Here is a 72,089-nt window from a genome sequence, read left to right as displayed (position 1 = left end):
CCAGAGAATTATCTTTTACTTTAAAGTCTTTAGTCCATTTGCACATAGTTTACTTTGCATGTGCTGTTTGATAGGGTTTCAATTCAATTTTTCTACATAATTTAAAAATTCTACACCATCCAAAATAATCCAACCTTTTCACATTGATTTCTGGTGCCATTACTATCATGTTTTAAGTTTCCATGTATATCTGGATTTCTATTTTATTCTGTTTAACTCTTTGTATGTTATTACACTGTTTATTATTTGTATTATGTCCTAATATCTGGTTATGCACATTCCCACACATTACACTTTCTTTTTTAGACTTCTTTGTTGTAGACTTTATATTTCTACACCCATTTTCAAATAAAGATTTTCAGTGACTGATAAAAAATTCATCTGGAATTTTAATGGTGATTGCATTTAATTTATAGATAAATTTGGAGAGAATTGATATTTTTATGATAGCAAGTCATTCACTGCAGGAGCATAGACTGTCTTTTCACTTACTCAGGCTATCTTTTATGATTTTATTAGAGTTTTAAACTTTTCTGAGTGCATGAGCAGATTTTAGAAGCTTTCCTCCAGCTTTCTCTGCCCAAGGATGAATCCACTACAATTCAACACCCCTCTCCACTATGTTCCCAAGTTCAAGATAGCCTTTAGGGGATCCTCCAGCCTTCAGACTCTCCAAGGATTCTCATAATTATTATTATTATTATGGTTGTTAGTTCCTCAAATCATGTTCGTTTTCTTTCACAGTTTCCAGGCTTGATTCTGGAGAGAGGGCCAGCAGCTGCTTTAAGTCACCATCCTGATAAGCCTGAGTGCAGTTTGTTGTTGTTAAGCCTGTTTGGATGAGGCAGCTGAGTATTGCTTTTGTGTTGGGGGAGAAAGGGAAGAAGTCACTTACTTGATTCATTTTAGTACCTGCAAAATACAGACCTGACCTGAAACTGCAGGCCCAGGTGTAAGAGTCCAAATGGAGACCCACACTGCTTATGTCAAAATATTTGAAAATTTGAAATCAAGCTGGCAAGCTGTTAAATAAATAAAGTATGTTCTATCCTCCTTGCTTGGCAAATATACCTTCATAACAACCTGAAAATCTAGGTTTAAGTTTAAAATCCTTAGATGCCTCCAAACTCTGTACTAGAATTTGGCAGAATGCAGAAAGCCAGCCTCCAGCCCATGGCCTGTCCCTGTTTCCTTCCCAGTTCGAATCTGTCCAGCTCTCTGATGATCTCATTTACACGCATGTGCAGACCTTGGCCCACGTGTCTAAACCATGTCCACATCTTCTGCAAACATCTGCCTGTTGGCCTGCTGACAGTGCGGTCTGCCTGGAGACCTGTGCAGGTGCTGGAATTCTGCAAGGAATTCTGGCATCCTGGGTCCTAGAGTGAGGTCTGGAAGGAGGAGAAATGGATTATTGGGTGGGCATATCCCTTTGGCCCCTTGGATGCCTGGCTCCATGGGGAGGGTCCTGGCTGGACTAAGGCTAGAACAGGATATCTTAAGGTGTGATGCCCAGAGATGGCGCTTTGTGTGCCAGGTCTAAGGGAGGTCCTGGTCAAGAACTAGTGTTGCTTTCAGGCTTTGAAGAAAAAAATAGAATTCCTTTCATTTAAATTCTAAAGAGGCATAGTTGTTGCTTCACATGGTATAGGGTAGAGCTTTCTGTCTGAGGAGTAAAATGAACTGTGTATGTTGAGAAGAAAGACATCTCCCCGCAAATGCCTTTTCTTTCTGTTCTACTTGATAGTGCAGATAAGAATCACAAGTTCCCTCTTTCTCAGCCCAGCTATTAAATGAGAATGGAATGACTTAAAACAAGGCTGGGAAGTATGTGGATGATGACTGGGGAAACAGGCCACCTTTTAACAAAACCTCGCTAAGTGTGGATAGTACAGTTGTTTTGAAGTTGTGTTATGGCCAGTTTTAAAATCAAATGATGTGTTTACTTATCTGTGTATGGAAAAAAGAGCTCAATTCTGAAAATTCCACATCACTGATGTTCTTAGCATTTTATTCGATGGGTAAGATGAATCTTTCATTAAGGAGAGGGGGGTGAGGAGGGCAAGGTATAGACCTTGTTCCTATATTGTAAAGCTTGTGCTCTGAACCAGCAGTTGCACAAATCAACCTCTGATTGGGAGGGGTCAACAGTACCATATTTCATATAAAGTAGCAGAAAAGGCTCAAATCTCATAGGTACGCAAGTCAGACAGAGAGTGGAGTTCAAATGACTGGTCATTTATCACCCTTCCTGTGCTCAAATGCTTGTGAAGTAGATGAATGGTGACTAGTGATGGCCTCATTGCACTTGGAGCACAAACGAAGGCATGGAGATCTTGTGGGTAATGTGGTCTGATAGCCTGAGTTTCTGGGTAGAAGTCTGGTCCTTTGTCTGGTGTTTCCTTTATACAATCCATCAATTTAAGCAGAGGGGTGGAGGCAGCGACTGGTTTCACGGACAGGTGCTCCTGAGAGAACAGTCTCTTTTTCTTAGTTAAGTATTTAAACCATAGCACACCCTGGCTTCATGGTTGTTTTTCAAAAATACCTACGAAATAGAAGAAAGCTGTGGAAGATCTATTTTCAGGAACAGTGATCGATGCTAAATTTTTGGCAATAACAGTGCTGTTTTATTTTTTTTTTAATTTATTTATTTATAAAATTTTATTTATTTATTTTTGGCTGCGTTGGGTCTTCGTTGCTGCGTGCGGGCTTTCTCTAGTTGTGGCGAGTGGGGGCTACTCTTCGTTGCGGTGCACGGGCTTCTCATTGCGGTGGCTTCTCTTATTGTGGAGCACGAGCTCTAGACACGTGGTCTTCAGTAGCTGTGGCACATGGGCTCAGTAGTTGTGGCTCGTGGGCACTCTAGAGCGCAGGCTCATTAGTTGTGGTGCAGGGGCTTAGTTGCTCCGCGGCATCTGGGACCTTCCCGTACCAGGGATCGAACCCATGTCCCTTGCATTGGCGGGCGAATTCTTGACCACTGCGCCACCAAGGAAGTCCCAACGGTGCTATTTTAAAATTTTTAACGTGTCAGAAAAATTTCCTCAGTGTTTGCATTATATAACGATGGAAATGCTTAGAGCAATAGCAGTTTAAAAATGCAGCTGTGCTAATGAAAAATTGTATAATTGACTTTATATAATTGCCAATTGATGAGAGTATTGATTTTATTTGAATCAAAATTAATCACAGGTTTCATCATTGCTGTCTTTTGAGTTAATAAACTGATGATCCTTCACAATTTAATTCTCTGCTTTTTATATAGAAACAATCCATTAGAATTACAGTAACAGCTGAGTATAATTGTTGATTTAGCTTGAGTATATTAGGTATCATAACTGGGAACATATGAATGACAATGAGCTGTATATATGATAGACCGGATGAGAAAAATTACTATAGATTAGAACTCATTTTTTTTCCCTTCTATGTTAAGTTTCTAGCACTTTTGGCCTCACTCTGAGTTTATATTAACTTATTTTCATCTGACTAATTTTATAATATCTAAATTTATTCTATGAATGACTTCTCAGATTATTGATATTGAAATTAATTTTTAAAAATGTTGATGATTTTGTTTCTGCTCAGCAAGTCTACATTTGACTTAGGCTTCTATTTACATTATTTCCCCAACCTTAGGAGTGTTTTGTTCTATTCTGCATGGCCACTGCCAATGACAAATATGTCGATCTTAGAATTTTCCAAATGAGTAAAATTTATCTTAGATTCTTTCACTCTATCTTTTGGTGCCCCTTCTCCTTCTCCAAGGCTTTTCCTAACTCCTTCAGCTATTCCATTCCTGAACAACTCAGCCATATTGGGGGGGGTCCATCTGAATATCTGAATATTCCCTTGGGGAATATATAGATAGACGCCCCCCCCAACCCCATATGGCTGAGCCAGTTGTTGGTTGTTCATGGCCATCATCTGTTCTTACTGTTCAGTGTCCTGTTCTGATTAGTCAGGACCTATGCCATATCAATTGTTAAATATTTTGAATCTCACCCCCATTAATGGCCTTTGGCCTCATTCCTTTCCTAACAGAATTTGTTTTTAACAGAGTATCTGTGGTCTCAGTTATTTACACATTTCTATGAATTTGGGTCAGTGTCTTACATTTTCCAGGGCACTGCACTGGAGCATAGCTGAGATGGTTTTGTTTAAGGCAGGGGTAATTTGGAAGAACGGGTAAGACCCCTATGGGGTTTGTTGGCCTCACAAATGGGCAGAGAAGACATGTCCCCATGCTGCGATCTGGTCTCCTGGAGAGTCTACTGTTCTAAAACATTTTCTCCCATCTGTGTGTTTCTAAAATTTGAGTTACATATAGAGTCCTTTGGCTTCTAATTTCAGTCAGTATATTTCTTTAAGAAAACAAATATTTCTGGGAAAGAAAATACTAAATTAAATCAACATAAGGTTTTTAGCCCAATTTGGAGACTGGATAAACATATCAAATGTACTAATAAAAACACAAATGCATTGAAAATAACCAAAAAATATATAAACATAAGATGCTATTATCACTGTCATTAGGGCACTGGAAACCTTGAGGAGAGTTTGAGTAAAAAGGGGAATTAAGTAAAAATTACAGAAGAAAGTCCAGAGCTGGACATTGAGGAACTTGGAAGATGTATTCTGTCTCCTCTTTATTTAACCAGGTGGGTTGTCTAGAGCCTGACTGTAGAGGTGACAGCATGACTTATTTCTCTTTTAAGTTTTAATATTTTTTAAATTGAAGTATAGTTGATTTATAATATTGTGTTAATTACTGCTGTACAGCAAAGTGATTCAGTTATACATATATATGTATACATACATATATATGTATGTGTGTGTGTATATATATATATATATATATATATATATATATATATATATATATATATGCATTCTTTTTTATATTCTTTTCCATTATGGTTTATCATAGGATATTGCATAGTGTTCTCTGTGCTACACAGTAGACTTTGTTGTTTATCCATTATATATAAAAGCTTACATCTACTAACCCTAACTTCCCGCTCCATCCCTCCCCTAACCCCCTCCCCCTTGGCAACCACCAGTCTGTTCTCTATGTCCATGATTCTGATTCTGTTTCATAGATAGGTTCATTTATGTCATATTTTAGATTCCACATATAAATGATATCATGATCTTTTTCTTTCTCTATCTGACTTACTTCACTTAGTATGATAATCTCTAGTTCCATCCATGTTGCTGCAAATGGCATCATTTCATTCTTTTTTATGGCTGAGTAGTATTCCATTGTATATATGTACCACATCTTTTTTTTTGAAACATCTTTATTAGAGTATAATTGCTTTACATTGTTGTGTTAGTTGCTGCTATACAACAAAGTGGATCAGCTATAAGTATACATATATCCCCATATCCCCTCCCTCTTGCCACCATCCCTATCCCCTATCCCACCCCTCTAGGTGGTCACAAAGCACTGAGCTGATCTTGTGCTATGTGGCTGCTTCCCACTAGCTATCTATTTTACATCTGGTAGTGTATGTATGCCCATGCCACGCTCTCACTTCGTCCCAGCTTTCCCTTCCCCTTCCCCATGTCCTCAAGTCCATTCTCTATGTCTGCGTCTTTATTCCTGTCCTGCCACTAGGTTTTTTAGAACCTTTTTTTTTTTCAGTTTCCATCTATATGTGTTAGCATATGGTATTTATTTTTCTCTTTCTGATTTACTTCACTCTGTATGACAGACTCTAAGTCCATCCACCTCACTACAAATAACACAATTTCGTTTCTTTTTATGGTTGAGTAATATTCCATTGTATATATGTGCCACATCTTCTTTATCCATTCATCTGTCGATGGACACTTATGTTGCTTCTATGTCCTAGCTATTGTAAATAGTGTTGCAATGAATATTGTGGGACATGACTCTTTTTGAATTATGGATTCTTCAGGGTATATGCCCAGTAGTGGGATTACTGGGTCGTATGGTAGTTCCAGTTTTAGTTTATATTTTTATTTTTTTTTATTTTTAGTTATTTAAGGAACTTCCATACTGTTCTCCATAGTGGCTGTATCAATTTACATTCCCACCAGCAGTGCAAGAGGGTTCCCTTTTCTCCACACGCTCTCCAGCATTTATTGTTTGTAGATTTTTTGATGATGGCCATTCTGACTGGTGTGAGGTGATACCTCATTGTAGTTTTGATTTGCATTTCTCTAATGATTAGTGATGTCGAGCATCCTTTCATGTGTTTGTTGGCAATCTGTGTATCTTTGGAGAAATGTCTATTTAGGTTTTCTGCCCATTTTTGGATTGGGTTGTTTGTTTCTTTGATATTGAGCTGTATGTTTGTAAATTTTGGAGATTAGTCCTTTGTCAGTTGCTTCGTTTGCAAATATTTTCTCCCATTCTGAGTGTTGTCATTTCGTTTTGTTTATGGCTTCCTTTGCTGTGCGAAAGCTTTTAAGTTTCATTAGGTCCCATTTGTTTATTTTTGGTTTTATTTCCATTTCTCTAGGAGGTGGGTCAAAAAGGATCTTGCTGTGATTTTTGTCATAGAGTGTTCTGCCTGTTTTCCTCTAAGAGTTTGATACTGTCTGGCCTTACATTTAGGTCTTTAATCCATTTTGAGTTTATTTTTGTGTATGGTGTTAGGGAGCGTTCTAATTTCATTCTTTTACATGTAGCTGTCCAGTTTTCCCAGCACCACTTATTGAAGAGGCTGTCTTTTCTCCATTGTATATTCTTGCCTTCTTTATCAAAGATAAGGTGATGATATGTGCATGGGTTTATCTCTGGGCTTTCTATCCTGTTCCATTGATCTATATTTCTGTTTTTGTGCCAGTATCATACTTTCTTGATTACTGTAGCTTTGTAGTATAGTCTGAAGTCCAGGAGCCTGATTCCTCCAGCTCTGTTTTTCGTTCTCAAGATTGCTTTGGCTCTTCGGGGTCTTTTGTGTTTCTGTACATATTGTGAAATTTTTTGCTCTAGTTCTATGAAAAATGCCATTGGTAGTTTGATAGGGATTGCATTGAATCTGTAGATTGCTTTGGGTAGTACAGTCATTTTCACAATATTGATTCTTCCAATCCAAGAACATGGTATACCTCTCCATCTGTTTGTATCATCTTTACTTTCTTTCATCAGTTTCTTTCATCATAGTCTTATAGCTTTCTGCATATGGGTCTCTTGTCTCCTTATGTAGGTTTATTCCTAGGTTTTATTCTTTTTGTTGCAATGGTAAATAGGAGTGTTTCCTTAACTTCTGTTTCATATTTTCATCATTAGTGTATAGGAATGCAAGAGATTCTGTGCATTAATTTTGTATCCTCCTACTTTACCAAATTCGTTGATTAGCTCTAGTAGTTTTCTGGTAGTATCTTTAGGATTCTCTATGTATAGTATCATGTCATCTGCAAACAGTGACAGTTTTACTTCTTTTCCGATTTGGATTCATTTTATTTCTTCTTCTTCTCTGTTTGCTGTGGCTAAAACTTCCAAAACGATGTTGAATAATAGTGGTGAGTGGACAACCTCGTCTTGTTCCTGATCTTAGTGGAAATGGTTTTAGTTGTTCACCATTGAGAACGATGTTGGCTGTGGGTTTGTCATATATGGCCTTTATTATGTTGAGGTAAGTTCCCTCTTTGCCTACTTTCTGGAGTGTTTTTATCATAAATGGGTGTTGAATTTTGTTGAAAGCTTTTTCTGCATCTATTATCATATGGTTTTTATCCTCCAGTTTGTTAATATGGTTTATCACATTGATTGACTTGCATATATTGAAGACTCCTTGCATTCCTGGGATAAACCCCACTTGATCATAGTGTATGATCCTTTTTTTTTTTTTTTTTAATTTTTTAAATTTTTTTATTTTTATTTTTTTTAAATTAATTTATTTATTTACTTATGGCTGTGTTGGGTTTTCGTTTCTGTGTGAGGGCCTTCTCCAGTTGCGGCAAGCGGGGGCCATTCTTCATCGCGGTGCACGGGCCTCTCACTATCGTGGCCTCTCTTGTTGCGGAGCACAGGCTCCAGACGCGCAGGCTCAGTAATTGTGGCTCACGGGCCTAGTTGCTCTGTGGCATGTGGGAGCTTCCCAGACCAGGGCTTGAACCCGAGTCCCCTGCATTGGCAGGCAGATTCTCAACCGCTGTGCCACCAGGGAAGCCCGTATGATCCTTTTAATGTGATGTTGGATTCTGTTTGCTAGTATTTTGTTGAGGATTTTTGCATCTATGTTCATCAAAGATATTGGCCTGTAGTTTTTTTTGTGTGACATCTTTGTCTGATTTTGGTATCAGGATGCTGGTGGCCTCGTAGAATGAGTTTGGGAGTGTTCATCCCTCTGCTATATTTTGGAAGAGTTTGAGAAGGATAGGTGTTAGCTCTTCTCTAAACGTTTGATAGAATGCACCTGTGAAGCCATCTGGTCCTGGACTTTTGTTTGTTGGAAATTTTTAATCACAGTTTCAATTTCGTTACTTGTGTTTGGTCTGTTCATATTTTCTATTTCTTCCTGGTTCAGTCTTGGAAGGTTATACATTTCTAAGAATTCGTCCATTTCTTCCAGGTTGTCCATTTTTTTGGCATATAGTTACTTGTAGTCATCTCTCATGATCCTTTGTACTTCTGCAGTGTCAGTTGTTACTTCTCCATTTTCATTTCTAATTCTGTTGATTTGAGTCTTCTCCCTTTTTTTCTTGATGAGTGTGGCTAATGGTTTATCAATTTTTTTTATCTCCTCAAAAACCAGCTTTTAGTTTTATTGATCTTTGCTATCGTTTCCTTCATTTCTTTTCATTTATTTCTGATCTGATCGTTATGATTTCATTCCTTCTGCTAACTTTGGGGTTTTTTTGTTCTTCTTTCTCTAATTGCTTTAGGTGTAAGGTTAGATTGTTTATTTGAGATGTTTCTTGTTTCTTGAGGTAGGATTGTATTGCTCTAAACTTCCCTCGTTGAACTGCTTTTGCTGCAGCCCATAGGTTTTAGGCCATCGTATTTTCATTGTCATTTTGTTTCTAGATATTTTTTGATTTCCTCTTTGATTTCTTCAGTGATCTCTTGGTTATTTAGTAGCATATTGTTTAGCCTCCATGTGTTTGTATTTTTTACAGATTTTTCCTTTAATTGATATCTTGTCTCATAATGTTATGGTCAGAAAAGATACTTGTTACAATTTCAATTTTCTTAAATTTACCAAGGCTTGATTTGTGACCCAAGATATTATCTATCCTGGAGAATGTTCCATGAGTACTTGAAAGTGTATTCTGTTGTTTTTGGATGGAATGTCCTATAAATATCAATTAAGTCCACCCTGTTTAATGTATCATTTAAAGCTAGTGTTTCCTTATTTATTTTTATTTTGGTTGATCTGTCTTTCGGAGAAAGTGGGGTGTTAAAGTCCCCTACTATGATTGTGTTACTGTCAATTTCCCCTTTTATGGCTGTTAGCATTTGCCTTATATATTGAGGTGCTCCTATGTGGGGTGCAAAAATATTTTCAGTTGTTATATCTTCTTCTTGGATTGATCCCTTGATCATTATGTAGTGTCCTTCTTTGTCTCTTGTAATAGTCTTTATTTTAAAGTCTATTTTGTATGATATGAGAACTGCTACTCCAGCTTTCTTTTGATTTCCATTTACATGGAATATCTTTTTCCATCCCCTCACTTTCAGTCTGTATGTGTCCCTAGGTCTGAACTGGGTCTCTTGTAGACAGTATATATATGGGTCTTGTTTTTGTATCCAGTCAGCTAGTCTATGTCTTTTGGTTGGAGCATTTAATCCATTTACATTTAAAGTAATTGTCAATATGTATATTCCTGTTACCATTTTCTTAATTGTTTTGGGTTTGTTTTGGTAGGTCTTTTCCTTCTCTTGTGTTTTCTGCCTAGAGAAGTTCCTTTAACATTTGTTGTAAAGCTGGTTTGGTGGTGCTGAGTTCTCTTAACTTTTGCTTGTCTGTAAAGGTTTTAATTTCTCCGTCGAATCTGAATGAGATCCTTGCTGGGTAGAGTTATCTTGGTTGTAGATTTTTCCCTTTCATCACTTTAAATATGTCCTGCCACTCTCTTCTGGCTTGTAGAGTTTCTGCTGAAAAATCAGTTGTTAACCTATGGGGATTCCCCTGTATGTTATTTGTTGCTTTTCCCTTGCTGCTTTTAATATTTTTTCTTTGTATTTAATTTTTGATAGTGTGATTAATATGTGTCTTGGCGTGTTTCTCCTTGGATTTATCCTGTATGGGACTCTCTGCACTTCCTGGACTTGATTGACGATTTCCTTCCCCATATTAGGGAAATTTTCAACTATAATCTCTTCCAATATTTTCTCAGTCCATTTCTTTTTCTCTTCTTCTTCTGGACCCCTATAATTCGAATGTTCATTTGTTTAATATTGTCCCAGAGGTCTCTGAGACTGTCCTCAATTCTTTTCATTCTTTTTTCTTTATTCTGTTCTGTGGTAGTTATTTCCACTATTTTATCTTCCAGATCACTTATCTGTTCTTTTACCTCAGTTATTCTGCTATTGATTCCTTCTAGAGAATTTTTAATTTCATTTATTGTGTTGTTCATCATTGTTTGTTTGCTTTTTAGTCCTTCTACGTCCTTGTTAAACATTTCTTGTATTTTCTCCATTCTATTTCCAAGATTTTGGATCACCTTTACTATCATTTTTCTGAATTCTTTTTCAGGTAGAATGCCTATTTCCTCTTCATTTGTTTGGTCTGGAGGATTTTTACCTTGCTCCTTCATCTGCTGTGTATTTCTCTGTCTTGTCATTTTGCTTAACTTACTGCGTTTGGGGTCTCCTTTTCGCAGCCTGCAGGTTCGTAGTTCCCATTGTTTTTGGTGTCTGCCCCCAGCTGGTAAGGTTGGTTCCGTGGGTTGTATAGGCTTGCTGGTGGAGGGGACTGGTGCCTGTGTTCTGGTGGATGAGTCTGGATCTTGTCTTTCTAGTGGACAGGACCACGTCCAGTGGTGTGTTTTGGGATGTCTGTGAACTTAGTATGATTTTAGGCAGCTCTCTGCGAGTGGGTGGTGTTGTGTTCCTGTCTTGCTAGTTGTTTGGCATGGGGTGTCCAGCACTGCAGCTTGCTGGTCATTGAGCGGAGCTGGGTCTTAGCATTGAGATGGAGATCTCTGGGAGAGTTTTCACTGATTGATATTACATGGGACCAGGAGGTCTCTGGTGGTCCAGTGTCCTGAACTCTGCTCTCCCACCTCATAGGCTCAGGCCTGACCCCCGGCCGGAGCACCAAGACCCTTTTGGGAAGTCTGAGGTCTTCTGCCAGTGTTCAGTAGATGTTCTGCAGGAGTTGTTCCATATGTAGTTGTATTTCTGATGTATTTGTGGGGAGGAAGGTGATCTCCACGTCTTACTCCTCTGCCATCTTGAACGTCCTCTGTACCACATCTTCTTTATCCATTCATCTGTCGATGGACATTTAGGTTGTTTCCATGTCTTGGCTATTGTGAACAGTGCTGCTATGAACATAGGGGTGCATGTTCTTTTTGAATTATAGTTTTGTCCAGATATATGTCCAGCAGTGGGATTGCTGGATCATATGGTAGTTCTATTTTTAGTTTTCTGAGAAACCTCCATTCTTTTCCACAGTGGCTGCAGCAACTTACATTCTCACCAACAGTGTAGGAGGGTTCACTTTTCTCCACACTCTCTCCAACATTTGTTAGCATGACTTATTTTAATTACTATTATTTGATGTGTCATCTTTCCACCTATCACTAAGGTAAACAAACAAACAAACAAAGCCCAAGCAATTTATGGTAACTTTTCAAGTAGAGGCTGATGACTGATCTATCATTCTCATTGTCCTTCTGAACTTCAATTCCCAGCTGGAATTTTCAGGAAAGTTGACTTGGCTGGTGAGATGCAGGAGAAGAAATGACAGATGGCATGCTTCTTGCACGGGGTGAGGAACATTACAAGGTAACCTGCCCTGGAGCTGATTTAATAGCAGAGAGCAGCATCTCACCTTCAAGAGCCTGTGCTGATGTTCAAATTTAGAGACTTGCCACTAACCAGTTTTCTTTTCAGCTCTACCTCAGTGATTCCTTTCTCTTGCTTGTGTCATTTCCTCCCTAGTTTGTGGGTATAGATGCCTGTCTTTCCTATTAGAATGGAAGTTCCTCTGACTATGGGGAGTGTCCTTTGTAAATGCTGACCAGATGCTCAATAAACGTCTATTTAAAAGGTAATGTATTCTGCAAAACATAGCCTGGCTAGATCTGATTTCCTTTTGGAAATGGGATAAAGAGAAGTATAAATATAGGGTTTTCCACTTTTTTTTTAAGCTGATAATTATGGTTGATAGTGAAATACCCAGTATTGCCAGTGTATATCCAGCTACCAATTTCAATGTCAGTAGAGTATGTATATAGGTTAAGGGTATAGAGTCTGGAGTCAAACAATCTGGATTCCAATTCTAACACTGTAAAGTAGTTGTTGACCTTGGGAGGGTTATTTAGCCACTTTGTGCCTCAACTTCTCCATCTGTAAAATGTGGATAATAGTAGTACCTACCTCATGGAGGTCAATGAAACTAACGTGTAGATGGTGGTTTTAAAATGTCTACAAATTATTTGATACTCCATTCATCACACACACACACAGAGATGCAGGCTATTTCACCTCCCTTTGAAACTGGATGGATCTTTGCACTGCCTGTTGAATAGAATGTGGAAGAAAGGATGCTGCCTGATTTCTGAGGGTTGATTAGATATGCCATCATATCTTGGGAAACTCACTCTGGGAATCTTCAGCCACCACTTGCAAAGTCTGGCTGCCCTGAGGCTGCTGTATGGAGACCACCTGAATAGACCACCTAGAGAGAGATGCCCAAGGAATCCCATTATTCCAGACCCCAGCTGTTTGATTCCTTCCAGCTCATGCCAGCTTATATGAATGAAAAAGCTTTCAAGATGGTCCCAGCCCCAGCCATTGCCTGACTGTAACTATATGAGAAACTTTGAGTCCAGTCAATCCCCAGATTTGTAACCATATTTAATGATTTATTTATTGTTCTAAGCTGCTCTTTCAGGGTGGCACGTTACAAACAATAGATAAGTGGCACAGTTACAGAGCAGTATGTGCCCTACCTGATTTAAGGAAAGTGCTTAGTAAATGTTCGTTATTGTTAGATCAGTGTTTGCTGTTAGCTTGTTATCAGTATGCTCATCTCCCTGAACCCATTTTATCTGTAAATTAGATGTATTAGGACCTGGATTATCTGCTTCATGTAATGGTGATGAAGATGAGATGAGATAATAAATATAGGAAAGTCCTTTGAAAAGTAATACAGTATGTAAAAAGTGAAGTATTTTACTATTTTTAACATCTTTTAACCTAATCTTAGAAGGAGTTTAATATTGAGAAGATATACTTTATCACTACTGCTATCTTTTAAGAGATAAAACGGGTCTTTTTTTTCCCAAAATTTTAAACATTCTAAGGAACTAAATGAAAAACTTAGATGGATCATTTGGTGTGTGTGCACAAAGTTGCCAAATTGACACAGTTAAAATCTCTGAGAATAAAAGTTGAAAATTCTGTATGTCATTAGCTTGCCTCCAAGCTTTTCATGTTGTTCTAAATAGAGCTGTAGCACAAAATAAGCTTGTTTCAGGTGATTACATACTATCAATTTTATTAATATCTGATTTTAGAATAGATTTCTGCACAGCCATCTGCATTTATACCTGTCGTCCACAAGGTGGCAGTAAAGATTCTGATTTGAAATGTCCATGCCCTCCTGAGGCTATTCATGGCGCAACATAAAAGGGACAGAAGGCCGCAACCAAAAATAAATAAATAAATAAATAATAAATAAAAAAAAAAAGATCCATGCTTCTGATAATTGAAGAGTGAGGACACAGCCACACGATTCATTGTTAGAAACTTTCTTGCTGGGGTAGAAGCAACATAGGAACCTCCAACCCCTGATCTATGGATGAGTAAGTAGGTCCTATCATTAACTGTAAACCAGAATTTGCCACAAAAGCTTAAGTTATGAAACTAAGAACCTTGTGGCGGTGGATGTGGTGGAAAGAACAATTAGGTACTTTCTTGGCCAAATGGGAAAAAGAGTACTTTAGATCCTACAAGAAATGGACAAGGATGAAATAGCTTCTGGGAAAGGCCATCTTTTGACTTGATAATCTATGACTGGGTTTTCTATAATGAGAGACGAAAATTTCATTCTACACTTGACAGAATTTTCAAAATGCAACAGCAGATTGAGATAAGGCAGTCTTAGAAATTTTCCCTTCTCTGGTACAATCAGTCACTTAGCCAACTGGTGCTTAACTGGTTGATCTCAGAGGCTTTCCTTTTTCTAAGTGGGGTGAGGTGCCACGCTTCTGGAGCAGTGATTTGCAGTCTTGGCTAGCAGCTTCCATCAAGACTAATTAAATCTGAATCTCAGAGATGGGGGTCCTGGGCACTGTTCTGTTTTGTCTCCCTTCAGATGATTCTAATGCGCAGCTAGGCTTGAGAATCACTGGTCTATAGGATGGGTGGGGATGAGACTTCCGTGGTGGGGAGAGGTACACAAAAGGGAGAGCAGAGGCTTAAAAAGACAACCTTCTGAGCCTTCTTGTTTATTTTTAGCTATTTATCACTAAATGGAGATAAACATTTAAGTTGATTAAATTCTCACTTCATTAGAGTATATTACATACTGACATAATAGAACAGCTTTTCCCTTGTGTTTTAAAATTTAAATCTCCACGAAAAGAAGCTTTGTTTTCCAAGAATTTCCAGTTAGGTATTTATACACTAATCCTGTGTAGACCATTTAAGGAGATGGTTCCCAGGTGATGGTTTAAGAATCACCTGTGGGATGACTTAGGCATCCAGAGAAACACAGGATGTTAGTACTGCAACTTGAAAGACTTTAAACCTTGTAAAGGGCACAAAAATAACAGAAGGCTTGTGTGATGGTTAAATTTCAGGTGTCGACTTGGCTAGGCTACGGTGCCTTTTTGTTTAGTCACACATTAGTCTAGATGTTTCTATAGGTATTTTGTAGATGTGATTAACTCTCCCACCAGCTGATTTTAAGTAAAAAAGATTATCCTTGATGATGTGCGTGGGCGTCAGCCAATCAGTCAAAGGTCTTAAAAGCAAAGACTGAGGTTTCCCAGAGGAGAATTCTACCTCAAGACTGTAACATGGGTGAGTTTCCAGGCTGTTGGCCTGCCTTACAGACTGGACTTCCCAGCTCCACGATTATGTAAGTCAATTTTAATAATAAATCAATCTCTCTATCTCCTATTCTGTTTTCTTGGAGAAACCCTGACTGATGGAGTTTGAGAATTTCATTCTTGGAAACAAAGTATTGTTTTGTTTGTTTCTCCCATGCGGACCAGTGTTTTTCAAGGAAGGTGATATGTAAGGTACAAAAAATTGAGGACAACTTATATAATAGACATTAACCAGTAAAGTCAGCTATGGTTGATAGTAGTAGGTGGAAATTCAGAAGTGTCTCTTTAATGTTGGGAAGCACTTAGGAAATAAGCATAAATTCTGGCAATATCTTCTCAAAAAATCTCTGTTTCCTACCAAATGGAACAAATGCAGGCATAATTATGGGTATAAAGTCTAAAATTAAGATTCTTGTACTAAAATGATGGAATATTTGGGCCAGTGATTCTTAATATTAAAAAATGGTGAAAGGTGTTCAGAGTTTGCTGGAAAATATATCCAGGGGAACCATGACAACACTACTTCAACCAATCATGTAATATTTATTGAACACTTAGTGATTAAAAAAAAACACCCAGGTCTGCCTAGTCAGGCATAAAAATACGTGACCAAAATGGACCAGTTTGTAAGCAGTTTATGAATAATTTGTAAATGTGACCTCTCAGATAAGAGCAGAGCAGAAGTTTTCAAAATTAATTTCACAGAGCCATAATTCTGGGCCATATTGAAAGGAAATGAGGCCACTGGTTAAATGTAGACAGTAATAAATTATGTACCGTAAGTTGTAACTCTTGAAGGGACATACACTACATTGTGATTCCAAAACTAATTTGATCAGTGAGCACATTCTTCAGGTATGCCCATGAATCTTGCCTGGTGTGCTAGAAATGAAAGCTAAGTCTTTGTTTTCTACTAACTCTGCTACCTTGGGCCCTTCACCCACCTTTATGGAGTCTCATTCCTCTTATATCTTTTATCAATGCTGTTTACTTCTCAGAGTTGGTTTTGAAGCTTCAGCAAGTTAATTTTAGAAATGAAAAATAGACTTTAAAAGGTCTAAAATGCTGCCTACAAGTGAAATGGGTAGGTTGTTGCTTTTTTACTTCATGGAATCACCTAAAGAACTTCCCTGTTCGAGGTTAATTTTCCCTCTTGGAATCTTTGTGGGAGGGTAGAACTGCACATTCTGCTGCAGAAGCTGCAAGGGGCAGGCATTGGCTTTCCCAGTTCTTGGCAGCTGAAGTCTTGAGCACCTGATCTTGGTTTAGTTAATGAAATGCAACCTGCTGGGACTTAGAATCTTGAGAGGGGACCAGGGATGATTTTGGTTAATATGACTCCAGTTATATTTCCTTTAAAACATGCTTCGTCTCTACCATAAAACTCTACATCTACCACAAGATGAATTTCAATTCCTTGAAGCAGTTAACTATAAATATAGAAGGCTTTCCTTGGCTTGTATTGGTTTCAGAGGAGTATTTATTCTGAAAACATAATCTTTCTTTCAAAGCAAAATCTGTTGAGTTAGAACACCTTCAGTTTCCATGGGCAAATCAAGCACAGAGAAAGAATATCTTATAGTGTATATACGGTAAATTGAATTCAGCTGAAATCATTGTATTTAGAACTTTGACCCAATAAATTGCTCTGAGGACTGGTCTTTAGCAACAATAAACTTGTTCAGGCTCCAAAGATTTTCTTTTTGCCAGGCAGATACTACCTAATTAATGGCGTACAACTTGCAGCTGGGAGCAAGAAGGTATCCTCAGGGGGCTGCTTTTTCTTTAATTAAAAACAAATTTTTTCTTTAAGAAGTGAGCTATTCCGGGCTATTTATGGTAGAAGGCTGTTAACTTTTTCTTAATGGTACGTATTAAGCCTGAGACGCGATCAAGGCATGGAGCTCAGTGTGCTGGGAAGTGTAAAGTGGATGCGTGTGCCGTGAATCTTTTAGGACACAGCAAATCTAGAAAAGAGCAGGGGCTTGTGAGGCTGAGGCTGCCTCCTGTAGTGTCTTTGTGAAGGTCACAGGAAGAGTGCTGGAGATCAACACGGTAGCATCATGCTCAGTAGCATTTATGGTTTGCATTGTAGTTCAATTTATTTTGTTAACAGATCATCATACTCAACATTAACAATAGTACGAGGCTCTTGCAGCTGATAACAAGCAGGGAGTATCCTAGTTGTCTCCCTAGGAACTCTGGTTTTGCTTAGGTTAGGCCGTCAGATGTCATTCCCAGAGTGGTTCCAGCTCTAGGTCTGTGGGAATAATGGAAATAAATGTTAGAAAACCAGAGCTAATGGGCGACAATCATCCTACGGTTCAACAGATGCATATAAGGTCAGGTTATTATGCATAGAGATAAACCTGTCTAGCGTGACCCGTGTATCCACTACAGCCCACCTGATGGGTCCAGAGTCAATGTAAGAAATTCCCGAGGCCTGAATATAAAGCCGTCACTGTTATGCTAAGGTACATCATACAGTTTTTTTTTTTCTTTGAACTAATGTTGTATGTAAGTTTCTGATGTATGAGTATGAATAATCACTGCCAGAGCGAATAAAAGCAACCAGTGCACATGAGGCCCCTCAGTCATGGGACTGAGATAATAGTTCAGTCGTTATTTTAGTAACTCACTGAGTGTGAGGTTTTAATCAAACCACCTTCTACTTTGTAATGAAGCAGATGTGTCTCCCCCTTGCTTATTTTCTTTTCCAAGACACTACAGCAGAGTTGTATCATAATTCTATTTGCACAGTGCAAGAAATTCCATCTTTCATTGACCTCAATGAGTTTATGCCTTGGAGTGAGGATGAGAAAGGAGACACCTCCGTGCCTCCCTCATATGTTTCTCTCGTGGTGTCAGCACCTAGTTGTGCTGAGTGTGATTCTAGTAGCATTTTCCCTCTGACTCGATTCTGCAGCATGAGCTAACTCCTTTATCTGTTGGCAACCCAAGGAACACTAATTGTTTCCAAAGCTGAAGGAAAAAGATAACTGGCTTTGTGGGATTTATTAAAAGACAGTAATTCCTTCTCCAATGAGGCATGCAAATGTGGTCACAATCAACTTGGCGGTTAGAAGAAATTGATCAAGGGGCCCAATAACTGTCAAGATGACAAGTCAGGTTTATAAAAAAGACTTTACTTAAGAATGAAATAGCATCAAGCTGTTGAGTGGAAGACATGAATTGTGGGTGTACCTAAGGATGGGAACACCTTGAGACAAAGGCTTCAGCTTCTACAAGCTGTTGAAATCTCTAGAGTGGGGTAGGCTTTCAGTGAAAAATACATAGCCAGCCAAAGTTAGTTTAATGGATTTAGGAACTGCTTCATGCTAAATAATGTGCCACTAATGTCATCAAGAGCATAATTGTTAGAGTAAGAAAAACCATAGAAGAACTTGGATATATTCTAGAGCAATTTAAGATATGAAGAAAAGGCTGGTCTATGGGGAGAGGGGAGAGGGAAGACAAGTGCTCACTACTTAGTTTGGAATCAAAGTCAAGTGCTGGATTCAGAGCAGCTCACAACTGCTGATAATTAAATGAATCCAGGATTGTCCTACAGAGCTACGGAATTCTACCTGGAACCCAAGAATCATAATCTGCTGGCTGTGTTCTAGAAACCTAATAGAACTTTTAGGTTATGGCATCATTATTTCTAGACATCAAGTGCCCCAGTCCCACAACCTTGTGAACAAGGTATAATTTGCTCTTTCAAAGCCACATAACTGCTCCAAATATAACAACCCTTTATAATTGCAGATTGTAATTATAATAAACAGGCAGTGGGTAAAATAGAGCCTGAAACCTATGGAAGGAATATGTGAGTGATTTTTAGGGCTTCCTTCTAGCTGATCAAAATGTGTTTGGGTGGCCAAACAATTGGGTGATGCAGAAATTGAAGGACTAATTAAAGGCCATAGAAAAATATTGACTAATGCGAGAGAAATGATAAAATATTTATAGAAGAACCATAAACCAGAAGAATCAGTCTATTAGAACCCTTCATTAATCTGTCACTGAAAAAACAGTTTACCTGTTGACTTCGCTAGCATTAAATATTTCAGAAAGTTGTTAGGTTAAAAAAAAATCTCTTGGCTTCCCTGGTGGCGCAGTGGTTGAGAATCTGCCTGCTAATGCAGGGGACACGGGTTCGAGCCCTGGCCTGGGAAGATCCCACATGCCGCGGAGCAACTAGGCCCGTGAGCCACAACTACTGAGCCTGCGCGTCTGGAGCCTGTGCTCCGCAACAAGAGAGGCCGCGATAGTGAGAGGCCCGCGCACCGCGATGAAGAGTGGCCCCCGCTTGCCGCAACTAGAGAAAGCCCTCGCACAGAAACGAAGACCCAACACGGCCAAAAATAAAAATAAATAAATAAATAAATAAAAAATCTCTTAATCCATCAAATTAGTGTTACCTCTTCTTAAAATACCCTCTTTTTCAATTTGTGCTCCCAGGGACTGAAAGAATATGAATATACATGAGACACCAAAAAATGCACTGAGTTCCTAGAGAATAACATAATCCGATGAAAACAAATTCAAAGGCGAAGTTACATGGCTTTCCAAACAACCCGAATTCTTATTAAGGCTAGGGATACCTCAAAGGGTGGGAGGTGAGGTAATGTTGTGTATTGGGATTTTAACTCTATATAGATTATATGTGGGTTGAGATGAAGGGAGACTGAATTAATTTAAATGAGGGAAAACGATTAGTTTAGCAGCAACAGAGACTAGATACTATTTTTAACTCTAGAATATTTATACTCAAGTAACTTGGCTTTTAATTTTTTGAGGTATAAGTGACATAACATATTAGTTTCAGGTGTGGCCTTTAGCCTTTTTCTCCAGAAATAGTTCAGTGAACTTACTTTCCCTTTAAGACACAATATTCATATGCAAAAGCACAAGAATATATAGGCAGGGAAACTTGTTTTAGTTTAGATTCATATTGCGGACAAAGAATGTTGCCTGCCATGCCAATAAACAATAAATGTTGCCTGCCATCAGACACTGCAGCTGTCCTGACAGTGTGCCCTGAGGGGAATTCAGGATGGAGAAAAACAGAAAACTTTCGGTGCTCTGGATGCTGGCCCTATGCATATCTAAAGCAATAATTTCAATGACCCCAGATTCTTGCACCTTCCCATATAATAGATAATAACTAAAATCATTAAATTGAGTTGTCTGTTCTTTGTGATTAGCAATAATCTTTGATGTTCAACTTCATGTTTGTTTTTTCAGCAAAAAAACTCGTATATACCCTGACTCCTCCCTTACCTCCTCAGAACTATCTGAGAGGCTGTCTCCTGGGCTGTAGTCCTCAGTAAGGTCCCCAAATAAAACATAACTCACAACTTTCAGGTTGTATGTTTTTCTTTAGTCGACAGTTGTATCAGTAGTAGAAGCGGCAGCAGTAACAACTTTGCTAGTATTACTGCTACTATTTTCTAAGAATTTTATATGCATAATCATTTCACTTAATCATTACAACAATGCTGAGAGGTAGATATTACAATGTTCTTCTTACAGAAAAGGGAACTGAGCTCTAGGCAGTATAATTTAGGTTTATAAAGATAGATGGAGAGGCGATTCTAATCCAGATTGGGTGATTCCAAAAATGAGTTTCCTTGATCCTCTCCATTGCAGTGCCTCTCAGAATGTTAATTTTCTTTTGCTGTTTCTAATGATTCATATTGTTGATAGCTGGAAGCTTGAATTTCATTAGTCAAAGGCTTTTGCTTCCATATCATTTTAGGAAAAGATGTCAGTAAATCAGCAAAGTTAAGATTTTACATCATTGAAAAGCCTGTTTAAGATCTGAGATAAACCAAAACCACTTTTTTAAATCATTTTTTTTTAATTTCAGAAGCAATATCTTTAAAATGAATACAATTAAATCTAGAGAGAAAATATTTTTGTAGAAATGTGCACAGTTGAGGTCACCTTCAGTTTAAAGTATGGAGTTCTATCAAAATTATTTTGTACTTTTAATATCTTTATCAGGCAGTTTTTAATGGGTGAAAATGTAATATCTGAAAGAAGCAAGTAGTACTATTTCAACAGTGTTGCTTTAATTTGAGGAATGCCGCTTTCCTTCTGAGAATCCTGCCATGTTATCTTTAAGACTTGATGGTCTGTCTTCAAACTCAGATTTTTCTATTGAATGCATTAAAACCCCTGAAATGATCTCTATACTGTCATTATCTTTGATGTGAGGTTACGATGGATATAGTACCAGGCTGGGGATCTGAATTCTAGTCCTAAATTTGTCAGAAGTTGGTCGTATATACTTGCATAAGCTTCTTGACTTTTCCATATGCTTAATATTTTCATCTCATAAAATAGTCTCATAAAATGACTTTAAATAACTGTTAGAATAATTTGGACAAATAGTCTCCTTCCCATTATAATTTTTAAAATACACTGTACAAAGCTGGGTTCTTTGCTGCCTGTAAAAAACCGTACTTACCTAAGACAATACACATGCATCAGGACTGTAGGGTATTCATTTCAGCATCAATCTGAAATGAAAAAAATTATTTAAATCATGGAGTGTTTTGTTTGTAGACTAGTAGGTCATTTCAGAAGGTATAACAAATTTTTTTGAACCTTGTTTAGAGGAAAAGATTCTTGTCAAAATGCAGTTTTATATTGAACTTTTAATTGACCATCCTTCACATCCTTATTTAGTTTTACAGTGTCCCTGCTCTTGAAGAGTTTACAGTATTCCAGGAAAAAAGACAAGGAAAAAATGACAATAGTTAATAGGTGCTAATTATTGGGTGTGCACTGAATGTTAAGGCACAACAGCTTGGGTGCCAGGGAAGCATTCCCAGAGGAAGTGGTGTCTAAATTGAATTCAGAATCTTAATGAAAGATTGAGCCATGTTAGAGGGTGTGAATAGGGCAATCTGGGATGAGTCATTAGGTGCAAAACCTTGAGGTAAGAGCAAGTTTAATGTACTTGAAAAGTTGCAAGTAGTTCAGGAGAACCAACACAAGAGGAACAAGAAGTAATGATCAGTTTGGAGAGGAAACCAAGGGTCCAAATTCTTTGATTAAAAAAAAAAAATTGTACTTCAATTTAGAAGCAACAGAGAGCAATTAGAATGTATTAACCATTTTGTGCTTTGCAAAGGTTATTTTGACCTCAGTATAGAGATGGAATTGGGTGTGAGGCACTGGAGGAAGACTGGAGATGGGAGAGACTGGAGATGGGAGACCAAGGTTGTAATCCCGGCAAAAGATTGCCTAAAAGTACTGATAATGTAGAAGAAGGTATCTACTGAGAGATATTGAAGAGTTAGAATTGATAGGATTTGGAATTTAGTTGAATGTATATAGAAGTCAAGGATTCCATTTTAGACAATGTGTGAATGATGATAATATTTATACATTTCGGAAATAAGAGGGGGTTTTAAGGGAAAGACTTTGGGCATGTTGAGTTTGAATTTCTTGTGGGACAAGAGAGCCCCCATGGACAGTTGGATAAAAATGTTGGTGCTGAGGGGAGAGATTCTGGCTAGAGGTAGAGATCTGAAGATTGAAGGCATGTCCATGGATGAGAACACTCAGGGAAAATGTCATGTCATGAAAAGTGAAGAAGATCAAGGAAAAACTCTAGAAAACATGGAAACTTAAGGGATAGGTAGAAGAGGAAGACAATACTAAAGAGAGTAAGAAGGGAAGAGTCAGAAGGAAAAAGGTAGAATATGATAATGCAGATGACAGTTGTTTCAAGAAGAAAAATAATTGTAGGTATCAAGTGTTTTGCAGAGAAGGCTGGTAAGATAAGGACTGAAAAATGTTTGTTAGATTTAGCAAGAAGATTTCAGTGTGACTTTGCCATTAGTGGTATGGTAGCATCAGAAGCCGTACTGCAAAGGGTGGAGGAATTAATAAGAGGTGTAAGGAATGAGAGTATATACTGTTCAAGAATCTTGGCTGTAAGGGAAGAAGAAAAGTAGCTAGGGAGTAGTGTCTAAAGTATCTTAGTTTTTTAAGATCAGGAGATAAGTAACTTTAAATTAGAATCATTAAAATGGTATTGTTGAAACAAAAGAGTGTAACTAATGAAAGAAGCTTCCAAGGAAGTGGGATGAATGGAATTCAGAGTGATACTACTGACCTGGTATCATGTTTGCTATTTTAACAATAATTTAGGATTTTCAGTCAGTAATTAATAGTTTTCCGGTATCAGTAATTTGCCTTTGTCATTATTAGCTAAATTAGGGCTGAATTCTGACAATGACATGGAGTGACAGTAACAGACTCATGAAATAAACTTATGATTTTCCTTATATAATCTCTGTATATCTCACTCAACCCATGTGTAAAAGGGGAATTAAAATGTTAACTAACATTTAGAATTGTTTTAGATCATTCTATAAATACATGTAAAGCTATTAATATTCTGCTTAACAAATAGAAATGGTTTAATAATTGCTAGCTATGACACTGAGGATTATAAAATCTACTTATACTGAGAGATGTAACAATTTTTCCTGAAGTATGGGAGAGAAGACAAGGGGAGGGAGAGAGGGAGGTGAAGGGGATGAGAGAGGAAGAGTCAGTCTCCTCTTTGCCCAGCTTCTCTTGGCTATTTGCATTTGACTGTCTTCGAAATTTTAATGATCATCTCCAGCACATAACAGTGGCTTTCTGAAAACTTTGGGAAATCTGTTGGGACATCTTAGGGATAGCATAGTAATGAGTTTTCAGAAGAATGAACAGGGATGCCTTGCCTGAATGATGGAGAGAATAAAAATCAAGTCTAATTTTGCAGTTGTAAGTTTTTCTACAGTCAGTGGGCCTCTATGGAAAATAAAAATGGACCAGTTCTGAGTGCCATGGTAGAACCAAAAGAAAATTACACTGATGGTTCTGTTTCCTGATCATTTCAAGATCAGGGTGAGGGTAGGTAGGGGTAGATGACCACATAATGAAACACTGATTTAGTATGGTTCAGAGGCCCCTTCTGCCACTCTTCTAGCAACTATGCCAAGTATATTTAGAATGGCAGACAGAAATGGATCCCTGGATATAAATGACTTGGAGTGAATGTAGTAGATGGGCACTACTTATAAGGAAAAGAAACTGTCAAGCATTTGGACAAGGAGATTAAATGATAAATTTAATGATAAATTATAATCCAAATTATAGGGTAAATGGGACAAATATTTACACTAAGCATTGAGAATTAAAGTGAATGCTGTTCTAGCAGATTGAAGTCAGAAAGCAGAGGTGAGCACACCTACCTCACAATGAGATTAATGTAGAAAGACAATCAAAAAGGCTAACAAACACCAGAGGGTCTAACGTCCGAGGGCTCTAAATAATCAAATGTTCATGAGTATCTCAACTCCATTCCTCTCACTGTTCTTTAGCAATTACGGAAAGTCTGGCTACTCAGAAGCAGCACTGCTATAAATTTACTGGTTATAAAGCAAGAAAATAGAACATTACAAAACTGCCTTCTCATCATGATTGTTGAAAATAAAGTTTTAAAATGGCAATGTGTTATAATGAAAAATATAGTGAAAAGCAGATTAAAGAAATGAAAAGCAAGAGGCTTGAAGGAAGCCTGTGCTTCGTGCATAAAGCTCAGTTTGTCTCGGATGAGGTCAAAAAGAAAACTGTGTAGCTGGATGAACAGATGATGGGACTAGAGACGGGTTACAGAAGTGGTATTTTTGACAGAATATAAGAAAAGTATTTAGGCTTTTTTTTTTTCTTGATGACTGCATGAGGCCGTCAGAGCAAATTCTGCTGATAGAAAACACCTTTTAGGTAAGGTGACTTTTTTTGTTTTTTTCCCCTTCTGGAAAAGGCAGCCTAAGCAGCTACTTATATTACCCAAAGCCAGTTGGTAGTCCAGGAAGGAACTGTTCGATTTAGTTGCCTTATGCTAAATGTTTTAGTGCCGATAATGACCAAAATATCCTAATACTCCAACTCTTTCAGTTTTTGTTTAGAGTCTTACTTGTTTTGAATTTTAATGAAAGGTGAACATGATATATTTCTCAGCAGAATTTAAAGAACAGGCTTTTATTGTATTGTACCCTTTTCATCTGGAATTCTGACTTTACAAATTATTACAAACAAGGTTGGCAAATAGGTTTGGGATTGGAGTGTATACATGGAAATTGGAGGAGAAATCAGAATCTTCAAGGGTATAGAGAAGAAAGACAAACAACATGATGTAGCTCGATTTGTTAATTTAAGGCTTTGTTTGGCAGTATACAATGAAAACCAAAACTTCACTAAAACGTTCAGAGAATTGGTACGTATAACCCAAAACTTAAAAGAACAAAAACAAAGGCACAAACAGCTTTTCCCAGTCTAACTTTCCAAAAACCACTTCAAATATAAAAGAGCCTCTACTGAGAAGAGAGAAAGACATTTTCTAGTTGGTAGAGAAAGCCAGACTAGACTCAGTAGAAATTATGAGGGGAATATCATGGTTTAGTTTATAGAAAAATGTTCTCATAAATGAAGCTACTGGGCAGTGAAATAGTCTACCTCTAGGAGAAAATAACTTGACTGTATTTAAATGGAAGCTGAATGACCTGTGGAAGGGATTAACTGAGTAAAAAATTACACTAAATGAGCTTCAAGGTTTTCTTCTGACACATAAACTTTTGTGATTTTTATTAAGTTCTTGGATATTATCAAATGTGCTCTAATAGAATAGTAATGGAAATAGAACAGAAAAATAATAGAATAACAAAATGAAACCAGGCTTTGTTGCTTTCATGGTTTAAATGAACAAAATTTCATGTAAGTTCTTGAAAAAATTCTTTAACTTATAGAAAAGGACTTCTGATTGGCATTAAATCACTGGCCTAAGTAGTATTAACTTTTACACTGTAGTTAAATTATTTTTATGTAAAGGCAAAAACGATGGGTCCAAAATGGATCATAAATGTTTCCTTCCCAATAGACAACAAAACCAACAATAGTTAAATCTGGCCAAAAGGGATACAACTTAATATCATGAACTTTAGAAAGAGGTGAGCAAAGGAAGATACTATTTTGGTATGGCATAGAGTTGTTTTAACCCTGCCTCTATATTCCAGAAATAGAATGCGTGAGACATCAAAATTCTTGGAATTGTCACTAATACCTCCAAATTAGCTGTAAAGTGAAATGGAGTGCTCTCTTTATCTTTTTTGACTATTCTAATATAGCATTCTGAAATGACTGCTGGAGAATAATGGGTCAAATGGAGGATATAAACAAATGGATTATTGCATCTGAAAAGGCCAACAAAACATTTTCCCATGAATAGGACAGGCAATCAATAACAAATGAGTAAATCTTACTATATAAGTTCTTAATACTATGCAGTGATAAGTAGAGGGTTAAATTTTCTTACCTCTGAATTGCAGTAGAGAGGAGGTGAGTTTATAGAACAACACTTGGAGGCAAAGTCTGAGCGCTTGGCAACCAGCTCTTCGAGTTCTGTCTCTGTGGCATCAGGCAGTTTTCCTCTTAGCCTCTCTGCCAGTCTGAAAGGCCAATTTTATGTAAAGTTTTACTAGATGTGTTTTATAAACATGTCTAGTGCAAAATGATAGCCACTTCAGATCTTTAGCAACAAAAAAGGAAAATATAGTTGCCCTTCTTAACAAAATTTAATATCTGTGGAATGATTTTTAGTGCCTCAATTTGAGATTAGAAAGTGAAACCTGTCCCTTTAGGTCATGAAAGTAAACATACAAACTGTTGCTGAATTTGAATTCCCGCCCTTCCCCTTTCATTCGCTCAGTTGCATCAATCAGCATGGATGACTTCCTCCTCTATTCTCCCTGACCTTTCATCTTCTCTCAAGTTCTAGATTTCAAACTCCTCAAAGAATACTTCCCTTACAGGACTTTGTCACCTTCATGTATTCTCCCTCATTTTATGTAATTTTCCCTTCAGTTTGCCTACTTCTTAACTACCTATGCTAGAAAACACAAGAAAGGTTAGAAACTTTGGCTCTTGTTTTTAGCTCTACTATTAACTAACTCTCTATCTCCCTTTCAAGACGGTGCTAGGATCTGAATTCTCTTGATTCTCTCCCAGTTTGATTGGTCTATGATCTTGGTAACTCTCTACCCTCATAATGGTTTATGACTCAGCCTGGTTTACGACTTTCTCCAAGAAATACTTGCCAGCCCAGTCAGTAGTGGGATTGGGAAGTAGTAGAGACCCAAGTTTATCTGGAGTTGGGATTAGTAAGATGGATACAGGGAAAGTCCAAGAGGGTGAGGGGGATAGCCTGCTTATAAAAGCATTATTGAAAAGAGTTGGTCCCAGCTGGGAGGGAAAGCAAGTCAGACCAGAAGGAACTCACAGGATAGGGAGAAAAAGGGCACGTATGGGATTGTAAATACCTAGACGCAATCGTTTCAATCTTCTCTACTTTCAAAACTCAAAATGTCAATTTTACTGCATTAACATTTTTAATGTATTGAGATTATATAAATTATCACTCAGTTGCCCCGGGTAATCCTGGAGTTCAAAACTGTTGGCAGAGAACTTAATCTTGCATTATCTGTAACATTCTATAACGCCTCCATAATCTATTAATTATGTAATTTCCTGGTAACTGGGAAATAACCATTTTGAACTTAAGGATTTCACAGCTTTTTTTCTTTTAGAGCTTTGTTAAGGTAGACTTCATGGGGGTCACTGAAGAAGGTGTCATCTTTTTGGGATTCTTTATAAAGGTCTTTTTGTGGGGTTGTATTTGTGTTTACTTGATCTGTGTTGTTCAAAATGATTGGAAATGAATCTAAGAAGTTAATAAAGTTGAGAATGACATGATCTTCTCAACAGAGATTTTCCAGGAAGCCAGTAAAACTTTTCATTATTATGGCCTATTATTTTAGTGTTAACACTTATTTATAAAGAAATGCCTTCCTTTTTTTTTTTTTATAAACAGTTTCACTTAATTTTTATTTTTTTATTTTTGGCTGTGTTGGGTCTTCGTTTCTGTGCAAGGGCTTTCTCTAGTTGCAGCAAGCGGGGGCCACTCTTCATTGCGGTGCGCGGGCCTCTCACTATCGCGGCCTCTCTTGTTGCAGAGCACAGGCTCCAGACGCGCAGGCTCAGTAGTTGTGGCTCACGGGCCTAGTTGCTCCGCGGCATGTGGGATCTTCCCAGACCAGGGCTCGAACCCGTGTTCCCTGCATTGGCAGGCAGATTCTCAACCACTGCGCCACCAGGGAAGCCCATGCCTTCCTTTTTGACTTAGCACATCTAAAGTCTTCAACTCTGCTTCAAATAGCAGTACTGGGCTACTATGATCGATAAATTTGGAGGAATCAGCCAGAACAAGTCCCTTACTTTTTCTTGTACTCAGTAAATGTGTTTTCTGAATAATCGGCACACAGTTCTTGTCCCTTTTCAATGAAAGAAGATAGTTCTCTCGTCAATTGAGGGCCCTGTAAGAAAACAATTATTTGTCTTGAAACACTGTTCAGGGAGATGTGAAATCAGAACTCCATGCAATGTATCAAGATGAGTGTTTATTATCTCTATCAGATATTGGCTAACGTTTTCTACATAAGACCAGATGGTAAATATTTTAAGCTTTGTAAGTCCTATACAGTCTCTGCTGTACCTACTCAACTGCCACCATGGCAAAAAAGCAGCCATAAACAATAAGTAGAGCTATATGCCAATGAAACTTTATGAACACTGATGTTGGAGTCTTATATAATAAATTTTCATGTATAATGAAATATTATTATTTTTAGGGCATTTAAAAATGTAAGACCATTCTTAGGTCACAGACACCAGGCCAGATTTGCCCTATGAGCTGCAGTTTGCCAATCCTTGATCTATAGCAAAGTTGATAAAGAAAAGGTAGCACATTGTACCTTAGCGTTGAAACAGGCAATAGAGTCTACAGAGTGGCAGCATTCATCAAGGCTTTTCAGGGTTGGCTCAAGTATTTTACTGAGGAATACTTCTGGAATATGAGTCTTCCTACTTAGGTCAAACGTATACCTGGGATGAAAGAGAAAGGAGATAACACTCTTTAACATGGGTAGATTTGTGTAGGCATGTCATGTTTTGAAATTTGACATCTATTAAGGCAGAATACCTGCCTTCTTAATTAAAAATAAGATTTAATTAAAATTGACTCCAAATCAACAGGTTCGAAGTTAAAATCAGTATTCTCATTTGAATGCAAATTATTAACAGTTGCTTTGAAGCTATTGTAACTAGTTAATTTAACTCAAGTAAAATGCTGTATGTACTACATATAAATTTGTTTATGTATTTATATATAAACAGATCTACTTCAAATGCATATGGAACTGTCCTTTATGCAACTATAATACAATGAACCCTATATAAAGCATTAAGTGAGTAACTTAGGTAGCTTTTCTGTGAAAGTAGTTTGTGTAAATTCTTCCATTGTCTCATCCCATTGTTTATGCATTTATAAAAACAATGAGTACTTAGACAGATGTAAATTAATTTCAATCCAAATTCAGTCTAAATCCTGCTCTCTAATACTGGTAATTGATTTTGGGGCCTGTTGACTTAATTGAGAAATATTTTTACACCTCAAGTATGCACGTACTGGTAGTTCATGCAACTCAGTATACGCAACCAATGGTTTATTTTAGTTCTTAGCTGGAGGAAAACATTATATATTACCATTTCTTTCCATTTTAATTTCTTTGTCACTTAATGCTAGTGAATATCAATACTGTCAAATTAGATCAACCCTACTTACTGATCTAGGACTTTGGTGTTTCCTTTATCACACACGTCTTTGTTTGTGGGCAACTTGACATCTGGCAGGTCGGGGTTTTGGGCAGCTGGCATGAAGTAAGTGCACACAAAAATGTCCATGGGTGTTTTTTCTTGACAACAGTCCTTAAACTTAGAATTCTTTGTGGATAAGTTGTCACAGATTTTTACTGTGTATTCAGGCAGCTACAAAAGCAATTGTGAGTTTGTGCATTGTTAGTTTCCTAGTTAGTCTAATTAAAAATAAGGAAGGCTTACAAAAGTCAGTGTGAATGCTCTTTCAAGGTACATTGGTAGGACATTTGCGGAGGGCAATTTGTCAACGTGTACTAAGAGTCCTAAAGTATACAATCTGATTTCCACGCATTTACTCTCAGAAAATAATTATGGGTGAAGGGAAGATTTAGCTATAAGGCTATTAAGGGCAGCATTGCTTAACATATTAAACTGAAACAACCTAAATCCAATAAAAGGGGACTGGTTAAATAAAAAGATGGCATATCTAGGTAGATAAATGCAGCATATGCAATACATACATAGAGTCCCACTTAGCCATTATAAGTCAGGTTATAGAGAAACATCTATAGACACAGACAGGTATCCTTAATGAAAAAAGGCCAGGTAACAATCTATTTCTAAAGAGGTCCACAGACACCTAGTGACTTTTATTTAAGTAACAGTTCAAATTTGTATCTACTTGAAAGGATTATATAAATGAAAGGTGAGAAATTTGGATGACTATCAAATTTTAATAGACATAACAAAAACATTGGACACTTTTAATAATGGTTGTAGTGTTGTCTAATAGAACAGATGATGAATGATGAAAAATAATTTCTATCTGTACTGTGCCATACTGAGCATTTGAAAAGTGGCTAGTGTTACCAAAGTTGAAGTTTAATTTAAACTTAACTATATATGACTAGTAGATCTGCATTGGGCTCTGTAGGTAGAGTAAGGTCTTGGGAATCAGAATCTTGTCCTTGTGTGTGGACTTTGCCACTTGCTAGTTGTATGACTTCAAAGTACTAATCCTTGCTAATCTTCTGTTTCCTCATCTGTAAAATTGAGTTAACAATATATTTAAATTTCATAGGATACATATGAGGATTCATTGAGATGATGCATGTAGAAAGCTGCTTAGGAGAACGCCTGCCACTCAGTATGTGGCTCGTGATGATGACGATTTTCTTACCTCCTTAGCCATGCAGTCCTCAGAGGCAGACTCACAGCACTTGGAGACGATTGTAGTAATACCTTCAGCCAGCGGCAAAACATCTTCCAGATTCGCAGTAGGCACTTTCTGGGCAAATTTTATGAGATGGCTAAACAGTTAAAAATGAATTAGTAGTTTACCCATATTCTCAGTTTTTTTGGTTTCATTATGAACACAGAGTCGGGAGGAGTATTAGCATAGTTTTAATTCCTCAACAGCTGCGTAGAGCACAACTGCTATGTGATGGATCCTTTGTGCAGAAGTCACTATTCAAAATTCAGTCATCCCCAATGGATCTTTTCATATTTTCAGTACTGATATAGAGCTTCTCTTCTGGCCAGATCTACGTAGTTGAAACATGCCTTTAAAATGTTAGATCTAACGTATAGCTGATTCACTTTGTTATACAGCAGAAACTAATACAACATTGTAAAGCAATTATACTCCAATAAAGATGTTAAAAAAAAATAGTTGTGATAAAAAAAAAGTTAGATCTAAAATGGCAATAAAGAAAGCACTAATGTCTATTCATAAGGCCAGCGTTGTGTTTTTGTGACCCCTCATAGTCTTTAAAAATTTTCATAAGTTCATTTAGAAACTACAGATAAAAGAAATAATGAAGACCTATAGCCCTAGACCACAGAGTTAATAAATGTTGACGTTTTGGTGTATTACCCTGATGTATTTTATAAGGCTTACAAGGTATTTTATAAGCGATTGTGCTCTGCTATACCATTCACCTATTTCCCTTTTTCACTTAATATATCAGGAATAGGTTCTATATCATTCTTTTCAAATTGCGGGAAAAACATAAAATTGGCCATCTTAACCATTTTTAAGTATAGTTCAGTAATGTTAAGTATATTTACTTTTATATAACAGATCTCTAGAAATTTATCTTGCAAAATTAAAACTCGATACCCATAAATACTGCCCCCTCCCCACTGATCCACCCTCAGCCTTTGGTGAGCTTCTACCTTTTTGCTTTCTTTTTCTATGACTTTTATTACTTTAGATATTCTATATGAGTGAAATCATACAGTATTTGTCCTTTTGTGACTGCTTATTTTGCTTAGCCTAATGTCCTCAATGTTCATCCATGTCGTAGCATGTGACAGGAATTTTTTTAAGACTCTATAATATGTAATATAGGTATGTATTGTATGTATGTATCACACTTTATCCATTCATCTGTCAGTGGACATTTGGGTTGCTTCTACCTCTTGACTATTGTGAATAATGCTGCAATTAACATGGGTGTGCAAATATCTCCTTGAGGTTCTGCTTTGAATTTCCCTGGCTATATATGCAGAAGTGAGATTGCTGGATCATATGGTGACTCTATTTTTAAATTTTTGAGAAACCTTCATACTATCTTTCACAATGGCTGTACCATTTTGCATTCCCATCAGCAGTGCACAAGGATTCCAATTTCTCCATATCCTTGCCAACACTCATTTTCTGTTCTTTTGGTAGTGGTCATCTTAATAGGTGTGAGATGATATCTCATTGTGGCTTTGATTTGTTTTCTCTTATGATTAGTGATGTTGAATATCTTTCCACTTACGTATCTCTTGTTGAATCATCTATTCAATTATTTTTAATCAAGTTATTTTTTGTTGAGCTGTAGAAGTTCCTTACGCATTCTAGCTATTAAACCCTTATTAGATAGATGACTTGCAAATATTTTCTCCCATCCCATAGATTGCCTTTTCACTTGGTTTTTTCCTTTAAAGTGCAGTAGTTTAAGCTTGATGTAGTGCTATATATCTATTTTTGCTGTGACCTATGCTTTGGTGTCATTTCCAAGAAATTGCCAAATCCAATGTCCTGAGGTTTTTTCCCTATGTTTTCTTCTAGGAGTTTTATAGATTTAGATTTTTAATCCATTTTTAATTAATTTTAATATATGGTGTAAAGTAAGGGTTCAACTTCATTCTTTTGCAAGTGCAAATCCAATTTTTCCAGCACCATTTGTTGAAGAGACTTTTTTCTCAATCGTGTAGTTTTGGCACCCTTGTGGAAAATCATTTGGCCGTATATATTAGGGTTTCTACATGAGCTCTCTATTCTTTTCCACTGGTCTCTCTATATCTTGTTATGCCCATACCACAGTGTCTTTATTACTGCTGCTTTGTAATATGTTTTGAAATCAAAGTGTGAGACCTCCAACTTTGTTGTTCTTTTTCAAGATTGTTTTGGCTATAAGGAGTCCCTTGATATTCCATATGAATTTTAGGGTGATTTTTTTTTTCCGTTTCATCAAAAAAAAAAAAAAATGCCATTGGGATATTGATAGATTACATTGAATCTGTAGATTGCTTTGGATAGTATGGATATTTTTACAACATTGATTCTTCCAATCCATAAGCATGAAATGTCTTTCTATTTGTAGTTTTGATTTCTTTTAGCAACACTTTGTTTTCATTAAATATTCTTTTAAAATATAATTATAACAAACTGGCATTCTCTCATAAATGGATATATCATGATTGATTTAAATATGCTCTATTAGGAAATATCTAAGTTTTTCATATTTAAAAAAAAAATGTGGCAGCAATGTTTTTAGCTAAATCTTTGTCCACACTCAGTTCCTTGGAGTAAATTCCTAGACACTAATGCAAGTATAAATTTATGATTAAGACATATATGTATATTGTTATAGGGGGTTTTATACTATGAATTCCTATGCTCTGCATGCCAAATACTCTAAATGCAAGGAAAACTAAAGGGAAGTTTTAGAGAAGATGCCATTTAGTATTTCAGTAGTTCTAATGGAAGATTATTTTTAAAGGACTCATGAAAGTAGTTTCTATGCCCTTTGGGGGAAACTTAAGATCTGGTGCCAACATGAATTCTTTCATTACCATTAGAGGAAAAAACTTGTGGATCAGAGTAAAAGGAATTAAAGAGACTCTAAATACTGAAGATATAAAGCTGGCAAATCTAGATGTCTGAGGAGTTGAGAGACGTGTAAACATAGAAACTGTCAAAATTGTGAAATTAACAATAGCCATACAAAAATCAAAGTGAAGCTTATAAACAAAGTAAGTAATTAGAATAAATTCATGAAGCTTACGAGATGTACACTATAGAGCACAAAGCTTCATATAACAAGAATTCAGGAAGTTTTTTCCCAAGAAAAACATGGGCAAAGCAAGTAACAGGTGATGAATAAAAACGATTGTTTTTGCTCGTGTGTTTGTAATACATGCTAATATGAATATTGAGGAGATAATTTCTAGTGGTCTACCAGTCTTCCCATGTGAATATATGGAAAAGGTTGATTAAAATCAAATTATGTTTTAGGAAAGTTTTGTTCCTTATTCATATTTTGTGTAGAGAAAAGAAAAAATAACTGGGCCCTATTTGAGGATTACTGGAGCATAACACTATGGTTTGTATCTTCTATTACAAACATTTTCTTAGAGAATCCTAATATTATGGATCAATAGTGCAGAAACAAACAGCTATACATGCTGATGGTGCTAAATCTTTACCTGAGCCTTGATTTCTCCTTCCCATAAGCAGAGTATTGTGAACAGATTCTATTTGACATTGTGGTGAGAAGTGATAAATGTTTAAGCTGAAGTCTCTAGAAAATAAATGAGAGAATGTCATTAGATGGTCAGGATCCATTGAAAGCAGTGTGCAGAAATGGCCAAAAAGAGACCATTTGGACTCCTTTTGATGACTAGAAAACTGAATTCTGACCAACGGAACTTTTTCCGCAGAGGTGGTTGTGTGTTTTTTCCAATTAACAAAATACAAAAGAGGCATTTTAAAAACGTTTACGGATTCCAGAATCGGAATCTTTCTAACATTATTTGAAAGGAACGGTATTAATAGAAGAAGAAGAAAAAAGAACATAACTATGTAACAAAATGACACTTACCTCTTTCAAAAAGCATACTGTTGGGTTTGGTGAGGTACAGCACGACCCTACCATGGAGAGAGAACTCTTGGTGTAACTGACTAATAGTGTCAAAGGAGCTTGTCCATAATTAATGGAATATTCATACATAAATCTGTGGGGGGAAAAATAGGATTGGTCAAAACATTTGTGGGAAACAATCTTTTTCAGAAGTATTTTGATGGAAAAAGGGTGCATGTTAGTTGATAGTTATAATATCTAAAAAGCACAAGGGATTTAGAGAAAGGGTTATAATACTAGTCACTTTTAATCAATATCTTCATTTAAAAAATCTTTTCTAAATTTCCATGTAGATTACTTGGGAGGGGTCATTTGTCCCTTTATTCCTTTAGCGTCTGCCATATGCATGGCCTGTGGTAGCTGCTTATTAACGTTGGTGGAAAAAATTGAAATGAAGGTAATGGAATTATCTTTCATTATCTGTTTATTCTAGACAATTGCTATGTATAGGCTTGTTTGTTGAAATTATTTTAATTTTTGTGAGCATAAGCCACTAAGTGTCTAAAGAGACTGAGATCTTAGGCAAAATCCTCCCTGAATTTACAGGGATGGGCAAGCCAACCAACTTTTATGAAATCATGACCTTGATTTCATACTTCTAAAGCCAGTTTGAATGATGTTGCTTTTGACTTCTGTGTGTGTATATATATTTTTTCTATTATCATAATTTTTTTCCAACTTTATGATCTTCTGAGAGTAAAGAATCAATATATAATCGGCTCTTCATGAATGTTAAACAATAAGGTAAAAGTATTATGTCCACTAATGTGGTACAAGTGTCATGTTCACAAGTGTTTCTGGGAATGTACTGTAAGAATGAAAAAAAGCTGTTTATTTCTTATGCTCTACTGGAAATTAAATACTTGTGCACAGCAATAAAATTCTATCAGATGGAGTATGCAAGGATCCCTAACGGAAGAGGAATCGCAATAGCTGCTGTCAAATATTTGAACATGTCATGTGGACAGGGGATCCAAGTGAGTCTGCTTCAGATACTAGAACTAGGATGAGAGAGGGTAGGCGTTTGGGAAAGTTGACTTCATCTCCATCTGAGAAAGCTATTTGTAATAGGCACTGACAGAGATGGGATATTGTGGGTGACAGTCAAGTTTTTGTTATTGGTAATTGTCCGGGTTGCAGTATAAGAGGTGTTTATATAGAATAGGGGGTTAGGTTAGACATGTATGTTATTTTATGCCCTGAAGTTTTACATATGATGAAAGCAGCTTACTGATCAGCAAACCCCTTGGGATCTTTCCTGAATGCCTCACAGATCTCATCATTTGTTGGCTCTACATAGGTAGGAAATTCTTGTGGCTGGTGCTTCAGGGCAGCCATACAGAGTTTCTTTTCAAGGCCCTCTTTGGTGCAGCACTCGGGAGTTCCTGGGTGCACTGGGAATGGAGAGTCACTTTCACAGGACTTAGCAGACAATGCTGAAGTCTAGAATGAGAAAAGAAAAGTAAACTCACATATGTGCAAGTTTCCAGGCTTATAGTTCTCCATTTAGTATAACATCTTAGTCTTAAATTTTAAAATTCTCATTAGTAACAAACTGGCCATGACAAGCTGCATTATTCTAGTTATAGGCTAGTACAGGGTCTTATGTTAAGACTCAGAGTAGTACCAAAAGAGAACCTTCATTAACAAGTGAACTGTATGTGATTGCAGCTGTTAGAGGTTTGATCCTCTAGTTCAGTGTTTATCCACAGGGATATTAACATCTCTAAGGATGAGGGAGGTCATTTGAAAAAGCTCCATTGATTCTGATGTGATCTCCCATCTGTATTCTCTTCTAAATACCGTTAAGAATGGGGACCTCCCTCTTCCCTCCTCCCCTCCCTTTGTTAAATGAACAGGCTCTTAATCCTTGACTGCTTTCGTCTTCAACATTGATTTGCATTCTCCTACTCAGTGGTTCTTGAGCCTGCTTTTGCATCAGTGTATAAAAATAAGAAATGCCTGGGCTGCATAACACAGAAATTCTGATTCAGTAGGTCAAAGATGAGGCCTGAGGGTCTGTTTTTTTCCCAAAGTTTATTCTCCTGTGCATCATGGGTTGAAGCACTGGTACAATTTAATTTACTGCCTCAACAGTGGTACATAGATACGTGTGGGCAGACTAAGCCCATGGTAAGAGTACCACCAAAGCAGTTGTAGCAACAAGATGTTCTTTTTGGAAAGAATTTGATATCTGGAATAAAAATGTGGAATAGAAATAGTCCCATGGAAATAGAAATAAGCCCATGGAAAAAATTGGGGATTTACATGGGAAAAAGATTTTGACATCTTTACAATTATTTTATAAGATATCTTTTGAAGGTAAAACTTCTAAAGATCTTTCCTATCGATGAAGGAAAGCAACATGATGAATCATTTATGTAAACCAAAAGTAAACAGTGAATCTTTTCCCATTTCTTTCCCTGGCAACTTTCCTATTTTTCCTTTTTTATTACCTCCTTTCAAATAAAAAAACAAAGTTTACAAAAAAAGTAACATATTTGTAGAAAAAAAATTGCTTTGTACAGCAGGAAAAAGGTGTTATCCAAAAAATGTCAATGCTATCTCTGTTCTTATGATCTGTCTCTAACAATCTTGGATGGGTTATGACCAAACATTTCTGGTCAAGGGATGGGTTAGCAAATATATAAAATAAAATGGAAATAAACATGTGTTCTGTTTTTTTGATTGTAGTTGGTAGTTTGCTTGTTTATTTTAAGATAGTGCAGAAGGTTGTGTTGAAATGACATGTTATTTGTGGAGTTGTTGTTGGTGGGAGAAAACGATAAAGTTCTTAGAAAGTAGATAAGGGCCAGGTAAAGAAATTAATAAGTAAGAGTCATAGAATATATTCTAATCAGATCTTTGGAGCATTGTGTCTGTTGGGTAACTGCTGCAGTCTTGAGCAGGGAGACATTTGTCTGTAGAGGCCTTTATCAAGATGCAGTTAAATGTCATTTTTATTCATCCTGATGGACAGTATCAGTAAATTGCTAGAAACACCTGTAGTTTCACATTTTTCAGCTGTTGTCTATATTTTGAGAACTGTCATTTCAGCATTTTTTATTTCTGCGTGTATACTCTAAGGTAGAAAACGCAGAACTGTGTGTGTATATATAGGGCAATTTTTGAACCCCCAAATAACTTGAAACCAACACTAAGTTTTTCCAGGGCAGTTGGTACCAGTCTTGGCATGATACAGGTATGGGTATTGGTAGGCTTCTAAGATACACAGACTATATTAGAATTATTTTGAGAGGTCCATGAATTAATAATATACACCCCAGTTTTCTCATTTGAACCTTGTAGGACTAATGGGCAGAATTGGTTCACTATACCAGAATAGATTTGGGCTCTAGGATAATAGACTTCATATCTCCCTCAAACTTGGAGTAGGTGGGTTGCTGTCTAAAATTTCCCCAAGATATGATGTAAAGGCCTGTCTTGACCCCCTTCTATGGGCCAGCATAGACATGGCCAACCACACAACCCTACCCTGTTGTCATAACAGTCAGGGTCGGCCCCCTCAGCACAGCAGGCTTCTGTCAAGGAGACAACTTCATTCACAAGATGACTGATCTGTTCAAAGGTGCCACTGGGAAATTTTCTGCTGTATAGGACCATTGACCTGAGGAGAAATAGAAGTCAATGTATGCAGAATTTTTTAAAGTTTTCACATTTGCACTATTTAAATACGAAATCTATTCAATTTTTTAGTGGAATATTGCACACATGTTCTTGACTAATGAAAATATGACATTGGCTTTAAAAATAAGTTTACCTAGAACAAAAACGCATCTTGTAACAGTAGAACTTGGGTTTGGGAGTTCCATCAAACCAGCCTCATGTTCTTTCCTCTCTCAAGCCTCCCCAAATGAACCTGTCCTTTACCTTGCTGCCTTTGAGTGCCAGCGTCCTAGCATGTACTATTTGCCTTTTAATTCACCTTAGAAAACTATGCTTACTTGTTTTCTCAACTCATTAGTATACTTGTAACAAATTCTTAGACCATATTAACAGTAGTTCAACTGGAATCTTTGGATGTCCTCCATTTGGCTGACATCTCTGCCCACTTTGACCCTGGAGCTCTATCCTCTTAATCTTAATGGAGATCAGTTCAGTCCCTGACGCAGAATTGAAGATACCTCACACTTAGCTTCATTCAAGGTCAGGTAACCAGGAGAGTGAGCGAGTACCTCATACTTACAAAGATGTGAAGTCATCTTTTCCCAGGCTGGCGAGTTCCTTGCAGACTTTATCTTTCTCATAATCTCGACCTAGGAACCAGAAATATATATATATAAAAGTATCTTTTTCCTTTTAAATGAATGTTGCATTAAATGTATATATACAAAGGGGGGTCTTCCACATGATTCATCAATGGTGAAAGTACCATTTTTCTCAATACCTACATGCAATTTCACTTTTTGGTGCCTTTCTGTTTTATCACAATGGATCAAAATTTGATGGCATGCTATAAACTTTAATGAAAATTAAAGAAATAAATTAAGAAAAAGAATGAACTATAGAGGGCAGACAACAGAAGCAAGAAGAACTACAATTCTGCAGCCTGTGGAAGGAAAACCACATTCACAGAAAGACAGACAAAATGAAAAGGCAGAGGGCTATATATCAGATGAAGGAACAAGATAAAACCCCAGAAAAACAACTAAATGAAGTGGAGATAGGCAACCTTCCAGAAAAAGAATTCAGAATAATGATAGTGAAGATGATCCAGGACCTCGGAAAAAGAATGGAGGCAAAGATCGAGAAGAGGCAAGAAATGTTTAACAAAGACCTAGAAGAATTAAAGAACAAACAAACAGAGATGAACAATACAATAACTGAAATGAAAAATACACTGGAAGGAATCAATAGCAGAATAACTGAGGCAGAAGAATGGATAAGTGACCTGGAAGATAAAATAGTGGAAATAGCTACTGCAGAGCAGAATAAAGAAAAAAGAATGAAAAGAATTGAGGACAGTCTCAGAGACCTCTGGGACAACATTAAATGCAACAACATTCACATTATAGGGGTCCCAGAAGGAGAAGAGAGAGAGAAAGGACCCGAGAAACTATTTGAAGAGATTATAGTTGAAAACTTCCCTAACATTGGGAAAAGAAGTAGCCACCCAAGTCCAGGAAGTGCAGAGAGTCCCAGGCAGGATAAACCCAAGGAGAAACATGCCGAGACCCATAGTAATCAAATTAATAAAAATTATTGAAAGCAACAGGGAAAAATGACAAATAACATACAAGGGAACTCCCATAAGGTTAACAGCTGATTTCTCAGCAGAAAATCTACAGGCCAGAAGGGAGTGGCATGATATGTTTAAAGTGATGAAAGGGAAGAACGTACAACCAAGATTACTCTACCCAGCAAGGATCTCATTCAAATTCGACAGAGAAATCAAGAGTTTTACACACAAGCAAAAGCTAAGAGAATTCAACACCACCAAACCAGCACTACAACGAATGCTAAAGGAACTTCTCTAAGTGGGAAACACAAGAGAAGGAAAGGACCTACAAAAACAAACCCATAACAATTAAGAAAAGGGTAATAGGAACATACATATTGATAATTACCTTAAATGTGAATGGATTAGATGCTCCAACCAAAAGACACAGGCTTGCTGAATGGATACAAAAACAAGACCCATCTATATGCTGTCTACAAGAGACCCACTTCAGACCTAGGGACACATACAGACTGAAAGTGAGGGGATGGAAAAAGATATTCCATGCAAATGGAAATCAAAAGAAAGCTGGAGTAGCAATTCTCATATCAGAAAAAATAGACTTTAAAATAAAGACTATTACAAGAGAAAAGGAAGGACACTACATAATGATCAAGGGATCAATCCAAGAAGAAGATATAAGAATTATAAATACATATGCACCTCAAGCACCTCAATATATAAGGCAACTGCTAACAGCTATAAAAGGAAATTGACAGTAACACAGTAATAGTGGGGGACTTTAACACCTCACTTACCCCAAGGGACAGAACATCCAGACAGAAAATTAATAAGGAAACACAAGCTTTAAAAGACACGATAGACTGGATAGAGTTAATTGATATTTGTAGGACATTCCATCCAAAAACAGCAGATCACAGTTCACAAATGCACATGGAACATTCTCCAGGATAGATCACATCTTGGGTCACAAATCAAGCCTTGGTAAATTTAAGAAAATTGATACATCAAGCATCTTTTCTGACCACAATGCTATGAGATTAGAAATCAACTACAGGGAGAAAAAACGTAAAAAACACAAATACATGGAGGCTAAACAATACGTTACTAAATAACCAAGAGATCACTAAAGAAATCAAAGAGGAAATCAAAAAATACCTAGAGACAAATTACAATGACAACACAACAATCCAAAACCCTTGGGATGCAGCAAAAGCAGTTCTAAGAGGGAAGTTTATAGCAATACAAGCCTACCTCAAGAAACAAGAAAAATCTCAAATAAACCAACTAATGTTACACCTAAAGGAACTAGAGAAAGAAGGATAAACAAAACCCAAAATTAGCAGAAGGAAAGAAGTCATAAAGATCAGGGCAGAAATAAATGAAATAGAAACAAAGAAAACAATAGCAAAGATCAATAAAACTAAAAGCTGATTCTTTGAAGATAAACAAAATTGATAAACCATTAGCCAGACTCATCAAGAAAAAGAGGGAGAAGACTCAAATCAATAAAATTAGAAATGAAAAAGGAGAAGTTACAATGGATACCGCAGAAATACAAAGCATCCTAAGAGACTGCTAAATGCAACTCTATGCCAATAAAATGGACAACCTGGAAGAAATGGACAAATTCTTAGAAAGGTATCATCTTCCAAGACTGAACCAGGAAGAAACAGAAAATATGAAGAGATCAATCACAAGTAATTAAATTGAAACTGTGATTAAAAATCTTTCAACAAACAAAAGTCCAGGACCAGATGGCCTCACAGGTGAACTCTATCAAACATTTAGAGAAGAGCTAACACACATCCTTCTCAAACTCTTCCAAAATATAGCAGAGGGAGGACCACTCCCAAACTCATTCTAAGAGGTCACTATCACCCTGATACCAAAACCGACAAAGATACTACTAAAAAAAAAAAAATTACAGACCAATATCACTGATGAATATAGATGCAAAAATCCTCAACAAAATACTGGCAAACGGAATCCAACAGCACATTAAAAGGATCATATACCATGATCAAGTGGGATTTATCCCAGGGATGCAAGGATTCTTCAATATATGCAAATCAATCAATGTGATACACCATATTAACAAATTGAAGAATAAAAACCATATGATCATCTCAATAGATGCAGAAAAAGCTTTTGACAAAATTCAACACCCATTTCTGATAAAAACTCTCCAGAAAGTGGGTGTAGAGGGAACCTACCTCAACATAATAAAGGCCATATATGAGAAACCCACAGCAATCATCATTCTCAATTGTGAAAAACTGAAAATATTTCCTCTAAGATCAGGAACAAGACAAGGATGTCCACTCTCACCACTCTTATTCAACATAGTTTTGGAAGTCCTAGCCACGGCAATCAGAGAAGAAAAACAAAAGGAATACAAATTGGAAAAGAAGTAACACCGTCACTGTTTGCAGATGACATGATACTATACATAGAGAATCCTAAAGATGCCACCAGAAAACTACTAGAGCTAATCAATGAATCTGGTAAAGTTGCAGGATACAAATTTAATGCACAGAAATCTCTTGCATTCCTATACACTAGCAATGAAATATCAGAAAGAGAAATTAAGGAAAAAATCCCATTCACCATTGCAACAAAAAGAATAACATACCTAGGAATAAACCTACCTAAGGAGACAAAAGACCTGTATGCAGAAAACTATAAGACACTGATGAAAGAAAGATGATACCAACAGATGGAGAGATCTAGCATGTTCTTGGATTGGAAGAATCAACAGTTTGAAAATGACTGTACTTCCCAAAGCAATCTACAGATTCAATGCAATCCCTATCAAATTACCAGTGGTATTTTTTACAGAACTAGAACAAAAAAAATCTTAAAATTTGTATGGAGACAAAAAAGACCACGAATAGCCAAAGCAGTCTTGAGGGAAAAAAATGGAGCTGGAGGAATCAGACTCCCTAACTTCAGACTATACTACAAATCTACAGTAATCAAGACAATATAGTTCTGGCACAAAAACAGAAATATAGATCAGTGGAACAGGATAGAAAGCCCAGAGATAAACCCACACACCTGTGGTCAACTGATCTATGACAAAGGAGGCAAGGATATACAATGGAGAAAAGACAGTCTCTTCAATAAGTGGTGCTGGGAAAACTGGACAGCTACATGTAGAAGAATGAAGTTAGAACACTCCCTAACACCATACACAAAAATAAACTCAAAATGGATTAGAGACCTAAATGTAAGATCGGACAATGTAAAACTCTTAGAGTGAAACATAGGAAGAACACTCTTTGACATAAATCACAGCAAGATCTTTTTTATATACCTCCTAGAGTAATGGAAATAAAAACAAAAATAAACAAATGGGACCTAATGAAACTTAAGCTTTTCCACAGCAGAGGAAACCATAAACAAGGTGAGAAGACAACCCTCCGAATGGGAGAAAATATTTGCAAGCGAATCAGTGGACAAAGGATTACTCTCCAAAATATATAAACAGCTTATGCAGCTGAATATTAAAAAAAAAACAACCTGATCCAAAAATAGGCAGAAGACCTAAATAGACATTTCTCCAAAGAAGACATACAGATGGCCAAGAAGCATATGAAAAACTGCTCAACATCACTAATTATTAGAGAAATGCAAATCAAAACTACAGTGAGGTATCACCTCATACCAGTTAGAATGGGCATCATCAGAAAATGTACAAACAACAAATGCTGGAGAGGGTGTGGAGAAAAGGGAACCCTCTTGCACTGTTGGTGGGAATGTAAATTGATACAGCCACTATGGAGAACAGTAAGGAGGTTCCTTAAAAAACTAAAAATAGAATTACCATATGACCCAGCAATCCCACTAATGGGCATATACACTGAGAAAACCATAATTCAAAAAGACACATGCACCCGAATGTTCATTGCAGCACTATTTACAATAGCCAGGTCATGGAAGCAACCTAAGTGTCCATCAACAGATGAATGGATAAAGGAGTTGTGGTACATATGTACAATGGAATATTACTCAGCCATAAAAAGAAACGAAATTGAGTTATTTGTAGTGAGGTGGATGGACCTCGAGTCTGTCATACAGAGTGAAGTAAGACAGAAAGAGAAAAACAAATATCATATATTAACGCATATATGTGGAACCTAGAAAAATGGTACAGATGAACTGGTTTGCAGGGCAGAAATAGAGACACAGATGTAGAGAACAACTGTATGGACACCAAGGGGAGAAAGTGTAGGAGGGGTGGTGGTGTGATGAATTGGGAGATTGGGATTGACATGTATACACTAATATTTATGAAATAGATAACTAATAAGAACCTGCTGTATAAAAAATAAATACAATTTAAAAATTTTTTAAAAATGGTTCATATCAAAAAAAATTAAAAATTAAAAAAAATCAAAATGAAAACAAACTCAGATACAAATAGGTGGTTCCTTGCTGGTACTGGGGGGATGGGTAAAATTGGTGAAAGGGATTAAGAGGTACAAGCCTTCGGTTATAAAATAAGTAAGCCATGAGGATGTAATATACAGCATAAGGAATATGGTCAATAATATTTCAATAACTTTGGGGACAGACGATTACTAGACTTACTGTGGTGATCATTTCATAATGTATGCAAATGTCAAATCACTATGTACTACACGTGAAACTAACATAATATTGTATGTCAACTATATTTCAATAAATTTAAAAAAAGAATGAACTAATACTGAAAGCAGGTAAGTCAAAATATATGTGCCAACTAGTGAGTCAGAACTTACTGATATAGCAATCATTCTTAGGTCCCATCTTTATAATAATGCTCAAATAAAGCTTTTTATCCCTCCTTCCTTTCTTTGCCTCAGTTTCACCTAAGGCCTCAAAAGAACCAAGAACAAAAAATAAATGGAGAATATGTCTACCTTCCAAAGTGAAGAGCTAGGCCCAGTAATGCGGGCCTTTAAATGGGGTGTGTGAGCACTGGTGTTGCCTCCCTTGCTTCATTACCCACCTCCAGACTCTCTAAGGGAAACCTAGGAATTCAGCTGAGGAAAAAGATGGAAAGTAGGCAAAATAAGTTTTGGAGAAAGTTGACAGTGTGGTGGGTTTGGGAGAGTGATGCGAGAGTGCATCTCCTTACTTCAAGCATAGTGAGAAGGGCTTCAAAGAAAACACTCAGACCTTGATAGCTGACCCTTGGAAGGTGGGGTACAATGGACAGGTGTCTGATTCAGACTGGAGAAATCTATGAGGTTAGAAGGGCTGGTTAAGTGGCCTGAGGCAACAAAGGAGAGGGTTGTGAGTGGGAAGTTCTGCTGTGGCCTGTGTACCTGATACAGATTGAGCAGGAGAACAAACTGTCCTGGGATCATCCTATCTTTTTTTTTTTTATTTTTTTTTTTTTAAGGTAGAGAGACATTTATCTAGAAGGCGGCAGGCTACCAAAAGTAGGACACCTCTGTGCAGATGCAGGTAACTTGAAAATCAAAGGGAGGTCTTAAGGTGCGAGCTGGATGGGGAGATCCCCAGGGATGATGGGGAAAGAGATCTCCAAAGAACCCAGGAAGAGAAAATATCAACTCTGAACATCTCCTGTAACCAGAGAAAACAACACTGTCTCACCAAGCTGCCCATTGAATGTTTGCTGCTGCTTACCTTTCCTACTAGCTTTTCTTTTTCCTGTGTTAACCCTGGAGGAACTAAAAGCAGCCTAGAGAGTAGCAGGAAGGAGAAGAGAACAGGCAGAGGAAAGTGTATGCCTCCCTTTGCCACTAAAGGCAACAGGACTGAAACATGCCTGATCTGGGGTAGTAGCTTCAATTTTAAATGAATTTACAAATTTTTGACTTTAACCAGACAGTCCCATGACTGTTAACAGGTGGTTATTTTGATGTTCAAAAGGACCAGAGGACCTTATTTGAGTGATCAGAAAAATCATAGAACTTACTCTTAAGTCCATTCGGGTGGTTGGGAAGAGCTAGTTTGCACAGGGGATGAGTTCTTTTTTTTAAAAAAATTAATTAATTAATTAAGTTATTTTTGGCTGTGCTGGGTCTTCGTTTCTGTGCGAGGGCTTTCTCTAGTTGCGGCGAGTGGGGGCCCCTCTTCATCGCGGTGCGCGGGCCTCTCACTGTCATGGCCTCTCTTGTTGCGGAGCTCAGGCTCCAGACGTGCAGGCTCAGCAGTTGTGGCTCACGGGCCTAGTTGCTCCGCGGCACGTGGGATCTTCCCAGACCAGGGCTCGAACCCGTGTGCCCTGCATTAGCAGGCAGATTCCCAACCACTGCGCCACCAGGGAAGCCCACAGGGGATGAGTTCTTTATGGATGGTGAGACCTACTTGTTAACGCACCTGTTACATATACAATAGATGGACACATGGAAGGCTGCCAGTGTTCTTCTTCCCCGATTCATCATTTATGCAAGAAAGTCTAGGAAATTTGCCAACATTTTGATGCTATATCTTTCCAAAAAAAATGTAAAAAGTATAGAAATGGCCCAGTTCCTGTTCTAAATGGTCTTAACATTTAGTAACTTATCCTTCTGGATTTAAATATTGGGAAATGCATCTTGGATGATATGATGGCAACTACTGGTATGCATTTTACCCCGTGAATGTCCTCGCCTCAGCTCCGTGGATGAATGAATATACATAAGGCAGGGTAGGAATTCTTTTTTTTTTTTTTTTAATTGGAGTATAGTTGATTTAAAATGTTGTATTTCAGGTGTACAGCAAAGTGATTCTGTTATACATATATCCACTGTTTTTAAGATTCTTTTCCCATATAGGCCATTACAGAGTACTGAGTGGAGTTTCCTGTGCTGTACAGTAGGTCTTTATTCGTCGTCTATTTTATATCATATGATATTGCTTATATGTAGAAATTCTTGTTTTATGGTTTGGAGTGGAGGTGGTAGTGGTTGGATACTGGCTGGGGAAGATTTTGGGGGTTTTTTTGTTTTTGTTTTTTCTTTTAAAAACATTCTCGGGACTTCCCTCATGGCGCAGTTGTTAAGAATCCACCTGCCAATGCAGGGGACATGGGTTCGATCCCTGGTCCGGGAAGATCCCACATGCCGTGGAGCAACAAAGCCTGTGTGCCACAACTACTGAGCCTGCGCTCTAGAGTGCCCGCGAGCCACAACTGCTGAAGCCCGCGCACCTAGAGCCCGTGCTCCGCAGCAAGAGAAGCCACCACAGTGAGAAACCCGCACACCGCAATGAAGAGTATCCCCTGCAACTAGAGAAAGTCTGCGCGCAGCAAAGAAGACCCAACACAGCCAAAAAAAAAAAAAAAAAAAAAAAATTAAAAAAATAAAAAATAAAAAGATTCTCTTTGGGATTTGTTAGAATTAATGTTAAAAATGCCTGATTTCAGTGAAAATTGCCTGTAGAGGAAGCTGCTCTACCCTATGTCTTTCAGGTGGACTGTTCAATGCATATAACCAAGGTGAGAAGTCAGAATTGAGGGACGAAGTCCTTCTTAAGAGGCATTTTGTAATAAGGGACCAACTCAAATACCATCAGAATCACAAAGAAAGTGGATAAACCTGCATGATCAAATCTCACATTATCTTGGAAACTAGGACAAGACAGTAGGATTGATAGTGGCTTTTTATACTCTATTGACTGAGAACCTTCATATCTAGTACATTTTCTGTAATTTATTGACTTATTTACAAGGTTGGATATTGTCACAGTTTCAGAAGGTTAAAATAAGGCAGAAATTTTCTGTTAATTATTAATGGTATTCAGTGGGACTGAAGATTAGAGCACAGAGGGAAAAAATTTAGGGTAGAGCTGTCTTCCTATAGTGAGAAGATGTAGTATTAGGATGTCAACGGAGTTTTATGTTGCTCCTGGGTAGAACTGGGGAAAATGGCTGGCAGTGGATTTTAGTTCAGTGTGAGAGAACTTTATAGCTGTGGCTAATTAATAACTGAAATGATGAACAGCTTTTTGAAGTGAGGTTGTTTTGTCCTTAAAATATTCAAATGGAGTTTAAATAACGGTATGTATTAAATGTTCCTGAATTTAGTACACAGTCGTATCCTCATGATCTTTGAGATCACTTCTAAAAGCTTACAAAATCACCCCTTTTAGAAACAGTAAGAAATTATACAGAATCTTTTTTCCCCCAAAGCTTATGGTTTCAAGCCACAAAAAATACTCACATAAGAACCCCTTTGTTCTTAATGCAAAGGAAATAACTTTGCTTAATGAACTCTCCCTATAAAACTGCAGAGGTCACTTTTGTTTAATTGTGACCATGCAAAATGAGAGCCTGCATTCAATGGGGGCACCTCTGAACATTTAAAAAACTATTTTGTTTCTAACTTTCCAGATTTCTCACTTCATAAAGTAGAGTTTCATTCAGTGTGTTGAGAATGTGAGTGCATGTGAATATAGTATAAGTGGAGACAACAGTTTATCTCCTGTTTAAATAGCTTTAATTAAATCAACTGAGATTGCACAGAAACACATTGGAATCCATGGGTGTTATGTACTGCTTTAGTTAGAATGCAATGACAGAAAACTGGGAAACTAGATCAACTACACAAGACTTAAAATGGTTTTGGAACCATTTTTGCTGGAATATTCAGTCTTGGGCAAAACAGAAGCAAGGGAAAAAGCCCAAATAGGCATTGAAGAAATTCAGAATTAAAATATGAGGGTAAAACTGCTCTTACAAAAGTAACCTGTAGAGGAAGCCGTTGCACCATGTATTTTTCAGGTGGATTACTTGAAATATTTCTGATTAAAAAAAAATCCATCTATTCATTTATTCAAAGAGAAGACCTGGAGCTGAACTGGTTAAGCGAGTACGTCAATCTCATCTTCCAAACATAACGAATACTGAACTTGATTTGCCATGAGATTGTTCTAAATCAATTCCCTATTCCATGGAGTACTGCTTAATGTTTTCACACCAGTTGAGCTCACTCTCATTTATATAATTAAATCCTATATCAAATGAATTGTAAATGACATACTCTGTTCTTTAATGTGCCATGTGGTTATGAAGAGGGCAATCTGGACTTTGATACGGCGCTAGTAAATATTGGCATAATCCTAGTGACACTGGCGAAATCATTTTCACATTGTGACCCCTAAACACTCAATGTTTACAAATGTCGTTAACAGAATTGTTGCTTTTTGCAATAGCATGTCCCTTTTCTGTCTGTATTGTGAAACACTCTGGTAAGTTGTGCCTAATTTTGGACTTTTGAAAACATTTGGTTTACTTTTGGGAAATCTTTACTGCTTCATGCATCTCTCCTCTCCCAACACAGCTGACAATACTCATTCATACATGCAACATACATGTCTTGAAGACTTACTCTGTGCCAGGCATTGGGTTCAGTATTGAATATACAATAAAGAGCAAAATAGACACATCCTTGCCCTTATGGAACTTTTAATCTAGTGGCGATAGACAATATGATACTCATTGTTATGGTACAAACTTTACTAAAAAGGGTATTTTGAATGCTTTAACTATTGTTATAATCATTCTCTGAAACCAGTTTGGTCCTCTAGAAAAGCTGTTTGTATACCAGGAGCAATGGTTGGACCCTATATAACGCTAAGTTGAATAAAGACGCTTATATAGGATGCTAGGAACTGTCTTACATTGCTATTCTCCTATTCTGGAGAATCATGGCTTTCAGAACTGTTGGGCATTTATATTTTTGAAATTTTATTCCTTTGACTTTTTTTTAAAATAAATAAATAAATTTATTTATTTATTTATTTTTGGCTGCATTGGGTCTTCGTTGCTGCATGCAGGCTTTCTCTAGTTGCGGTGAGCGGGGGCTTCTCTTCGTTGCGGCGCGTGGGCTTCTCATTGCGGTGGTTTCTCTTGTTGCGGAGCACGGGCTCTAGGTGTGCGGGCTTCAGTAGTTGTGGCACGCGGGCTTCAGTAGTTGTGGCACGCGGGCTTCAGTAGTTGTGGCTCGCGGGCTCTAGAGCGCAGGCTCAGTAGTTGTGGCTCACAGGCTTAGTTGCTCCGTGGCATGTGGGATCTTCCCGGACCAGGGACCGAACCCGTATCCCCTTCACTGGCAGGCGGATTCTTAACCATTGTGCCACCAGGGAAGCCCCCTCCTTTGACATTTTTATTTCCATTCTGCACTGACAGACTCATCTATGTCAGAAAAGGTCGGTGTATTAGTGCGTTTTTTTTTTTTTAACTTAAGGAATATGGTTTGTAGTATTCGTTCAAACTAGGTGGGCTAGATATTCAGAGTAGTGGTTTTAGTTGAGAAATTAAATATTGTTGGGCTGGTTTAGGAAGTTGCCCTGATTATTGGAACTAAAGAAAACTGCTGATATGTCATTAAAAACATTGTCAATGAAGAAGTGGTATTCAAATTAGTACTTTTATTTCATTTTTCAGGCTTTTTGGGTCTCATTTCCATTGACATTTTAAATCACTATTATATAAAGCATTGATCTGGTTTCATATTGATGTTTGCAAGCAGGGGTGCAGTTTTGAGCTTAAGTCAATGGAAAGTAAACCTAGAGTTCTGCATGACATCTATAGATCAACTAATCTAGAGGAAATTAACTGTACCTCTTAGGATGCTATCAGTGGAACATTTCAGATGTTGAAAATTCAAAACCAGTAGAAGATATATGGGCAATGGGTCAGTTGCTCCGATATTAAAATTGCCATAGAGGATGGCCTCATAGACCCACTCAAATTTGATGCCTTCGGTTTCAACACGGGTGGTAGCCCATATAGATGCTACATTCACCAAAGTCCCAGAGGAGACATTCTTCCTCCACACATCTCATTCCACCTCGCTTTTCCTTCACAAGTTGAGCACCTTGTCATCAACAAATGCTTTTGCAGAGGTGAAGATAAGGGAGCAAGTTTCCCTCTTCCACCTTTGGCATGAGTGAGGGTGGTGTCTTTGGTATCCTGAATTGGAAACTTAGAATGCATTACAGGGCTTAGTTTTTAAAACAATATAAGAATACATAACATGATAAAGCACATACAAGAAACTTGAAAGCCACCAATACTTAAGGAACTGAGGTCTGATAGTAGAGATAAGAATAAGAATACAACACCAATAGCAGCAGTAGTGATCATTGCCATGGAAGAGATTGAAACAAAGCATATGAACCCATGGAATGGAAGAGAGCTTTTAGAAAACCTCATGAAAGGAACTATTACTTGAAGTGGACCACGAATGATGGGCAGGATTTTAACAGGAATAAGTGAATTAGGAGAGGAATTTTGAGTGGAGAGAAGAACATGAAGAAATATCTGAAGTTAGAAAATCACCAGTCATATCTGGAGAATGAGTAATCCAATAAAACTGAAGCAGGGGAATTAAATACTAGAAAACTTGATCACCAAAGTTTTACTTATTTTTTAAGGTAATGGGGTATCTATTGAAATACATTCATGGAGAGGAATGACCAACTCAGAGCTGTACTCAAGGAAGAGTAATCTTGGGATCTAAGTGAAAATAGTACCTTGTTATTAAGGCTGTTCTGTGAAATATGTTAGTCTATGTAAAAATGCCTAGCACATCTCCTGCCTAATGTGGTAAAAACACAATGAATGTTAGCAACTCTTCTTATAGTAAAATCCAGTGATGATACCTATTATGAGATACATTATATGCCCTTGTGATAAGGATCCCATGTGACTTGCTCCAGTCCTTCTCTCAGATGGTAGGCTAAATTACTTTCTGGTCAGAAGGAAATGGAAGAGAAGATAAAAATAGAAAACTCCCAGGAAGCACGGAAATGAGTTAACATGTACCCCAGTTATCTCCTGGCCAGTTCTCCCTGGATCTGACCAATGAGATTATAGTCTATCAACAGTGAGATGATTTCACTCAATGATCCTTTCCTTGGGGAAGTCCCAGCCTGTCACAGAACCCAGAAACCTACAGTATTAGGTTTCTATTGCTACTGTAACACATTACCACAAATTCAGTGGCTTAAACTTACTGCTTTACATTTCTACTGGGTAGACTGACACAGGTCTCACTGGGCTAAAATCAAGGTGTCAGCAGGATTGTGTTCTTTCTGGATGCTCTAGGGGAGAATCCATTTCCTTGCCTACTCCAACTTCTAGAGGTGGCCTAGGATTCTAGGCTCAAGGCCTCCTTCCTCCATCTTCAAAGCTGGCAACTTTGTGTCTCTTTGTGCCTATTCTCTTTAGTGACATCATCCTCTGACTGATTCTCTTTTGCTCCCTTTTTTGTGATTACATTGGCCTCACTCAGATAATCCAGCATTGTTTTTCTACTTTAAGGTCTGCTGACTTAACAACCTTTCTTCTGTCTGAAAACTTAATTCCCCTTTGTGATGTGACCTAATCTCTTAACAGGTTCCAGGCATTAGGATGTCAACATTTTTGGAAGACGCTCATTCTGCCTAACATACACATTACTATTTAAGCCTGAGGTTGTACCCGCCATCGGATGACTCCAAACAGAGACCAGAATTGGGGTGGGTTTGTATCAGGCAGTCTGATAGCTAGAGTCCCACCAGTCAGCTCTACATGTTCACCCCTAGCATTTCATTTACCTCCCAACAGTGAGCCTAATTTATATGTATTTCATTTTTGGACTCCACTTACCATGTTATATCAGGTTTTGCATTGTATTTTAATATGAATTGACTGGGGAAGGGATGGGAGGTAGGGATTTGGTTAGGGAAGCCATTACAATAGCTGGGTGAAGGTTAATAAGGGCCTGCACAAGGACAGTATAAGAAAGTGAAAATGTAGTAGACAAAAGAGCCAGTGTTCCCAGGCTTTGAGAACTAGATCTATGCAGGGGGTAAAGGAGACAGACAAAAGGGAACACTGAGAAGGTTCGGTACAAGGCTGACACATTTTAGGGCTGAAATTTATAGAATATAGAAATGATTGAATACTGATAACAAAAATGAATAAAGTAAAATCCAACAGTGCTCTACAGGATTGAACATAAACGATTTAGAGGTGATAGTGCCAGGAAAACAGGAAGTTAGAAGACAGAGCTGGTTTCATGGAATAGGGATGAACTGGGATTTGGATCAGATGTGGATGACCGTGGTGGACAGAATGAATCTCACTTACTTCCCCCTAAATTGGTGTCAATGATTGGTTCTCTCTTACACTTATTCTAAGATTAGTGAAAGTATTTCAGGTATGTGTCTCATGAGAGGCAGCAAAGCAGTGATTTTGAGTGATTGTCTTTGTAAACCCAGTGAATTGATGTAAAATTCTGATCCTGACACTTACTAGCTCAGTTACTTTGGATAAGTTACTTAACCCCTCTTTTCCTCAGTTTTCCCCATTTATAAAATGGGGATAATAGTACTGAGCTCATCATGGTGTTGAAAGGATGAAATAAATCTATCTGAAAGATTTTAAACATGTTAACATATTGCAAATAAACTATTAGCTATTTTATTCAATGGATAAAATCTAGTGCCAATGCTTCACAGTGGATACTATATATAAAACTTATAATGAAAATGACAAAAGACTTAAAGTTTACTCCTTCCAGGATATCTGTTATGTGTCCTAGCTGATATTTAATTTTTCTTAAATACTCAAAACTACCTTATGCGGTAGGTACTCTAATAACCTTAGTTTTGTGACTTTACACACAAAAAACTACTACACATACTATATGGCAAGTAGTGTTCTAAAACTGAGAATTCCAGCAAGGAACAAAAAGTCCTTGATTTCATGGAGCTTACATTCTACATCTTACTTTCATTACAATAAACAAATGAACAGCTGGTAATAAGGTGATGAGTGCTAAAAATAAAAGCAAAATAAAACAAAACAAAAACAGGGTAAGGGAATAGAGAAAAATGGAGTAGTAGGTGCTATTTGAGGTAGATTGGTCAGGGAAGTCTTCTCTATATGTGAACTTGGAGCAGACAGAAGGGATCCATGTTCTAAGAGGAGGGAGGAGCTAAGGTAAATCCCTGGGGTGCAGAATTCAGAGAGTGGGAGCTATTGTGGAGGCCAGTGTGGCTGAAACAGAGTGAACTGGGGGAAAATAGAGAGGAGGGTAGCAGTGGGCAGAATAAAGAAGTTAAGTGACCATAGATACTAGGGGGAGGGTAATCAGTTCCTTTTAAGGATTTCTTCATCTCTCTGTATAGCTCAACCTTGTGGCCTTTTAAAGTATGTTTACTCATCCCCATACCCCATATGTGATGGCGAATTTATACTGGCATTGCACCTCATAGTAATGAAGCATAATTTTGCTATTAGGTTAACATTGCTTTTGATGATGGAGTTAGCCTACCTCTTTGACTTCAGCTCTTCCTCCTTTCCCTTCTCAGCTAAGCCTCTTTAATGCTTTTACTCTGGGTGCTTTGTGAACTTGGATCAGGCCATATTTGTTCCTAGCTCAGGACATTTGCACCGGAGCTCCTTCACCTTGAAACATACTTCTAGCTATTTGCATGGCTGTCTTCTTTTCATCATGTAGATCTCAAATCCTATGTTGCCTCCTCAGTCACCATTATGCTTATTTTACAGAGAGCATATACAGATATATCTGGGAAAGTATCAATAGAATATCTTCTTATTCTAAATTACTTCTCTTTAGCATTCTGTACAGCTATGTTCCTGAATCAAACTGAGGACAATTTTGTTTTTCACATGGCTCCTGATGAAGGGGTGGAAAACTTGTAGAAAAGAGAAACAGTGATTCAGTGGTGGTTTGAAAGGTTGGGATGAACCACATCATCTTAGGGCTGTTTTGACAGGTAAGTGGGAGAAGGAGAAATACAGCTTCCCCCCCACCTCATGGGGAATTTACTTTCTTCTTGCTATTTGATACCATGTTTAATAAAATTATGCTGAGAATGAAATGCTTAAAGCCAAAGGAAAGTGTTCTTGCCAATAGCTCTTATAAACAGCAGTGCTTTACTTCCTGTAGCATTATGTCTTTGGTAATTGTGTAGCAGTGTCAATAGCCTTCTTGTTTCTTGGGAAGAGGAAAAGATATGATTTAGATTAGTGCTTCATCCATTTCAGTTTTGAGTAAAGAAGCCAAGTGGAGGCAATTGGCAAACATAACTTTCTTGCCTCTCACAGGGCAGCTAAAGTGGATATTATAATATCATTTAGATTTGGCATATTTGGTAAGCCCTTCTCTCTCAAGATGTACCCAAGGGCTTGTGAACTGAGTTCCCAGTGCCATTTGATAGAAGAGGATGAGCCTGACTGGAGCTGACGTTCATATTGTATCCACTTTAGAACTGAGGTTTTCCAAAGACTGCTTCCATGGGATATAGGCATTTTAGAAAAGAGCCTATGTGTTTGGGAAACTTTATTGTTTTGAATAAAGTTAAATTATCTTGTTTTGATTTCTCAGAACTCTTAGGACAACAAAAGCATTGATTACGAACCAACCAAGAAAGACTAATGTCTGGCTTATTTCTTAAATATGTTTGGCCATAGAAACATCTTTCCAAAACGACTCTTGAAGGAAATACACCTTGGAAAAGAGGTTCTAGACAAATGCTGTGGGTGGTTGGTCAGCTCTGTAGAACTAGGCAGAGAACTGCAACCCAAACCAATCCTCCAGCATCCAAAGTTCCTCTCAACTCCTTCAATCTGTACACTTCCTGCCAGGAGTGAGCACACCTAGCTTGCAGGTAAAACACTGACTTGGTATTTGGGTTATGCTCAGGTATTACAGAACAGAGGACGGTTGGGTCAGGACTACTGTCCCCAAATATTGGACATTTATTATGTAGGTAATTGTATTTTATGTCTCAGGAGTCATGATCTGACCTATGGCACATAGGTAATCGAGTTCATTGTGAAGTTCAGACCTTCAAGGGAGCTTACTTGAAGTTTTTAGCATCCGTTTCATCAGAGGCTGAGAGAATGCTAAAGGATGTTGAAATAGAGGTTGCAGAATACTGTTATTCTCCAAAGCACTGTAATTCTTTGAAGTGAAGCCAATGTACATTTACTGAGTCAGTAGTTCAAAATGGCACATTATGGCATCCACATATAATCCCAGGATGTAACCATTACTGGACTTTCTGTATTTTGAAAATCCAGATCTGAACTTACTTCAGGAGGACTTTTCAGGTTCAGATCTGCCTCAGGGAAACCATGGGTGAAAGAGTAAGCTTTCAGGGTTCCTTGGGACCTGGGCTATTCAGAGGTCTCGTAAGGGACATGAATAAGACAAAATTTAAAATAATTTGAATGACAAAAATGAGTTTTTTTAAAAAAAATGAATGTAAAGAGAAGAAAGTCAGGAGTAAGGTTATTCTTGTCATAGTTAATAACTGTTGATTCCTGGGATACACGCATTTTATTCCACTGGTTAAATGTTATTAATATGAGTATTAATGTGTGACTTGGGTAAAGCGGTTAACTGGCAACACTACAAGAAAATTTTAATTTTTTGAAGCCGGATGAATGCAGATTCCTTTTATAAGCATTAAAGAATCAGCCAGAAAGTAAATTGGAACGGATTATGATTATGAATTTCACAGCTTGGGAACTTATAAAGTTGTATATTGCTCGAAGACGAAGACACCATGTGATGAATGAACGTAATGAAAAGTACAGCTCAGAGACCTTGATAGTCATATTTCTTAGGTGACGAATTCTTTTATGTGAGAAATTTGAGAAACTATCATGCGTTTTCAAATATTACATATAGAGGATTCCTTGAAGATCGAAGATATCTGTTGACTTCATCACTGATATGGTATATTGTACGCTCAAAGGCAATGAATATTTGAAGTCTGAAAAGCAAAGCTCAGTGAAGGATCACAGCCTCCATTTGAGTTCTCCTTCAACAAATAAAAAAATTCTAATTTTGAACCATTTTTTTCAGATCTTGGTTATCAAGAAAACAGGGAAAGATAAGTGACAAATTATATAGTTTTTCTTTCTTTCATGAGATTCTTATCGTGACTTCTTGGCTATTCTAATTGAACACTCTATGTGACACCTGAGCTGAGATTAACCCCCCTTTGATTCCTCCCTCTCTCCCCAACAGATTCACTGATTCTTCTGTTTTTCACCTTGTGTATAATTTTCAAAATGGTAACAAAATTAGACTCGTTGAGAGTTCTTGTAAATGGTCACAGCACTGGAAGTCTTACCTCTCTCTAGAGCATGCACAAATGCTACAGCAAGCAGGAAAACCAGGATCCTCTTCATTTTTCTGCCGGCAAGTCCTGTAGCACCCCCGTCTCCTGTATGTTACCCAGTTAAAAAAAAAAAATGGCATCCAAAAGTAACCAATTCCCTTTTACTAATAAGACTCCTGACTGTGAGCTAATCAATTATTAATCTCTACATGGAAGGAAGGGCAGTCATCCTTGGGCCACAAGAGATAAAATATCATCAATCAAGGCAAATAGACAACCTGGGGAAAAAGTAGTGGAAAATCTAGGAGATTTTAATCATTAACTTTGTCAAACTGCAAAAGAGTCAGGGTATATATAGATTTTTTCCCCCCACTTCTGCTTTTTGCTAAAGCTTATCTAATGTATTTATGGGCACATTTTCCCTCCCTCTTTCTGTGTTGTCTTTGGACATTCCCTACCCTTCTCATGCGTATAAATGGAAACTTGGAGGTGTCTCTTTGTTTAAACCTACTACAAATAGAGATTATCTTAAAATATCGCAGACTAGGTGTTTAATAAGGGCCAAAAAAGTGAGAACCCAATTTATCACAATTGCTCAAATCCATAATTTTAATGCTATATATTTTATTGAAGATGATCGGGATAGTACTTTATGTGCTATATTACACAAATATATTTCTAAAGCACTGACATACATATTAGAAGTAACCCTTGAAATCACAAAAGTTAGTGGCAAATCTTGGATTCCCCATAGCTAATTAAAAGTTCTTTTTACTAGTACTATACAACTAGTATATTTTAGGATAATATAACTTGAGAGTACACAGTTGGCCTTGTAGAATGCAGAATCCACCATCTTCATTTTACAGAAGAAGGAACTAAACCCCAGAGATTCTGTGGCTTGCCCAGAGAGGCACAGGTAGTTGTTGTTCATTCCATCATTGGAAACAGGTCAGCATCTCGTTCTTGCAGTAGTCATCTTTTCAGGAAACAGGGTCAGGTAAGTGTTGGGTATACCAGCTCTGGAATCAAATCCCAACTCAGCTCTTATCGGCTATATAACCTTGGGAAATCATCTCTCTAAGCCTCATCTCTCTCCTGTGCAAAATGATGATAACTTCTAGTACTTTTGTTACAAGAGTGTTGTGAGCTTAATTAAGATGTTGTGCAAGGTTTACCATAATAACAAACACATGGTAGCACGCATTAATGTTAACTATTGCTCTTATTCTAGTTATTGCTCCCTCTTTTCACTGGCTTTCCAAATTTATAATATCTGAGAAGGTTGTTGAAAGTAATGAGGCCTAGAACTCAGTGGAAAATCTTGAAGCCAGCCAGTATTATGAGTTTAGGACCATCACAGATAAGTGGTAAAGAATTCTGATATCAATTTAGTAGCTAAGGATTAACTGCATGGTCAGATTCCATCAAAATCTCAAATTGCATAAGCAGTTACATTTTTAGTAAGATTCTCCATCTATATTGAAAATTGTTGAGTGTTAAGTTCAGAAAATACAGTCCAGGTAGTTGGAAAAAGATAACTAAGCAAGATTAAAGCAGAGATATCTCTATAAAGCCAACGGAAATTCACATGCTAGAGGAGACTAAAAGATACTCTAAATATTGCTAGGGGCAATATGGGAAGATAGCCTTACTGTTCAAGGACCAACTATATGCTGTTCAAAGATGAACTTCCTTCCTACTACAAGTCTTCTAAACTTTTCCTTTGGCTAAACTCTTAGTTTACTTTGCAAGTTAATTTAAAAGTGTGTTTAATCTTACTATAGATTATTTGGAAGTGCCAAATAATCAAGTGGCACTAATAATCAAGTGTTATCTTAAGTGCCAAAACACTTAAAAATAACTAAGAAGCCCAGAACTCAGAAACATTATTAACACATTACAGTTTCCATTTTTAAGATAATACACATATCCATTTTTATAGAGTTTTGTATTTAACACTATTTCATCTTCTGATGATTAGTTCATTCAAAGATATACTGGATTGTTTCCCATTAATTTTGCTACAGTTTAAGATTAGCCTGTTATTTCATTTAAAAAACAATTATAACTTTATCTCTGATTTTGCAATAACATCTACCACTTTTGTTTAATGATAAACTACATGTAGCAAGAGTTGCAACATCTCATTTAGGTCCTCCTGAGAAATCTCTACACAAGCTGCCAAATGCATTCTCTTTGCTGAGTTTACCTTTTTCCAACTGAAAATCAGCACTCATGTGCTAATAGCTAAATACATGAACCTTCTCTCAGTCTTATTTATATAACTCTCCTTTAATTCTTTTACATGTTGATAGCTCACCATCATTCTGTTGGAAAGAAATAATTGGCTTAATTGAGACATCTCATCTTGTCGTGACTACTCTAGTAAGTCCAATGCGGGGGGGGGGGGAAGATAAAAAAGACCAAGTGAAATCTTCTGCCACAGTTACAGCAGTAGTGACAGCAACTCAGAAATTTATAATAGAAAGTTATTTTAGAAGAATTATTTATTAAATAAGCAGTAGAATTTCACAGGAATTTTTTGCCCATAAAGAATCAAATAGCATATACAGAAGTCGAAATAAGTTGTGGTACACATGAAATTGATATAATATTATAAACCAGTTAAAAAGCTGATTTGAAGTAATCTCCCACCTCTTTATCTTGCCATTGGCTTCAGAAGAAATGTAGGTTTTTCCCTAAACAGGGCTAGTTCTAGGCAAAATTGTGAGATAAAGCCCATCTTTAGTTCTTTCGCTATCACATTCTCTTCTTGTAGTAACTCTTAGATCTTACACCCTTTACTAAAGGAGTATCTTTAACATTTTTATGCTGCAACGGGCTGCTTAAAACTCTCCTATTGGGCTTCCCTGGTGGCGCAGTGGTTGAGAATCTGCCTGCCAATGCAGGGGACACGGGTTCGAGCCCTGGTCTGGGAAGATCCCATATGCCGCGGAGCGACTAAGCCCGTGAGCCACAACTACTGAGCCTGCGCATCTGGAGCCTGTGCTCCGCAACAAGAGAGGCCGCGACAGTGAAAGGCCCGCGCGCCGCGATGAAGAGTGGCCCCCGCTTGCCGCAACTAGAGAAAGCCCTCGCACAGAAACGAGGACCCAACACAGCCAAAAATAAAATAAATAAATAAATAAATAAATTTATAAAAACAAAACAAAGCAAAACAAAAAAAACCAAAACTCTCCTATTATAGTAGTCCAGTAGAAATGACCTTCAAATCGATTTCATTTGCCAGAGTGTTTTCATTCAGATTCTCTTTATATTGTTAAAGTGCATTATCAGCATCTTTCCCTGATAAATGACCTGGTGAAATGGATATTAGTAGCATAAAGTGATATCCTTAAAGTTGATGTGCAGAGCAGGAATGGAGGACAGTCTAGATTGCAGGGTACTCTCATAACCCAATCACTTTGCTTTTCTCGACTCCCATGAGAAATTCCAATATCCTAATAAGTCTCCCTTTTTACTTAAGCCTATTCAAGCTGCATTTATTTGCAATTAAAAGCATCCTAACTGATGTATTTTAGACTAGTCTTCCCTCTGTTGCTGTCATTATTTATCTGAAATGTGAATAGGACCATGTTATTGCTTCCCTACTTATAACCCTTCAGTTAAATGCCTGTGCTTAAAGTTTGTGACTTCATGCTACCTACCTCTGTAGGGTACTCTTTGCGTATTAAAATTCAGTACAGCTGAACTGCTTGTGGTTCACTGAACACATTGTGCTGCTGGGCCTCCAAAGGTCTTTGTTCACACTCCTCCTTGAAAGACCCCCTTTGGCATTTTGTGTGATTGCTCTTATCTTTTACTAGAAGAAGGCGTTCACTTATTCATTTAACACATATTTAATTGACACCACTTTACGCCAGCTGTCATGCAAATAGTTGGTATTATAACGGTGTACATAACTACCCGGTCCTCATGGACCTTCTAATTCAGCTAGGAAAGCAGATAATGAAAACAACAAATGTGTTGACTGGTGAGTGTGTGGAGGACGGAAGCGGAAGTGGAGGCAGTAAAAGTAGATGCAGAGAGACCAATCTGAAGGCTGCTTTGAAGTCCAAGCGAGGGATGACAGTGGCTCAGCCTGCGGTACTGGCAATGGGATGAAGAGACTCTACTTAGAAGACAGAATTAGGGGGTGATAATTGACTAGATGTTGAGAGGGGGTAGGAGTCAGAGGTGATTCCCTAGGTTTCTGGCCTAAGCAAGTGAGTGAGTATTAATGCCATTTTCTGGGATAGAACAAACTGGAGGAGACACATAGTTTGGAGGAAGATGTGTTAGGGAGAATTTTGATTAGGTATGTGGATATACATTTGGCTCGCTATAACTGCAGGTTCCACATCCTTGGATTCAACCTCGAATTGAAAATATTTTAAAAATTCCAGAAAATTCCAGAAAGCAAAACTTGAATTTGCTGACCATGGCAACTATTTACATAGCATTTATGTTATATTTACAGCTATTTACATAGCATTATACTGTGTTTACAACTATTTACATAACGTTTACATTGCATTAGATATAAGTAACCTAGAGATGATTTGAAGTATATCAGAGAATGTGTGTAGCTTATATGCAAATACTACACCATTTTATATAAGGGGCTTGAGTATCCTTGGATTTTGATATCTGTGGGGATTGCTTCAATCCCCCCAGGAGATCAAGGGTTGACTACTACCCTGGAGTGCAGAAGAGATCTGAATTTCCAGTCTGCACTGAGTCTTCCTTCTCTGAACTGTGCTGTCCCACAGTGCTCTTAGTCTAACTAAAATTTGTTCATCTAGGTATTCCCAACAGCTAGCACAGAAACTCAACATGGTAAATCCTGAGAAACAATCAGTTTAATGGAGGAATTTAAATATCTAGTGAGTTTGTCAATCCTGTGTTTAAAATGAAGGACTATGATAGAAGTCTATAGTTTGATTTTGCTCATTGAAATCCAGGTAAAATTTGAACAAATAACTGTTTTTATGAACAAGCTAATTCATTTATAATTTTACTTGGAGTTTTATGCAAATCTGTGAATGACTCCTTTGTATTTAAAACAAAAGAGGCTATTAGATAAATATTTTCAACAGTGCAGAAGTTAGAAAAATCTCACAGACATAAATGGTTTATTAAGCAAGATGGCTTCATTTATTTTAAAAGGAAAATTTGAACTAAAATTAGAATTATCTTCTACCATGGCTCCATCTACCAAGACTGCAGTAGTTTAAGAAGTCTTATATGATAAACTGGCAAATCATCAGTTTCCCAAGAACACTTTAATAAAGAAACACACATAGCTAAAGAGAACCATAGATATTTAAAACAAATGCTTATTCAGACTAGAAAACAATTTTATATTCTGCCTGGAAAGACAAAGAAAGAAAGAAAAAGAAAATAAAGGAATCCAGGAACAAGGTTCATCTGAGCTTTCATCAATAACCTTGGACAAACAGCTACATATTTCTGCCACTGTTTGATGGAATGAAGAACTTCATAGTCGCCACTGTTATAAGCATAGTCATAACTAGTAAACTGTCAGCTAAGTGTTCTTAGTACTATTGGGAAAAAAAGATGTCTAGGTTCAGTTAAAAAGAAATCACTTTATAGCAATTTCTTGCTTGGCTATTTTCCAACACTGAAACCAACTAATTGGTGAAAACAGGTCTGCCTATTAAAAGTGCAGTTATTTTCTAGAGCATTGCCAATGGTGGTATATTTTTTGTATCATTTATAGAGAAAGAGGCAGAGGTTGCTAAAAGAGAAAATGAGAGAATGGGGGAAAAATAAAAGATGAAAGAAAATGAGAATGAGAAAATGAGTCTACTTATGGTAAAATATCTGTTGTGAATAGTACAGATTGTTGTGCCCAAAATGTACATATTTCTCTTCCAAATTTTAAAATACTTTCTCAGAATAGTGTCTATAAAGATAGACTGTGTTAATAGTCACAGCCTGTGTTAAACTTCATTAAGAGTTTCTAATAATGCTGTTTCCTATATATTCTGTAATAAGCAGGACTCTATAGAAGAGTCTGGCAATTTGACTAAAAAGTGATACTTAAATTGAATTATATGGGTTTGAAGTTTTCAGGAGCATATTGTGACACTAGTTCATATTAGATAATCTAATAAATTCTACTTGGGGGAAAATGTATTACCTTGGTTTTCATGAATTTCTTTTTAGATGGGTCTGGAAAGTTAAGAAATAGGAAATTTTATGAAACTAATCGTGATAGGCAGAATAATTCCCCACAGACCTCTCTGACGCCCATCCCCCCAACCCTCCCCTACCCCCCACCCCCCTCAAATGCCCACATCCTAATGCCTGGAACTTGTGAATGTTATGCTACATAACAAGGGGGAATTAAGTTGCTGATTGGATTGCTGTAAAATATGGAACTTTTCCTGGATTATCCTTGTAGTCCCAATATAATCACAAGAGTCCCTTAAATGTGGAAGGATAAGGCAGAAAATGAGAATCAGAGAAAGCTGTGAGGAGAAAAGCAGACATTGGAGTAATGTGATTGCTGGCTTTGAAGATGGAAAGGGACCATGAGCCAAGAAATGTGGGCAGCCTCTAGAAGTTGGAAAGGGCAGGAAAACAGGGATGTTAAAATTTCCAGCTCTTGAGGATTTTTCCATTTTTTTCTTATATTCCTCTACTGTTATAGAGTCTTGAATTTTGAAGCTCTGTTATTATATACATACAGACTTTTAATTGTTATCTTTCTGATACACATCCCCTTTTATTGGTATGTCCTTTATGTAATACTTTGTCTTGAAGTCTCTTTTGTCTAATATTAATATAGCCATGACAGCTTTGTTATACTTTTACATGGTATATCTTTTTCCATGTTTTTACTTTGAAGCTATTTGTGTCTTTGTAAAGTGAATCTCTTGAAAAAGGAGTATAGTTGCATCTTTTTATTAAGACTTATCTCCACCTTTTGATTGGAGTGTTTAGTTCATTTATGTTTAATGTTATTATTGATATAATTGAATCTATCATCTTGTTGTTTTATGTACTTGAATGTTTTCCATTTTTCTCTTCTGTATTTTGTTCCTTTGTTCTTTTCTTGCCTCTTCTTGTTGAATGTTTTATTAATTTTTTGCAGCTTCGCTTTTATTTTTCAGTGGTTGCTCTAGGACCTACAATACTCATCTTTAATCGAAGTTTATTGGTTTTATATCTGACACTTTCTATTTCACACTTCTCATTTCACATCTGATAGTTTTTATTTCCTACTTTCCACTTCATATTTTCATTCCCATTTCACATATTTTAAAAGGTTACACAGCATAATACCATTTATCCATCCCATCCTTTGTACTTTGTCATACTTTGTATTTCTTTGTTTTATAAACCTTTCTTTCAAAGCTATTCTTTTTGCCTTATATTTTATTTAGCCCTTTAAATATGTTTTCCTATTAACTTCTGACAAGTAGTTAGTGGTCATTGTTATTATTGCTGTTCTGTATGTGGTATGTCTTTTTTTTTCTCCAATTGCTTTCAAGATTAGCACTTTACCTTTGGTTTTCAGTAGTTATTATCTGATGTGCATGGTGTGGTTTTTTCCCTATCTATCTTGATAAGGGTTCATAGAGCTTCTTGTTTCTGTAGGTCAGTGTTTTTCATCAAATCTGTGAAAGGTTCAGACATGATTTTTGAAGGACTTTTCTGCTTCATTCTCATCCTCTTCAGGATAATAATTACACATGCTCCCAGTGGTTTATTAGACTATTTGATATTATCTCACATCCCTGAGGTTCTACTCAGCTTCTCTAACCTTTGTTCTCTCTGCTCGTCAGTTTGGATAATTACTGTTCATTAGTCTCAAGTTTATTACTCTTGTATCTCCAATCTCATTCAATAAATTTAACATTCTTCAGTTTTTGAATTTCTATTTGATTTTCTTAGTTTGTTTTGCTGCAGAGTTTCTGTTTACTCAAGACTGTATTTGCTTTAAATTCTTTAAACATATTATCTTTTAAATCTTTCTCCATATTAATAAAAGCTGCTTTGTTTGTAGTCTTTGTCTACTAAATACTATGTTTGGGCCATCTCAGAGTTGGTTTCTATTGATTTTTTTTTAAAAATCTGGATTATCAGTGATATTTGCTTCAAGTGTAGAAATTTCTTTACTATACACTGGACTTTATTGAAGATATGTTATAATAACTCTGTATTCCATTATATTCCTGTAAAGATTTGAATTTTGTTTCAGTTGGCACTTCAGTTACTGGCCAATCATCTTAAACTCGTGTGAGCTTAATATTGTCTTTTCTTAGGGTGGATGTGTGGAGAGCACAAAGCGTTTCCCAAGCCCCTGTAACTTGGATGGGCTCAACCCTTCTAAACTCTGTTACTCTTGTAAGGATGTAGATTTTAGGCTCTGTACTGGTGAGTCTGGAGTAGGCCTTACTCTACAGTGAGGTCTCCACTTCCAAGGTGTAGTCTTTCTAGCATCTTAGCTGGGTGCTTTGGTGTTTAAAAAGGTGATAATGTGGTTTTCCCACTATCAAGGTGGGGCCTCCAAAGTCTTCTAGTCTTCTTGACCTCTAATCTCTTTTCCTTTCTCAACACCTTACTAGCCACTTTTTGGTAAGCCATATATATAATTATATATATAATTTTTTTAATAAAACTATATATATAATTTTCTTAAAGCAAAATTACTGAGATATAATTTAAATTCCATAATGTTTACCTACTTATGGTATAAAATTGAGTGGGTTTTGGTATATTTAGAGTTGGACAACCAGCACCCTATCTAATTTTAGAACATTTTCATTACCCCAAGGAGAAGCCCTATAGTTCTCCTTTTGGCATGATAGTATGAGGAGCTCCATGGACTTGCTCCCCAAAGAAACTGGTGAAAATCTATGGAAATGATTCTAAAGGCATGTAGCAAATGAAAAGCTTAATTAAGAAAATCAACTAAACTTGGTAAGAAAAGTGACAGTCTGTGGAGTCTGAGCCAAGACCTACTCACTCACTCCTAGCTCCAGCTCAGCAAGACAAGTATAACTAAGTACTCAGGGCTCCCTTTCACCCCATCTCCCAGTTAGAAGGCTATCTTCTTGAGAGGGGCAGGATGCCAGCATTTCTCCTCGTACATCTACCTACCTGTTGCTGGGGCTAAGTTCCGGGTGAGTGTGGTCTAAAAGTTGGTGCCCTTTTTCCTCCCAGCCCCCACTTGTGGGATGTAGACTCCACCTTGGGCCTGGCATGGCTAATTGCCCTTGCTTCAGCTTGTAGGCAGGAGCCCCAGGACAAGAGAGACAAGCCAAGGAGATCTGGGGTTGATGCCTGTTCCCTCCGCTGGGTGCTCAGCTCAGCTGACACTCTATACTTTCTATTTTACTATTAATGTCCTAGAAAAAGGTATGGGGATAATTTTCAGGATCTTAAATTTGGCAATGGATTCTTATATATGATACTAGAAGGATGAACAACAGAAGAAAACATAGATAAAGTTAGTATCCTTTTGAAGTGCAAATTTTTTTTTATCAAGAAAGTGAAAAGACAACCCACAGAGTAGGAAAAAAAATATTCGCAAATCATATCTGATAAGGGTCTTGTATCCAGGGTTCCCTGGTGGTCAAGTGGTTAGGACTTGGCACTTTCACTGCTGAGGGCCTGGGTTCAATCCCTCGTTGGGGAACTAAGATCCCACAAGCTGTGCAGCGCAGCCAAAAGGAAGAAAAAAGTCTTTGTATCCAGAATACGTAAAGAACTCTTACAATTCAACAACAACAATCCAATTAAAACTGGCAAAGGATCTGAATAGACATTTCTCCAAGGGAGGTATACAGATGGCTAATAAGCACACGAAAGATGCTTGACCTCACTAGTCATCAGGGAAATGCAAACCAAAATGGCAATGAGGCACCACTTCATACCCACTAGAATGACTATATTCTCAGCCAGATAATAATGTGTTCTTGGGGATGTAGAGAAATTTGAACCCTCATAAACTGCTTGTGGGGATGTGAAATGGTGCAGCCACTTTGAAAAATCATCTGTAAGTTCCTCAAATGGTTAAACTTACCATATGGCCCAGCAATTCTACTCCTAGATTTCCACCCAAGAGAAATGAAGGCATATGTCCACATGAAAATTTAAATGTTTATAGCAGCACTATTCATCTTAGCCAAATGGTGGAAAACCCTCAACCATCCATCAACCTACGAATGAGTAAACAAAATGTGGTATATCCTTACAGAATACTGGGGCTGAAATATGGATACATGCTTAACATGGATTAACCTTGAGACCATTATGCTAAGTGAAAGAAGCAAGTCATGAAAGACCACACATCACATGATTCTGTTTATATGACATATTCAGAATAGGCAAATCTATGGAGACAAAGGAGATTAGTGGTTGCCTAGGTTTGGGGGAATGGGGGATCCGTGTGGTGATAGCTAAAGGCTATAGCATTTCTTTTTGAGGCGATGAAAAATTTTAAAAATTGACAGTGGTGATGGTTGCATGTATCTGTGAATATACTAATACTTTAAATGGATGAATTACATAATACGTGAATTATTTCAATAAAGCAGATATTATTTTTTTAAAAAAACCTTACCCATTAGCAAGCCTCATATGTCTTTGCCCTGTGCACACACAGCCCAGACTTCTGTGTGGGACCTATGGGGAAGCCATGCCCCCTGAGTATATTTCCTGCCTGCACACAGATTCTTCCCCTCTGGTACCCTACTCTGCAAATTCCACTGTTTAAGCTGCCCTAAATTCTAATCTCTGCCTCCTCAGCTCAGTGGGATCACTGTGCTCCACTTTTGGATTTCAGCTTGATACACCAAGGTCAGGACATTTTACACAAATAGAGAATCAAGGTAACCTTGGGGCTCACCTTTGTGAGGGTCCTTACTCAGAGGGATCTCAAACTTATCTGTTGTCCAGTCCTGAAAACAGGTACTTCATTAATGCTTTCTTACAGCCTGAACTCTAGTATGGTACTTGACTTTCCTGCTATACCTTTATACCCAGAAGGGAAAGTACTCTAAATGTATAAACACAATTACAAATACCTAAAATATAAAAAAAAACTTTGCCTATAAATGTTAACAATAATAAATAATTACTCAAGAACTTTACTGGCATATTCTAAAATTTTAAAATGACTAGACTTTAATTTTTAAATGTTAATATTTCTCCTCAACTTTCCTGTAACTTTGTGTAATTTTCTCTTTTTACCTGTTCTGAAAGTCTATTTTAATGCTAAGATAGAAATTAATCTTAGTATTGGAAAGATCAAGTGTTTGAAGAAACCAGCTTAAATTTTCTGTAATTTTGTTGAAGTGAACAATATAATTTTTTGAACTAATTGACTTTATTGTAGTCTTGAATAATACCTTTATTTCTTTGCTTTGCTTGAACAGATGTCTTGACTCTGCGTATTTGATATAAGCCTTTAGTGTAATAGCTTCATATATTCACCATTTTAATTATTTTTTATTAACTATTCTGGTGAACACTTCATTATTTTAATAGTCTTAGTTTCTCCAGTGCATTTAATTAGTACAATTAGTGTTTGTTTGAAGTTTAATATTATTTGTGTGTGTGTATACATATGTATATATGTATATACAATATATATTTTTTGGATTGACATTTATCTTCTAGAAGTATCCACATGCAAAATCATTAGGTTAGGTCAAGATGATCTTTCACAGGAAAACAAGACCCTTAGGATGGGCAGTCTAATTAGCATGGGTAGTCTAATTACAGGGAATTAAAAAAAAATTAAACAATACAAAATTGTCACATTGTTTTCACATTGCTCTTCTCATTCTTGATATCCCAGAGTTTAATTAGTGCTATTCACACATTGTTTTGATTGAATTGATTGGATAACAGTCAAATCACTGCCTAGTTCAGTCAAACCACCATTTGGAACACTCAAATGTGTGACTAAGAGAGAAAGGGATCTGATGAACTCAGTTTGATGTCATATCTAAACTCTAATTGGGTCGGGGATAAAAAGCACTAGCAAAGAAAAGTTGTTTTCTGGTAACAGAAAAAATTTTATTCTCATTCTATTTCTAATCGAGTTTCTTTTAAAAAATGGAATCTGATTACCTATTAGATCGTTTACTTTGGACTTTAACTTCAAATGTGGAGACTTTAAACAGGAGGTTAATGTATAACAAAAACTTTACATATTTCTCCCTTTCCTGTTGCAAAGTACTGCCATGTGAATGCTATATGAGGATTCACTCTGAAAAAGGAGTCCAGTTAAATGTAAAGGGATACAATACAATTTAAACACTGGCTATTTGTTATTCTATTTTTTTTTTTTTTTTTTTTTTTTGTCCTCTTACTTCAGATATCTGGGAATCTACTGCATCCCCACAAAGAAAATTTGGTATAAAGTCACAGTTCTTAAAAAGTTTTTTAAAAATATGAATGAATATAGGTAAGTGCTAATGCGAACAGTATCATATGCACTTCAGTATTGCTTTACAGTTTATAAACTGCTTTCCTATACTTTTAATTTCCTTTGTTCTAGACAGCAATTTATGCCTTCCTTGATAGGCAGAACATTAATTTTACAAACAAGAAAGTTGACTCAGTACCAATGGTACTTGAGATTTTTTAAGATTAGAACTCAGAACCTGACTGTAATACCAGAGTACTTCCCACTAACTGGATTAGAACAGATTATCACCATTGGTAGATAAGGTAGATGGCTTTCTCCTAATGGGGTAAGCAATCTCTTAGAACAGTGGAAAGAGCTTGAACTTTGATGTTAGACAAAGATTTGTATGTAAGTTTTACCTATCAACCTTGATTAATACAATAATATGAGTTTAATGAAAAAAGTCTAAATGGAAAAAGCTTACTTAAAGCACCTAGGCAAATATAAACATTCAATTCAACACACACACAAACATAATAACTTGTTTTCTATTTTGTATTTTTAGAACACGTCATTTTTCTCAATCATGGATAATTCATGAGGAGTTAAATTTCTTGGTTCTACAAATGTTGACTGATAAAACAAATCGGAAGAAATAAAATAACCCCCCCTTTTTAAAACAGAACTCTAGCCTAATCTGTAGTCATTTGGCATAAGTATAGTGACACATTGTTCATAGCATATTCTTTGTTATACTGTTAATTATAGTATTTTGACTAGCATTAGTAACACATTCATTCACACTTTTGTTCATCCAGGCACTGTTCTAAGAATTGGGGGTAAGGTAATGAAAATGCAGTCAAAAATATTTGCCCTAATGGAATGTAATTCTAGTGGGATAGAATTATTTATTAAGTAGTGATAATCGCTTTCTAATGCAAAAGTTTTTAGTGGACCCTCCTTACTCAGGTAATTAACACTACGAGAAATCCGATGAGCCCATATTCTTCTAAATTGCGTGTGGCATATCCATTTTAGTATTCACAGTCCTCTAATACATACGATTATATACTTTTTAATATTAAGGATATTTGAGCCTCTGTTGCCCAAGGCAAATTGTTTTCTAATGAGAAGCCCATCCCAATACTATTTTTAAAAAAGTTTTGTACATTTTTAAAGTCACTGAGTACCAAGGGGAATTTTTCTTTGAATTTTATTTTATTAATTTTTTATACAGCAGGTTCTTATTAGTCATCAATTTTATACACATCAGTGTATACATGTCAATCCCAATCGCCCAATTCATCACACCCCCACCCCCCATGGCTTTCCCCCCTTGGTGTCCATACGTTTGTTCTCTACATCTGTGTCTCAATTTCTGCTCTGCAAACCGGTTCATCTGTACCATTTTTCTAGGTTCCACATGCATACGTTAATATACGATATTTGTTTTTCTCTTTCTGACTTACTTCACTCTGTATGACAGTCTCTAGATTCATCCACGTCTCTACAAATGACCCAATTTCGTTCCTTTTTATGGCTGAGTAATATTCCATTGTATATATGTACCACAAACTTCTTTATCCATTCGTCTGTCGAAGGGCATTTAGGTTGCTTCCATGACCTGGCTATCATAAGAGTGCTGCAGTGAACACTGGGGTGCACGTGTGTTTTTGAATTATGGTTTTCTCTGGGTATATGACCAGTAGTGGGATTGCTGGGTCATATGGCAATCCTATTTTTAGTTTTTTAAGGAACCTCCATACTGTTCTCCATAGTGGCTGTATCAATTTACATTCCCACCAAGAGTGCAAGAGAGTTCCCTTTTCTCCACACCCTCTCCAGCACTAGCTGTTTGTAGATTTTCTGATGATGTCAATTCTAACTGGTGTGAGGTGATACCTCATTGTAGTTTTGATTTGCATTTCTCTAATAAATAGTGATGTTGAGCAGCATTTCATGTGCTTCTTGGCCATCTGTATGTCCCCTTTAAAGAAATGTCTATTTAGGTCGTCTGCCCATTTTTGAATTGGGTTGTTTGTTTCTTTAATATTGAGCTGAATGAGCTGTTTATATATTTTGGAGATTAATCCTTTGTCCATTGATGCGTTTGCAAATATTTTCTCCCATTCTGAGGGTTATCTTTTCGTCTTGTTTATGGTTTCCTTTGCTGTGCAAAAGCTTTGAAGTTTCATTAGGTCCCGTTTGTTTATTTTTGTTTTTATTTCCATTACTCTAGGAGGTGGATCAAAAAAGATCTTGCTGTGATTTATGT

At 37.0% G+C, this 72,089-nt stretch overlaps 1 protein-coding gene across 1 annotated transcript; it reads right to left on the bottom strand.

Annotated features, from left to right (window-relative positions):
- Positions 1–17,289: 17,289 nt before the first annotated feature.
- GC (GC vitamin D binding protein) lies at positions 17,290–57,534 on the bottom strand. The gene is made up of 13 exons (XM_068542168.1): positions 57,430–57,534; positions 39,337–39,406; positions 38,625–38,757; positions 36,361–36,572; positions 35,091–35,223; positions 34,696–34,790; positions 31,175–31,304; positions 29,963–30,165; positions 29,094–29,223; positions 28,558–28,655; positions 26,600–26,732; positions 21,692–21,743; positions 17,290–17,473 (listed from the first exon to the last, which is right to left on the bottom strand). Exons 1-12 carry the CDS (start codon positions 57,485–57,487, stop codon positions 21,711–21,713), a joined length of 1,428 nt encoding a protein of 475 aa, XP_068398269.1. The 5' UTR covers positions 57,488–57,534; the 3' UTR covers positions 17,290–17,473; positions 21,692–21,710.
- Positions 57,535–72,089: the final 14,555 nt, after the last annotated feature.

This window comes from Eschrichtius robustus, chromosome 4 (genome assembly GCF_028021215.1).
Source record: "Eschrichtius robustus isolate mEscRob2 chromosome 4, mEscRob2.pri, whole genome shotgun sequence".
Classification (NCBI taxonomy): domain Eukaryota; kingdom Metazoa; phylum Chordata; class Mammalia; order Artiodactyla; family Eschrichtiidae; genus Eschrichtius; species Eschrichtius robustus.
The sequence above is the reverse complement of the archived record's forward strand: the minus strand, read 5'-3'. Positions and strand labels throughout refer to the sequence as shown.

Coding starts and splice junctions, on each gene's coding strand:
- GC (XM_068542168.1), bottom strand. CDS start 57,487: ATGAAGAGGATCCTGGTTTTCCTGCTTGCTGTAGCATTTGTGCATGCT. Junction 34,791..35,090: donor CAGTATGCTTTTTGAAAGAG/GTAAGTGTCATT, acceptor TTTATTTTCTAG/AGACTTCAGCTTAAACATTT. Junction 29,224..29,962: donor AACACCAAAGTCCTAGATCA/GTAAGTAGGGTT, acceptor CTTTCATCCCAG/GTATACGTTTGACCTAAGTA.